We start from the raw sequence: 71,490 nt of genomic DNA, 5'->3' as shown, positions 1-71,490 counted from the left end.
CTTTCAATTGACACAGTAACAGAAAAACACTCAACCCCCAACACCTATCCAGACCTGAGTCCCTTGATGGTCACACTGGGACGCTGATCTCATTTCACTGAACCCTGGGAGAACAGGGAACACAAGGAGCCTCCTCAGATTCTGTTCCTTGGGCCTGTTCCTGTTCCTGACTCTGGAGGAGAGCAAAGTTTTCCTGCCCTGCCCTCAGGAAATGCCTTTGCTGATGGAATTGCTGTGCTGGAGCCCAGCTGTGTCCAGCAGTGCCCATGGCCTGTCCCTGCCTGTGCTCACAGCAGGGACACGCAGCAGGACAGTGACCAAGCTGCCAGAGCACTGCAGCCTCACAGTCACAGAAGGGCTGGTGAGGAGAGGCTGGAGTTGGGAAGAGCAGATGTGGGGAAAGCCAGAGCCATTGTCCCTGGCTGTGCTGCTGTGCTGGGAGTCTCTTCCTACCACCTCTGCTCACAGGCACTGCCCCTGCAGAAATACAGAAGGGCAGAGGAAGGATCTTGGTCACACAGGGCAGAGCAGGACTTTATTTTACCTCAATGCACAGTGGTCATGGCTCCTTACTGTCTCTGCTGAACACAAGCACTGTAGATAGTGATGTAGCAATACTGTGGCTAATGGCATCTCTTAATGAAAATAGCAGTCTGAACAGTCTGTAATGAGCCCCATTCTGAATGCTTTGCAGGAGCAAACAGGCACTTTATTGCTTCTGGAAAGCACAGAGTGCTCATACTTCTCAGGGCATCCTCAGGCTCCTGGTCCATCAGGCTGTAGATGAGGGGGTGCAGTGTTGGAGGCAGCAGCGAGTACAGAAGTGACCGTGCCAGAGCCAGGGATGGGCACCAGGGTGGCACAGGTGACCTCTGGGCTTTGCAGGGCCCAGGCACAAGGGCTGTGCCAGAGCCAGGGCTGAGCTCCCTCTGTGGGCTGGGGCAGAGCCCAGCCAGAAATCCCCCCTGAGGCAGCAGCTCTGCACTAGTGGCCACCAGGCCGGCTTGCCAGGGGAGGCTTCTGGCTATGCCCTGCAGGGAGCTGCTGCTGCCAAGGTGCCTTTGGTGCCTCAGGCTCTCCCTGGCACAGCTCCCACCATGGCACTCTGCTCTTGTGCCCAAGCCCTTCCCTGTGCTGGGGCTGCCTGGGGTTTTTCCTACAGCGGGACCTGGCCTGGCCATGGCACAGCAAAGGCAGCTCCTGCTGGAGCAGGAGGCTCTGCCTGCAATGGGCTCCAACAGCTCCAGCAAGGACCTGTTTGCAAAGGACCAGGGGGAAATGAAAGAGGGAGGGTCATGCTGCCTTTGGGGTGAATAATGCTGAAAGCAGCCTGACTCCTCTATCCCAAAGTTCAACATCCTGAGAGGGAGCTGAAGCTGTGGCAGAGCTGGTAAAATCCCCAGAGCAGGGAACAACCAAGTGGCACCACAGAGAACTTCTGCAGAGCTGCTGAGCTGGCACAGCCTGGGCACATCTGACTGACAGCACTTCAGACTAGAAAAGCCCTGTCCCAATTATTAGTGGCAGCATCTCCTGACATTTCCCTTCTTAGGGGTGTGTGGAGATTCTTCCCTGGAGTGGAGACACCGCTCAAGGTCACTGCTTGAGGCTGAACTAAGGAGATTTGCCCAGGGTTGTTGGTCTGGGGGAGTGACACCCATCTCTACTTAGTTCCGCTTTGATACACTTGCTTCAAAATTGCTTCCTAAGGCATGATATTAAAATAGATGTTACAGCTCCTAAACTGTGCAATAAGTAATTCTGATTAAGACCTTTTTGCCTAATCATGATAATAATCAACCATATCGCTATGCATATAAATACTTCTAGATTTCCATCCTTAATGTTGAGGGACAAAGTTATACAAAGATTCAATTCCAGCCTTTTACTCTTTATGAATAAATTCTTGACAAAGTCTGGCGCTGGGATTTGATCCAGGCATTCCCAGGCTCCTCTAAAAGAAGGAGTTTAGAAAGCCTGGGGTCCTGGTTTAGGGGAGCTTCTGGGTGTCATTGGGGTGTTGGGGGTCCTTTGTGCCCCTCGTGACCCAACAAGAGATTCTCTAATAAACTTGGCCTGAAGCTCCCACGGGGCGCATGACAGGAACCCCAGTGAGTGTCTGTGACATCCCAGCCCTTTGGCAGCCTGGGCACCCCCTGCGAGTGTCTGTGACATTCCAGCCCTTTGGCAGCCTGGGCACTCCTGGGGACTCCCTGTGAGTGTCTGTTACATCCCAGCCCTTTGTCAGCCTGGGCATTCCTGGGATGCCACCCTGGAGCCCCTGTGAGTGTCTGTGACCTCACAGTTCTTTAGGAGCACACAGATGTCTCCACTGCACTCCTGCCACTGCCTGTGACTAATTGGCTCCTTGGAACCTCTGTTGTCACTATGGAGCTCTGTGACTGTCACCTCATGACCCTTAGGAAGATTAAGGACCCCTGGGATGTCACCATGGAGCCCCTGTGACTGAGTGTGACCAAACAGATCTTTAGGAAGCCAGACAACCCTCAGATGTGCCCGTGGAGCCCCTGTGCCTGCAAGTGAGCTCAGTGCTCTTGGGCAGCCTGGAAACTTCTGGGATCTTGTAATTCCTGCTCTGCTGAGGATGGATCCTCAGCAGCTTGGAGGTTCCCTGATGGATTTGAGTTCTCCAGAGACTTGTTGAGTCTTCAGCTCTTCAGTTCAGCAATTCAGTGACAAATGGTTATCAATATTTAAAATCACTCCAATAAGACAAGGCCCTGGGTATAACGTAATTTAAAGTCTTCAACTCGTTTCTGGTTAATTAGACCGATTTCTTGAAGTGTACTCCAAGTGAATATACCATATCTTTAAAAAATCCAGGGAGATTATTTTTGATCTGTTTAGTTTTCCTGTTTATGGATTGGGATCAGCAATCTCCAGTTGATATTGATCACCAGCCCCTCCTAATGCAGTCTGAAAAAATATGAAGAGACCCTTTAAGGCTGACAATCAATCACATTTTGTCCCTATCTCCAAGCCAGAATTTCCCTCATCCAACCTCTGGCACTCAGAGCAGCCTTGTGCAAATCTGAGCTCCCTCCAGCCCAGGCTGTGCCTGCAGATTTCAGCTCCTTGGCATCAACTCCCATCTGCTTTCCCTGGAGAAGGAGCTGCCCGAGACACAGAAGGGCTATGTGCTCTCCATCAGCTCCTGGCTGGCACTGCCAGGCTGGCATGAGGAGCCCCTCAGCCTTCCCTGCTCGGGGCTGGACAAGCCCAGCTCCCTCAGCCTCTGCTCACAGCCAAAGGGCTCCAGCCCCACCTTGGAGGCCCTTCCCTCAGCCTGCTCCAGCTGCCAGACATCTTTCCTGCCCTGGGGAACCCAAACCAGGCCCCAGTGACCTGGATAATCCACGTCCTTGATGTCCGGGTCACACAGCCCTGGTCCCTTGTCCCTGTGTCAGGCTCTGGGGTTGATTTGTGCAACATCCTTGGGGGAGGCTGTGGTTCCAGGTGGAGCAGGGGGATACAGAGGGACAGGGGACCCTGCTGGGCATGAACAGCATTGGACTTGTCTGGGGAAAAGGTGAGGGGGGCTGGGGCAGAGTGACCAACCCAGTGACCTCACACAGCCATGCTGGGATGTCAGATCTCTGCCCTGTGATGGCACAGTCAGCTCTGTGATGTCACAGGGACAGCATGTAATGCTCAGTGACCTCACATATCCCACTGTCACCTCATGTTAACAGATGATAAATTGCCCATCCCAGGTGAGTTGACACAATGCTTGTTCTCCAAAGTCACTGGCCTCTGCAAACCACACAATGCCCCTTGTGTAAGAAGGGGAACTGGAATTCACCAGCCTCAGTGTCCTGCCAGCTTAGCCCAGCCCACTGGAGCACTGGGGTCCACGAACACCAAGGAGATCCCCTGGAGAGAAACATACATCTGTGTCCTGGTTTGGAGAACAGCTGCCTGCCAATAAAGGCAGGAGCTTCTCTTTGAAACAGAGAATGCAAACCCTCTCCATCCAAATTATTATCATTTTGAAATTAATGGCTCTCAGGCAAAGGTATGGAAATCTTGCATAACAGTTCTTTACTGATATATATAACGAGGGAAACAAAACCACCAACAGCTAGGAAATTAACAATTAAACGGAACAGGAACCCGGCACCAGTTCTTTCCCCTGGGGTGCAGTCACCGTCCCAGCTGGCAGGTAGGGCTGGACAACCCCCAGTACCAGGGCGAGGTGCAGTGATCCCACACGACTGCAGGGACGCTGGGGGTGATGGTGGCCGTGTCCCAGACGGGAAGCATGGAGGAGAGACGCTGCTCACGGATCTCGGGGCAGTGTCGGTCCTGGTGCTCCAACAGGATGCGTGGAGGTGGGAGGTCGTCTCGGGCAGGGGGTTGCAGGGTGCCCCAGGTGAGGAAAAAAATCTCCCGGCCTTAATGCGGCAGAGCAAGGTTTTTCCAGCCACCCTTCTCCTCCAAGCCAAGAGAGTAAATGTGCACAAAAGGGAGTCCCCCCTTGCTTTACCTGCTCGCCCCCCATCCGTGCTAGGATGTAGGCAACAGACCCTTACCATTACAACAGGGAAAATTCCATAGAGGAGAAAGGGAAAAAAAAAGGAAGCAACACCCCCTATCTAAATGGAATAATCGCTGGAAGGGAAGGTAATTACGTTTCTTAATTCTCTGTCCTTCATCCACTTTTGAAAAGGTCTCATTGGTTGCTCTTCCTGTGTCCCCTTTTTGCTCTTATCTTGGATTGCTGTTCTTATCTGGCTTATCGGTTCCAGGCAACTGAAGCAGTCCTGTACTGGTTGGTTGATCGTTGATCGCATTTCCTGGCCATCCATTACCCGCTTGAATGCCCGGGGGAAGGTGTAAATTGCCCCAGCTGATAGCTGTTCCCCGAGTGTCTTTTGCCAACGGGCCTGCAGTGGCCCCGCCATCTGCTGCTTGATGCTTATCTTTTTGTTCTCCCTGGGGCAGCCCGTCTCCCTGGCAGGTGGCTCCTCCCAGCTCCACTGTCCACGGCTGCTGCCTGGGACTGATGGCTCATCCCAGCTTCTGTCCTCAGGCTAGCAGCTGCTCTCCTGGTGCGATATCTCATGGTTATCAGCATCCTCTGATGGTTTCCAGGGCAGCAATCTCCTTTTGTCGCTGATTTCTTTAGCTGTTTTGCTTGTGATTTGCTCTGCAATGAGCTTATTGATGTTTTTGTTGCCCTTGAACTGAGCCTCCAGTCTCACCAGCAGTTCTTCCTCCTCCTTTTTCCAGCATCTTTTGTGAGCTCCTCGCTTCGATGTTTCTTTCGGCTGGGAAGCAGCCATCCTTTCCTGGATCCTTATCAATGGGTGTGCCAATCTTTTGTGCTGTCCCAGGCCGATTTTAGTTTTGAAGTCCCTGCCGCATACCTCACAGATCCACTCCCCAGCTGGAGCCATTTCAGTCTCTGGAGCCCTGCATTTGGGTGTGGGCTTCATTGAAGCCACAGGCTGAAAATTGCAAGGGCCTGAGGCCTTTTTCTCCTTTCTCATGCTAAGGAAAATTTCTCTCGGGTCTGCTGCAGTTTGCCTGTTCCTCCCTGGATCTTCCCAAGGTGATAAACCTCGGGAAAAACAGGAAGGAATTCACAATAAGATTAAGCACCTGCTGTTTTTCAGAAAGTAAGGAAAAACAGTTCTCACGATCCGTGAGAACGTTCTGTTTTCTTCTACTATCCAATGGACGGCCGTTCCTCTCTTCTTCAGCGATCCACACTATAAAAGTGGTTCGCCTTCACAATAAAGTTGCTTCTCTTTGCTGCTAGCTGGAGGAGTCATTGTCGTTATTCTCCGCGGCCGTATCGCGAATAACGACATTTGGGAAAGTCACAAACAATACTATGATGGTTATTATGTTCCTTTCCACATTTAACACACTCAAAATAAATGCTCCTTTTCCCGTGCGACTCCTTCAGGTGTTCAACCAGGCCCAGCACCGAGTTTACCCGGATACCACAGTAAGGACACAGAGGATTATCATAATTTTCAAATTAAGGGGACTCTCAGGAAAATATATGGAAATTACGAGTAACAGTTATTACCAGGAAAATGACAATAGAAATAGAGTATTAAAAAGAACAAACCCAAAAGGCTGATGGAGTCAGAATACAACCTGACAGCCCGTCAATCAGAGTGTTGGTAGCAGTCCGATTCAATGGTGGCTGCAGTCCTCCTGGAGTGACAGATGTGGTTCAGTTGAAGCAGTGGTCCTGTAGAAAGGGTGCAGTTTTCCTCCAAAGGTCCAGTGATGATGTGGAAAGTCCGTTTGTGCTCTGGAATCCCGTGAAAAAAGGCTGCCCTGATGTTCAAATTTCAGTTTTTATCTAGGTAGGAAAGACTTGGCTCCTCCCCCTGGCTGGAGCATCTCTCAATGGGATAATGTAATTTTATCAATCATACAGTGGGACTTAATTGCCCATTAGCAGATTATATCTTCCTGAAGGAAGGATGGATTGTGGAAAAGATAAAGATGACTGCCCCACCTGTTTTCAACAGATGGTCATACAATACATACTTTCCTTCACATCCTGTATTGCAACATTATCCACCCCTTATTCTGTTACCATCTACATAATGAAGACTTACACGTACTTTTCACTTAAGATTCCCTGCAGTACACAATGGGTTTCCTCATCTTTTCCATTACCCACCAAGTGCAACCAGGTCCTTGGGCAAAGACAATCCCAGGGATGGGTTTCACTTTTCCAGGTGGGACTAATCCAAACAGTCTTTCCTAAAATTCCTTTCATATGTACCACAGGGACTTAATCTCCATCCACTGCATGCAAGAGTTCAGACTGTGCAGGACCAGTTCGATTGATGGACCCTTGGGTGTTCACCATCCACGTGCCCTTTGCTAAATTCACATACAAGCGTCAGATAAAGTTATAGAAACCTGCCCAGAGCTGCCAGGAGGAGTTGATTAAAAAAAGAAAACCAAAATCAAGCAACGAAATTCCCGCAAGCCAATCCAAACAAACAAACCAATCCAACAACAACAGAAAAAATACAAACAAACAAAAAAAAAAAACGACTAGAGAAGGAGAAATCCCCACAAACAGATCTGTTACATCCTTCTGTTAGTTCACCAGGATGCACACAGGCCCTGAGATTGCAAACAGAAGGATTCCTTGAATACATTTGCAGAAAAAGCACGTTTAAGACATTGCCACATTTAGGAATGTTCTCACCTGAGCAAAGACAACCCCTTTGGGCACAGCAGGGCGCGTGGAAATAGTAATTGCCACATCCTTAGCCCATGGGGGAGAAAAGGGCTATGAATTGGTGCCCCTGGCATGGAAACCCTGTTCCCAGGGTGCTTCATACACAGGATTCTTACAGAGGACTCCAGAGAGCTGCAGAGAGTCAGCTCTGCATTCTCCATCTTCTGTGTCCTAAAGCTGCCTGAGAGAAGAAATTTGGGCTCTGCTCCACGGGCACAATCCCTGCTGGCCCAGGGCACAGTGCCAGCAAGGTCTCTGCATGCCGAGGCTTTGCTCCAGGCAAAAAAAGCTGCGGCACAGGGTCACCTTTCCTGCTCAGCCAGACCCCCTGAGTGCCCCAGCAGCAGGGAATGGACGGATCCGGGCGGCACCAATGCTGGCAAACGCCAGACTGGGGCAATCTGTTGGATCTGGAGTCCTGGCACCCACAAATTACCAGGTCTGGGCACTGCTGGTGCTGGAAGATGGGGCATTGTGATCACCTGAAGGTGAGGCTGAGGCTTGGGGAATTACTCAGGTGTGGCACTTCCCACATCCACGTTACCCCATTTATCAACCCTGCAGGCACCAAACTGCTCCGGACTCCAGCCAAGAGCAGATTCTAGAGGGGAATATCTCCTGCCCTGCCCCTCATCCTGTCACAGTTGTGGTCACTAAACCCTTTCACAGCATCTGGGTCGTGCTCTGCACAGCTGCCACAAAGGGCAGGATGTGGGGCACTGTGGCAGCAGGGCCTGTGCCAGGGGCACTGCAGGATGGAGAAGAGCAGAGCCACGCTGAGCACAGCCACCTTCATCATCCTCTGACACTGGACAGAGCTCCCTGAGGCTGCAGCAGGGCAGGAGCACCTTTAGCCCTGCCAGGACTCCTCCCTGTCCCCTCCCCAACAGCTCCTAGGCCAAATCCCAGCCCTGGCCACAAGTCCAGCCCTGCACAGAGTCCATCCCACCTGTAAAAGGCATCCAGCCCCCTTGCCCATCATCCCTGCAGCTTCCTGTATGGGGCAGCTGCCCCTGCAAGGGCCCAGACACCTCTGGGCTCCAGGAGGGCTGGGCAGGGAGCTGTAGGCAGCTGGATCACCTGGGGAGAACACCCCCACTCCAACACCATGCATCCTCCAACAGCCTCCAGAACCACATCCCCCTCGTGGTTTCCCTTCTCTCCAAGGGATTTTCCCTCAAGCCACCCCAGACCTGACCCCAGCCCTCACACTGCCTGTCTGAGCAGAATCATCACTGTTCCCCCTCCTGTCTCATGGGGAAACAGGAGATGGACTGGCCTCTCTTCTAGGGACAGCAAGATGCCAGAATCTCAGAAAACTGGGACATGATAGCACAATGGTGTCATGAACCCAGGAAATAGCCAGGTGATTTGGATCTGCAGGCACTGGAGACACTGGGCAGCACTGAGAAATGATGATCAGCTGAAGGCAAGGCTGAAGCTTGGGGAATTGCTCAGGTGTGGCATTTCCCACATCCACAGCACCCCATTGTTTCCCTTTCAGGCCCAGGGTGGAGTCCAGGTGGGAATATTCCCTGCCCTGGACAGACCCTCATCCTGTCACACCTGCAGCCACTGAGCCATCCCAGAGCCCCTGGGTCTTGCTCTGCACAGCTGCCACACATGGGTATGCCAGGAACCCCATCTCCAACAAGGCTCTGATTCCAGCATTGTCCCTCTCTGGGACTTGCCCACAGCTCCCCAGGGCCCTTGTCCCCACTCAGTGTCTCTGCAATGCCCTGGCCCTGGGCCCAGGCCAGCAATGGCCCAGAGCAGGATGTGCCCATGCCCAGGGCTGTGGGGGAGCTGGTGTTTGTCCCCAGGCAGCCACTGCAATCAAATTGGGCAAATAGCGTTGGAACCCCAGCGTTCTCTCTGTGGCACCCCAGTGGTGGCAGCAGGGGATACACAGCCCTGAGCAGGTCAGTGCATGACCCCAGCATCTTTTGGCAGAAGCAGTTTGCTGGAGCCCTTTGCTGCCAGCAGTGTTCTGTGCAGTAAGTAGACAACTGAGGAGGCCAAAGGGATGGGATGGGAGGCTACAGGGCCAGATCACGATATCAGGCCTCACCTTGGCTTGGACTGGAGGCACAGCAGGATGGAGAAGAGCAGGGTCACACTGAGCACAGCCACCTTCATCATCCTCTCACACTGGGCAGAGCTCCTTGAGGCTGCAGCAGGGCAGGAGTACCTTTAGCCCTGCCAGGACTCCTCCCTGCCCCCTCCCCAAAAGCCCCCAGGCCAAAGCCCAGCCTGGCACATCCCCCAGCCCTGGCTACAAGCCCAGCCCTGGATAGAGTCCATCCCAGCTGCTGCACAGATCCAGCCCGTTCCCTGGCCTCTCTCCAGCCTCTTGCATGGGGCAGCTGCCCCTGCAAGGGCCTGAGGACCTCTGGGGGCCAAGGGCTTGGCCAAGGAGCCAAAGGCAATTGTAGCCCTGCTCCAACACCATCCATCCTGCAGCAGTGCCCCAGAGCCAGATCCCTGCATCTCCCAGGGCTCCTCCTGTCCCGGAGCTTTCCCTGCAGGACACTCTAGAGCTGATCCAGCCCCAGATATGGCACGGGGAGAGCAGTGGGGTCATGGGCAATAGGATCAGCCACACAGCTGGGATCTCCAGGCCATGGGGATAGTGATCTCCTGTAGACAAGGCTGAGGCTTTGGGAATTGCTCAGGTGCAGCACTTCCCACATCCACAGCACCCCATTTCCCAACCCTGCAGGCATCAAACTGGTCCTGTCTGCAGCCCCAGAGCAGATTCCAGAGGGGAATACACCCTGCCCTGCCTCTCACCCTGTCACAGCTGCAGCCACTCTGCCCTCTCAGAGCTCCTGGTCCCTCTCTGCACAGCTGCAGCACACAAAGAGTCCCAGGGACCCCATCCCCAACAAGGCTCCAATGTCACCCTGCCCCAGGCTGGGACCTGCCGCAGCTCTCCAAGGGCTCTTGTCCCCACAAAGGGTCTCTGCAATGCCCTGGCCAGCAGAATGCCATGGCTGTAGAAATCCAGACACATGGACACACACACAGAGCTATAGGTTTGCTGAAGGGGTTTATTGATCATTCAAGAGAAATTTCTCAGGGCATAAGGAAACACAGGGCAGTCATTCAGGGATGATCATCCCCTGATGCCTCTGCAGTAGGCTGCACATGGATGTCACCAACTCTTTCAATCCTAAAACACAGAGCCCAGAACGTGACCCACCAGGACAGGAGAAGAGCCTTGTCCCAACCCTCTCTATGCAGGCACTGCTGACCTACCCATGCAGAGCAAAAGCCAGGCACTTCTGCCACAACGGACCCACCAGCTTTGCAGCCACAGGGGGCTGGGGACAAAAATTATGTACTAGAGACACACTGGGTCTCTAGGCTGGACTGGGAAGAAAGGGGAAAGCAGGGGGGTCCTTGGAGAGGGGGCCTGTGGAAGCAATGGGGTGCAGGAGCTGCTGTGCTCCTGCCCAGAAGCTCTGGGGTCCTGGCCCAGAGGCACAGCTGGGGAATGGGCTGCACCCTGGGTCATCCAGCGGGTCCTGGGGTGACAGGACCTGCAATTGTTGCCCGATGCCCCAAACAGAACACAAACTAACAGAGTCAGTTTATGCGGTGCTTTATTCAGGGCCCGGGGAACCTGCGGACTAGCGTCCAAAGTCAGGATCCCACAGCTCCCTTTTTCCATCAGGTTTTTATACCTTTTTACAAAGTGGTCTACGTGCAGAAATACACATTCTTCAAAACAATACAGATACATAAATCTTGCAGGTATCATTCCTAAAAGTTATAAATTCTGCATGCTTGTCTACTTAGAACTATAGGCTACCCCCCCTTAATCCCCCTTGTATGTTTGCCCATCACCAGAACCCTTTATTTATTATTATTATACTTTAGCCTTATCTTGAAAGTTTCTAGATGTCCTATATGCTCTACTAAATCCTTTGATTATTGTTTTCACAGTTCTAAATGTTCTATATGCTCTACTAATTCTTTTCACTATTGTTTCATAAGGTAGGTTCTCAGGGCCTGTCCGAAAACTGCAGTTTTCTAAGCCTTAGCATGACTACTACTATATCTACATTAGTCCTTTTTTTCATTATTTCGGTATCAACTCCCCCCTTTTGAGCATTCTTCAGATTTTCTGCAAGGATGCTCAATTCTTTAAGTTGTGGTTTCTATGTAGAACGGTGAGTTTTCTTTTCGAGTTGGCAGGATTACTTTTTTCCGGGTCAGTGCTCTCATGACACGTCGAGTATTAGTTCTTTTTCTGGCAATCATTCCTAAAAGACATTTATACATAATCATGCATACTACAATAATTAATACAATCATTATTACATATTGTACAATTGATGACATCCAACTAGAGACTTGGATTCTTAGGGAGCTAAACAGTGCTCCTACCCAGTTATGTTCAGCTTCTTCCTGGACTTCATGCACTTTTGTTTTAATTTGTTCCAATTGACTTATGTCCTTTTCTACTTCTTCTGTGACATTTGGGATATGTATGCAGCAATGATCAACCTTTCCTTGGAGGTATCCACAGACTCCATGTTTTTTTAATAAAAGAAAATCTAATGCCATTCTATTTTGGATTGTCATTCTTGTTGTTGCCTGCAATTGTAAATTTAGATCTTTAAATTCTTTCTTTGTAACTGTAGCTAGCCTTTCAGTTTGTCCTAGTAATTTGTACAGCATCTCCCGGTTTCTATATGTAGAAATTGGTGCAAACAAGGATTTCAATACCCACCCAAATTTAACTCCTGATGAGGGTTCATGCCATTCATCTTCATTTCCCTGTCCTAGTTCTTCTGCTACTTTATTTGTTTCTCTCTTTGCTCGTGACTGCATCTCTTTCTTTGTTAATTTAGACTGTTTCCAAAAAGGACATAATGTGGGAACCCCTAAGGTAATTTGTGTTACAGGCCCGTCTAATGGCAAATGTGTTGTCCATTGTCCATGTCCCATAATCCATACTAAATTTCCTGGACTCCTGATAGTTGTATCCTTACAGCTCAAAGTTTTACCCTTCTGGTCCTGCGGGAAAGCACTTCCTGGAATTGTATGGTTAAGTTTTCTACACTCACAACCCCATTTTATAAGCATTCTGACCGGTGCCAAACTAATTTGATTTTCTGGAGTGTCACAGGTGAGAATTTGGGTGCAGTTCCAATTTTCTTTTGTGGCGCTCAAAGTTTTTGTAGAAGTGCTGGTTTGAGATACTTCTGTGTGAGTGGCATTTCTGCTTCCCGTCCATTGGACACACCAATTAACTTGTCCAATGTAACTATAATGTTCTAATATGCTGGGGCCCCATACCGTTTTCCAACTGTCCCATGAGGATTCCTGCCGGGATGAGTTCTGGCATATCATTTCATAATAGCTTTCATTTTTAGGTATTCTTTTCTTTTGCCAATGTGGTATAAAACATTCCCACTTAGCATCTTCAGGTTTTACTTTTTCCCCTGTCGCTAATTGAATTCCCCAGTCTCTAATTTGTCCTAACCTTCCATGGCTAATTAGACAATCCTTATAGGTTATTATTCTTAATGTTTCTCCAACCTTTTCCCATTTTACTTCAATTTCGATTTTATTTCGTAATTTTAATTCACAACTTCCATTTTTACCTCTTTTTATTAGGGGTAAATTTCCTACTGGAATCACTCCCCAAGGGATTGGTTCCCCTGCAGCTTGTGGCAGAGGTAAACATGCCGTTATTTTTGATACGTTTTGTATTTGTCCAAAATCTCGAATTAACCCTACTACTAAATTTTGTTGTTCCTGGTTTCTCTGTAGTGCCAGGCTTGTATCTTTCAATCCATTCTACATATTTACTCGTGCACTGACTGGTATTACCTGCACCGAGTACCCCCTTCGGGTTTTATTTTCCTTTAAAATACCTACATTTATGTCCCCATAATCAAAGTTTTCTCTAATCCACACAATGCATGAGAATTGTCCTACCTGATCAGCTTGCATATGAGATATTGTCAATGTGGTGTTACCTCTTTGCTGTTTTATATCCCAAAATGTCACGATTCCTTCTGTAAATACTTCGTCTGTGGTGATTTGTTTCCAGGCTACCTTTACTTCTTTTAATCCAGCTCTCTGGTTGTCAGAAAACAAACAGGTTAAATTTATTCCCGCACCTTCTGGCACCATTACATCTGGCTCCGGAACTGTAATTTTAACAAATGCTTCTCCCACCTGCATTATACAGACTAATGTTAAAAGAACTAAGTCCTTGCCCTGAACACCAGCTTTGTTGCAGACAGAGGCTGTACTTCCCATCTTGACGGGACCTTCTTGATTCGAGTGTAGTGAATCCAGTTGTCGATCCCTTGGACTTTCACTGCCGTGTAGGTAGTCATGATCACTTGGTGAGGACCGCCCCATACTTCTTTCAAGGGTTCTGTATTCTAGTTCTTTACATATACTTGATCTCCTGGCTGGATGTCATGGACAGGATTTTCCAAGGGCAGAGGCCGGTTCCACTGCAATGCTCCCCGCAGCGCTGTAAGGACTTTATTTAAAGACAAAATGTAACTCAACAATACTTGATTTCCTACTAAGTGAGGGTCCCCTTTGTAAGTTGCAGCATGATATGGCTTGCCATACAAAATTTCGTATGGACTTACTCCTATCTTTTCTCTGGGTTTAATCCTGATTTTTAGCAAGGCTAGAGGTAGTGCCTGGGGCCACTGTATCTTTGCTTCCTGACAAATTTTCTTAATCTGCCCTTTTAATGTCTGATTCATCCGTTCTACCTGGCCACTAGATTGTGGTCTCCAGGGCGTATGGAGATCCCAGGCTATCCCTAATACTCTGGCTACCTCTTGGACTACTCCAGCTACAAAGTGAGGTCCCCTATCTGAGGACATTCCTAATGGGATCCCAAATCTAGGAATGATTTCTCATAGTAAGGTTTTAATTACTTCCTTTGCCTGGTTAGTCCTGCACGGGAAAGCTTCCGGCCACCCTGAAAAAGTACACACATACACCAGTAAATAACGGTACCCTTGTGCTTTTGGTAGCTCTGAGAAATCTATTTGCCAATAGTCTCCTGGTTGCGGCCCTACTTGTAACTTTCCTAGTTGTATTTGCCTTCGTGTCACTGGGTTATTTTTAATACAGACAGGACACGTGGCGTTAATCCGTTTTGCCATTGTTAACATCTGGTTGGAAATCACCTCATGTTTTAAAAATTGTACCAATGCGTCTGCTCCCTAATGGCACTTGTTATGTTCGATTTCTAAAATTGTTTTCATTACTTTTGTTGGCAGTACAACCTGACCTACAGCTGTGACATACCATCCTTTTTCATTCTTCTGGGCCTGGAGAAATTGAGCAAGCTTCTCATCTTCATGTGTATACCATGGTTTCTGCTCAAGAAAAGAAGTTGCAGGGTTAATTCGCACTGGCAATAAAGCTAATTGTGTCCATACCTCTCGGGCAACCTGTTTGGCAACTCTGTCAGCCAACTGGTTTCCTTGGAACGCTTTTCCCTCTTCTTTTTGATGTCCTTTTACATGCATCACTGCCACTGCCTGAGGTTTATGCACTGCTTCCAATAGTGCTAATATTTGTTCTTTGTGCTTAATTTCTGATCCTTGAGAATTCAACAGTCCTCTTTCTTTCCATAGTGCTCCATGTACATGTATTACTCCAAAGGCGTATTTTGAATCAGTCCAAATGTTTACTCTTTTCCCTTGACTCAATTCTAAGGCTCTCACCAGAGCATGTATCTCGGCTTTCTGGGCTGAAGTTCCCGGGGTTAAAGCTTGAGCTTCTATTATTTGTGTCAAATTCACTACTGCATATCCCGCATACCTGGTTCCGTTTTCCACAAAGCTGGATCCATCTGTAAACAGTTCCCATTCCGGATTCTCCAAAGGCTCGTCTTTCAGGTCCTTCCGGCTGGCATACACCTGTTCAATGATTTCTACGCAGTCATGTGTCAATTCGCCTCCTTCTTCCTGGCTGCTGCTCCTAAGAAATTCTGCTGGATTAAGATGATTGGTTATTTTTAATTCAATGTCTTGTTCTCGGAGAAGTGCCTGGTATTGTAACATGCGGCTTGATGAGAGCCAATGCCCCCCCTTTTGTTCCAAAACCGCAATGACCATGTGGGGAACAAATACTTCCATCCTTTTCCCCAGAGTCAATTTTCTGGCTTCCCGAATTAGAAGCACTGTTGCTGCCACAGCTCTAAGACAACCTGGCCATCCGGCACTTACAGTGTCTAGCTGCTTTGAGAAGTACCCCACCGGGCGCTTCCATGAGCCCAGTTTTTGGGTGAGCACTCCTATTGCCAGTCTCTGTCTCTCATTTACGTATAGTTGAAAAGGTTTTGTAAGATCTGGCAATCCTAGTGCTGGGGCTTCCTTTAAGGCTTGTTTCAGACTCTGGAATGCTTTTTCTTGAGTTTGTCCCCACTGAAACACAGGGCTTTTGGCTGCCTCATACAGGGGTTTTGCTTTTAGTCCAAATTCTGGGATCCACAAGCGGCACCACCCTACCATGCCCAAAAAGGATCTTAACTCTTGTGGATTTCGTGGTGTGGGTATGGTGCAAATTGCTTGTATTCGATTAACTCCCAACTTTCGCACCCCTTGTGAAATTTCGCAGCCTAGGTAAATTACTTGGGTTCTTACCAGCTGAGCTTTTTCTTTCGATACTCGGTATCCAGCTTGTCCCAGCATATTAAGTAATCCAATAGTGAGTCTGAGACAAACATCCTTTTCTGTGGAGGCTATAAAGATGTCATCAATATATTGTAGGAGAACATATAAGAAAGGTGATTCTTTTACCTGAGTCGTCTTCCATTCTTCTAACTCTCGAGCCAATTGATTTCCAAAAATAGTTGGTGAGTTTTTGAATCCTTGTGGTAGACGCGTCCAGGTGAGCTGCTTCTTGCGTCCCGTGTCTGGGTTCTCCCACTCAAAGGCAAAGTATTTCCTACTTTCAAGTGCCAAGGGGATACAGAAAAATGCATCTTTCAAATTAATCACTGTGAACCACTTAAACCTTTCCGACACAGCTGTCAACAATGTATACGGATTAGCTACTACTGGGTGTATATCTTTAGTGATGTTATTAATTGCTCTTAAATCTTGAACTAATCTATACTTACCATTTGGCTTTCTGACTGGGAATATCAGAGTATTGAATTCTGACTCACATTCCTGTAAAATTCCCAAGCTAAGAAATTGTTCAATCATGGGTGCTATTCCTATTCGTGCTTCCAATTTCAAAGGATATTGTCTTACCCTTACTGGGGAGGCTCCTTCCTTTAGTTCTATTACAACCGGTTGTGCTGCTTTTGATTTTCCAGGTACTCCTGTTTCCCATACCTATGGTACTACAGCTTGTTCTATTTCTTGTGGTATTTCTGCTGCTTCAACTTCTTTCACTACAAACAACTTAGCAATATTCTCCTCAGGAAATTCCAATCTTACTCTACCTTTTTCAAATATTATCTTTGCCTCTAACATTGACAATAGATCCCTCCCAAATAGCGATTCTGGGCTATTTGGCATATATAAAAATTGATGATCAAATTCTTTCCCCCCAAATTTTATATCTAATGGCCGCAAAAATGTTCGTTCCTCAACTTGTCCCGTAACCCCCACTACTTGGATAGTAGAATCACTCAAAGGTCCTAGCTTAGTGTTAACAGCTGAATATGATGCCCCCGTATCTACTCTAAATTCTAATGGTTCCCCATCTACTTCCATTATTACCTTTAAATCCTGGTCTAGTCAGCTCTGATTTTGGTAATTCCCCATCATGAGGGCTTGGGCAACACCTTGGGGATTTCCCGGGAAAGCACCTGTATTATTCATCAATCCCTGATTTCTATTCCCGCTGGCTATAATTCCTCCCTCAAAACCCATTCCTTGGTTGAGAGGACACTCATTTTTCCAATGTCCTCTATTTTTACATAGAGCACATTGATCTATCCCTAGCTGTATTCTTCCTCTTCCCATATTAAATTGACCCATAAGTCCTCCCGCACCCATTGGCATTCCCCCCTTTGCTATTCCCCTTCCCCCTCCTCGTCCACGTCCACGACTCCCCCCTCTCATATTATTTCCAGCCGCTTGCTGTAACACCGCCAACATAGTAGCCTGCTGTTTCCTGGCCGTTTCTTTTTCCCTATTATTATATACCTTCCACGCAACTTCCAACAGTTTATCTAAATTCCGAGTATCCTCTCCCTCCAATTTTTGTAATTTCTTTCTAATATCTTCCTGAGACTGCCCCATAAAAATTAATGCTAGCTGTAATTTTCCCGATTCCCCTTCAACTTCTAAATTAGTGTATCTACGAGCTGTCTCCTTAAGCCGCTCTAAAAAGGTTGACGGAGACTCATTCTTTTCCTGCCTGACCGAATACAACTTAGACCAATTCAAAGTTTTTGGTATTCCATTCCGTATTCCTTCTGTTAACAAATCCTGATAAGCTTTAAGTCTCCGAGAACCACCCGTCGAGTTGGGATCCCACTCCGGATCTTCCCTAGGTACCAAATCATTTACTGTACCATCCACAAGCCGCAACCTAATCATTTCTCGTGCTTTCTCTGTCATAGCTTTAAACACCATTTCCTTTTCAGTAGAATCCATTATTGTGTCTAACAAAACTTGTAAATCATTTCAATCTGGGTTCTGAGTCTTAATTACCATTTTTACCACCTGCGCAGTTCGTTCAGGATCCTCCCGATACGCCCCCGCTGATTGTTTCCAAATTAGTAAATCATTCGGAGAGAAGGGAACTTTCACTATGACCCATTTCCCCTGCGGCCCGACAGCTTCACGGAGCGGAACCATTAAATGAGCACCTTCTTCCTTTTTCTTTCTTTCCACCTCCCACCGCCCTCTCCGAGTTCTTTCACATAAGGGGGTCCGTGGTATATCAGTGGTTTCTATTTTGCTTCCCGATCCTCCCTTTCTACCTCTGGCATACTTCCTCCACGTTCCTCCACCGGAGGGGCACTAGGGGCTATCAGCAAAGAAACATCCTCCTCAGGTTCCGAAAACCTAACCGAGCATTCCTTCTCTTTCTGCCAACCCTTACATCCATCACAATTCTGCTTTAATGTTTTCAAAACCATGATCCCACACTCCTTTTGCCACTCCAGTTTATCTTTCAAATAATAAAAGAGGTCTAGATACGGTATTTCATCCCATTTTTCATTACTTTGCAGAAAATGCATCAAAGGTGCAATAATGTCAGGATTCAGTGTACCGTTCCTAGGCCATTGCATACCATCGGGTTCATATAAAGGCCATACATGATTACAGAAATCAATCAATTTCCTTTTACTTAGTTCTTGACCAAAATTCCCCACATTCCAATGTTGTAATAAACAGCCCAAAGGCGAATTGTCCGGGATTTCTATTCCAGAACTTGCCATAGTTCTAAACGTTTTTAAAGACATCATTTCACCTCTTTTTTTTTTTTTTTTTTTTTTTTTTTTTTTTTTTTTTTTTTACAATATACACCACAAAACACTCACACCCTTTCCACAAACCTTGCCACACTGCACACCACACACAACACTCACACCCTTTCCACCAATCCACCAATCTTGCCTTTCTCGTCGCCGCGAGTGGCAAGTGCTGAACCTGCGCAGTCACTGCCGCGTCTGACGGTCAGCGCCTAGGCTTTTCCACAACCTTAAAGACGTCTGTGACCCCCGTGCGGAATCGCCGTTCCGACTTAATCGGCAGGCCCCCCTTCCCCTCAATAAAAGAATAAAGCACCTTCGGGCTTACCTCCAGGTCGTCCGTCAGGCGCGGGGTCGGGCACGGGTTGATGTTCTCCCCAGAAATCACCTGGTGCCAGCGTGGAGTGGATCAGCCCACGAACCGCCCCAGCCACCTCCAGAGTCCCATCTGGGTCGCCAGGAAAACTGTTGCCAGATGCCCCAAACAGAACACAAACTAACAGAGTCAGTTTATGCGGTGCTTTATTCAGGGCCCGGGGAACCTGCGGACTAGCGTCCAAAGTCAGGATCCCACAGCTCCCTTTTTCCATCAGGTTTTTATACCTTTTTACAAAGTGGTCTACGTGCAGAAATACACATTCTTCAAAACAATACAGATACATAAATCTTGCAGGTATCATTCCTAAAAGTTATAAATTCTGCATGCTTGTCTACTTAGAACTATAGACTACCCCCCCTTAATCCCCCTTGTATGTTTGCCCATCACCAGAACCCTTTATTTATTATTATTATACTTTAGCCTTATCTTGAAAGTTTCTAGATGTCCTATATGCTCTACTAAATCCTTTGATTATTGTTTTCACAGTTCTAAATGTTCTATATGCTCTACTAATTCTTTTCACTATTGTTTCATAAGGTAGGTTCTCAGGGCCTGTCCGAAAACTGCAGTTTTCTAAGCCTTAGCATGACTACTACTTTATCTACATTAGTCCTTTTTTTCATTATTTCGGTATCACAATGGCCCAGGAACCTGCAGGGGCCAAGGGCTTGGCAGGGAGCTGGTGACAGGTGAATCCCTGCTCCAACACAATCCATCTTCCAGCAGCCCCCAGACTGCTGGGGGATTGTGATCACCTGAAGGTGAGGGTGGGGCTTGGAGAATTACTCAGGTGTGGCACTTCCCACATCCACAGCACCCCATTTCCCAACCCTGCAGGCATCAAACTAGTCCAGTCTTCATCCCCAGAGCAGATTCCAGAGGGGAATATCTCCTGCCTTGCCCCTCACCCTGTCATAGTTGTGGCCACTGAGCCATCCCAGAGCCCCTGGGTCCTGCTCTGCACAGCTGCCATACATGGGTATGCCAGGGACCCCATCTCCAACAAGGCTCCCATTCCAGCCTTGTCCCTCTCAGGGACTTGCCCACAGCTCCCCAGGGCCCTTGTCCCTACTCTGCGTCTCTGCAATGCCGTGGCCCTGGGCCCAGGCCAGCAATGACCCAGAGCAGGATGTGCCCATGCTCAGGGCTGTGGGGGAGCTGGTGTTGTCCCCAGGCAGCCACTGGGATAAAACTGGGAAAACATTGGTGATCATTCACGGGGAGGGATGTTGGTGGCATGCTTGCACCTCCTGATGAGCCCTGTTTACCCTGGTGCCTGGGGCATCAAGAGGACATTTAGCATTTGGGGTGTCCAGGAATTGAAAATCCCCTGAGAAGTGGTTCCTCTGAGCTGTCCATGGCTTCAATTTATTTTTAACATTCCACAACATTAATGAAGGCTTTTGCTTCTCTCTGTTCACAGGGACACTGCAGATCTAGCAAAGATGTGTTGTGGGCAGTTGGGCAAACATTTCAGGTGACTGCATTCCTGGAATTTGTCCAAGGAGCTGCAGGGCCCAGGAAGATTTTTCTGTGTAGTGCCCCAGGGATGAGAGAGCAGAGTGTCCCCATGGAGGATTCTTGACCAGATGGACAAGTGCTCTGATGTCATTGGTGTGCTGGTCTGCTCTTGGAATGGAACTGAGGAAATGTCCACAGGGTCCTGATGCCAGAACTTTGGCTGAGGACAGGTCCAGGTTTCCCTAGAGATCAGTGCCACTCAGGGGGATGGCACTGGACAGCCACTGGCCATGTGCCAACAGCTCAGGGAGAACAAGCTGGACAGGCACAGAGGCTCCTAGTGTGGCCAGATTGGCCTTGCAGCTTCAGGGACAGCACGGGAATGTCCCTGCCTCCCTGGGGCTGTGTCTGAGCTGTGCAGATCTGTCCCTGCAGCTGCTACCAGCATTTCAGCAGCGAGGGATTTCCCTTCCTGATTGACTGGCACTTCTGTGTGAAAAATGTACAACACAGTCCTCAGCTGTGGAAAGATGGAGACTTCATGGAGCAGCTCCAAAGGAGGCTGAGATGCTCCAAGTGTTGGAGCACCTTTGGGACAGAGACAGGCTGGGAGAGTTGGGGCTGTTCAGCCTGGAGCAGAAAAGGCCATGGGGACACCCCAGTGTGGCCTTGCAGGACTTCAAGGCACCTCACAGGAACTGTGAGCAGAAGTGTTTTAGTAGGGCCTGTTGGAACTGGAGAAGGGGAAATGATTTTCAATTAGAACAGGATTAGTTCAGACTGGACAAAAGAAAGACATTTTTCCTGCTGAGGGTGGTGAAACACTGGCACAGGTTTCCCAGAGAGCTGGTTGATGCCCCATTACTGGAAACATTCCAGGCCTGCTTGGAGCAACATGATGGAGCAAAAGATGTCTCTGCTGCCACCCCACAGGAGGCACTGGGGTGTCAGCTACCAGAGGGGTCGGTGTCTCTGTAGGATGCAATTCGCCCAGGGAGCAGAGAGAACACACAGCACCACAGGTGGCAGGAATGTCTTCCCATGGAGACGGGAATACTCTGCATCAACAGGCTCAGGCTGCCCAGTTTTGCCTCTTTGTAGATAGGCACAAGGCTCAGAAGAGACTGAGAACCAGGAGCTGGCACAGTGTTTTTGACACCACTTGGTTTCCTGAGGGCCTAGAGTATCCCAGGTTCCCTTTGGTTCCCTGAGGCCCCACAATGTCCCAAGGATCCCTGGAGAGCCCAAGGCCCTGAGGTGTCCCAATGGATCCTTGGTTCCAAGTGGCCTTGCTGTGTCCCAGGGGCCTCTGGATTCCATGAGACCCCACAGGGTCACTGTGTCCCCCTGTTTCCACAGGGCACAGTGTCACAATGGCCTCTGAGCATCTTTAGGCACCAGAGTCTCACAGCATCCCTTCAGTTCTATGAAGTGCACAGTGTCACAATGTCCCCTTGGTTGCTGCAGTGTCACAATGATTGCTGGCAGCCAGGAGACCCTGAGGTATCCCAGTGGGTGGTTCCATGTGTTACATATGTGATATATGCTAATTAAATTTTAACAATATTGGCAAAATTGTTCCATTATAATTAATCAAAAATTGTATTTAATTGCTATAAAGCAAGAAATATATAAAGGAAATGGTTAAACAAAGCAGAAAAAATCATCCTCCAGATGTTTGGTGGGAGGCAGGATAGGAAGGGTACAGGTCTAAGAACAAGTGTCTAGAAATAGGTTTTTGACCTTGAATGGAGCCAAATTGCCATGATTCCAAAACACTGGACACTGGACTGAGGCCTGTTTTGGGAACATGTGTTTATTATATAACTCTAAGCTCAGTGCTCCTGCGCCACCTGAGAGGTCACACAGCAAACACTGAGGAAGACCCAGAGCCTTCATCGGAAACAAGACCCCAAAAGGAGGAGAGACCCCGACCACTGGTGACACATGTACAACACAACAGAGTGATGTAGATTTTAGGAATGTAAATGAGGAGAAGCTTTCTAGAAAATTCTGTATTAATATGCATTAGTAACCAGTATATAAGTGAGATTTTAGCTTGGCTGATTTGGTTCAGTGTGAGGAATGGCGCTGCCCGTATTCCCGGTCAAGGATCCCCCGGTCAGTTTTGCTTATGCTTTATTCAACCAAACCATTGGACGTCTATTATACTTAAATTGCTGCTAGATTTTGTATTTACTTCAATTTGTATAACTCATATATTTTGATTGTATTCATATATATACAATTGCTATTAATATATTACTGCTAAATTTAATTTGTGGTTTGATTAACTGGACAAAATCGAACACATCAAATATCCATTTCTAACACATGAAGCCCCAGAGTTTCACAGTCTCCTTTTGGTTCCAGGAAGGCCCCTGGCCCCAAAGGGGCCTCTGGATTCTCCAAAAGCCCACAAAGTCCCAGGGCCCCTGTGATCCCCTGGGTCCCTGCAGCGTCACAATGTCCCCAGGAGGCCCCGCAGTGCCACAGCTGAGCAGCACAGGAGTGGGCACAGCAGCAGGGCAGGTTTGGCAGCAGCAGAAGAGCAAGAGCAGCAGCTGTGGAACAAGAGGGGAGCAGGGCAGGAGTGGTTAAGGAGCAGAGGAGCAGCGAGAGATGAGCAGCGCTGGAGCAGGAGTGCAGCAGGGGTGGCACAGTGGTGAGGAGCAGAGGAACTGTGATGGAACAGCAGCAGAGCAGCCCTGGAGCAGCTCCTGAGTAGCAGGGCAGTGAGCATGGCAAGGTGAGGCAGTGGGGCACAGCAGGCACAGCCATGGAGCAGTGGGGCACAGGCCTGGCAGCCGTGCAGGGCCGGCGCAGATGCCGAAGCTGCGGGACACAGAGCGGCTGTGAGCGCTGTGTCCTGCAGGAGCCGCCCTGCACAGCAGAGCCGTGCCCCTCAGGCTGCCCCAGAGCGGGGAAACAGCAACTGCTGCTGGGCTGGGGCAGCTGTGCATGGCCTGCATCTCATGGGCACTGGGGGCTCTGATCCTGCTCACTGTGGCCGCTTCTGTGCTGCGGGACCCTTCCCGTTCATCTGGAGTCATGAACTCAGGAGAAACTGGGCACAAAAGGAATCAAACTGCCTTCTCTGCTGCAGGGAGACACAACTCAGGAGAAGTTTAATGAATTCTGATTATGGAACCAAACTGGGTCAATTATTGGCCTGTGATTTTGTTCTACACCAGGGACAGATTCCAAATTACTGTAATTATTTAGTAAGAACAACAAGGAAGGTGCCTCACCATCGGGATGTTGCAAAGTGAGTGAAGAATGTTTTTGGTCATAATGATCCAGTAAACAGTTTGAATTCTTTTCTCTCCTTCCTTATTTCTTGCTTACTTGGGGATTAAGCCTCCAACTCTTCCTGCAGTTCTGCTTTCCATAATCTTCTCCATAGTTAGAATGTGCCAAATGAACAGTGGCAAGACAGAAGAATGGACCATAAAAACTTCCAGCTTTCTTGTTGTGGCCTCTGAAATTCAAGGATTTTGAGACTTCTGGTTTTTAAAGTATTCACCACATCTCACTCTTCTAAATTTTGCCCCAGCATAAAACCCTCCTGTTGCCCTCTTTGGGAACTGCCCCTCAAAACTGAGAGAACCACAGTGGAATCAAAGGTTTGAGCTCATTGCTGTGCTGACATCACCTTGGAGAGGAATTGAGGAAGTGTCTCAGGGTTCTAATTGCAGAACAATGGCCAAGGAGAGGTCCAAGCTTCCTTGGAGATCAGTGCCAGTCAGGGGATGGAATTGCTCAGCAACTGACCACGTGCCAACAGCCCAGGGAGAATGAGCTGGACACACACGGAGGCTCCCAGTGCAGCTGGATTGGCCCCCAGCTTTGGGGACCCCAGGAGAATGTCCCTGCTTCCCTTGGGGCTGTGCCTGAACAGCGCAGAAACTGTCCCTACACGTGCTCCAGCATGTAGGGATGAGTAAGTGGGATGAGTTTCCTCTCCTCTCAACCACTGTCTCAGCATGAAAGAGCTGGGCTTTGCCTGCTCCAGGGAAAGGCACCAGTGGCACAGCCCATGTGTCATCCCCTTTTTTTTCTGCAGCACTGCCAGCTTGGGCACAAGGAGTTTGGATTTGGAACCTCCCTGGAATAGGGAAGCTTTGCTACAGAAGCTGGAAGATAACCCAAAAGCCCCAAAAGCATTTCAGCAGGAGAACTCCTGCTCCAGGGTGTGTGGGGCAGAGCAGGAGGGCTGCTCTGACTCGCCACCCTGCTCTAGGCACTTGTACTTAGCAGGAACAAACCCCACAAATGCCTTCTCTGAGCAGCAGTGGAGAGGCCCTGTGTCCATCCTGGCACCCAAAAGGGACACTCAGGGCTCCTGGCACGGGTGGGATCAGTGGCCTGGCACAGCAGCCCCAAAGCAGCAGCAAGGATGTGTCTCTGGTGGACATGGTGCAGAGTGTGCTCAGAAACCCCCATTGCAAAGGGACAGAACCCATCCTTATTTCTGGAAGGACAGCAGGATGCCACAGACTGTCTGTGCTGCAGGCTCAGGAAGGTCTCACTGGGAAGGAGTGGCCAGAGCCCCTCTTGGGACTGGCCCAGATGCTCCGTTCATCACTGGCAGGGACAAGCTCCAGACTGGGGCTGTCAGCAACCCATCCAGGAGCCCGTGGGCTTTTGTGATGCCTTGAGCATGGACAAGGGTTAAGAGCTGTTTGGCTTGGCCAGGACCTCAGAGGATCCTTCTCTCTCAGGGCTGTTGTTGGGTCCAAGAACAGCAGGTGCCCACTGGGGCCTTGATAGGGCAGCAATGGCACCATCACACATAAATTTCCCACAACTTTCTCTCTTTTTTTTTTTATTTTCAATGCAGGTGGACAGGGAGGGATATCCAGGGTTTGTTTAGCTCTCTGCTGCCTGGAGTTGTGGCTACTGGGAGCTGTTTCTCTCTATCCAAGCCTTTTCTCTGCCAGTGATGCCACAGCCCAGCCCAGCCCTGGGGGCTCAGCTCTGCCCTGCACTCCCCTCCCAGCACAGGGCACTGCCCAGGGGCATCTCCCTGCCAGCAGGGCCTTAAGGGCAGCTCAAACAAACTGAGATGCTGCAAGCCAAGGTGGTGCTGCTGCTGTCTGTAACCAGAGGAGGGTGAGGAGACACTTTGTGAGGGAGATGTGAGGCAGATCTGCTGATGCCCAACAGGACAGTGGAGGAGTCTCAGTAACACAGACACACCTGACAGCCCCTTTCCCTTCCCTTGAGGAGTGAGCTGAGAGCAGCCCTGACCATGCAGCACCATCTCCACAGCAGAAGGTATTTGCCCTGATGGGGTGGCTCCTTCCACCTCCAACTTCTCCCCACAGTCCCTGGGGAGCTGCCAGGCAGGCTGAGAGCTGTCCCTGGCAGGTGGCACATCTCCTGGCTGGCCAAGAGCCCTGAGGGCTGCAGGAGCTGCTCTGCAGGACAGCCCTGGCTGCAGCCCCAGCTTCAGCTCCTGCAGCCATCCCTGGCAGCTTTGAAACTGCCCTTCAATCCTTCCCAGGGCTCTGCTCTGCTGTTCTCAGTGTCCACTCCATGGAGCACAGAGCTCCTTTGTCCCTATACAATGGTCATGCTCTTGCAGCCTCCAAACCCCACTGTGGGAGATTTCTGGGCCTTCTCCAAAGTGTTGGCAAATTAAATCTTTGTTCTCATAATCTAAGGAAATCACCAGAGGATAAGGCAGGCAGATCTGTCTGTCCTGGTTGCTTTTGTCAGAGCTCAGCCCTTGAATATTTGCAATTTTAGATGTAGAATCCCAATTTTGGCCATTGACACTTAGGTGAGAAGGGCAGTTCTTTTCCACTAGAAGGAAAGCACTGAGCCCAGTGTTTGGTGGTAGATGAGGGTCAGCCCACAGGAGGCCAAGGCCAGTCAGAGTTGCCTCTTCTGGCAGATTTTGGCTGGGAGTTAGCCTTGCATTCAGGGAAATTTTTAGGGAGAGTACACATTTAAGCCATGGGCACCTGAATAAAAGGGTTCTTTTCTGTTGGAAGGAAAGCATGGAGCCCCAGTGCTGTAGGGGCTGATGAGAGGCAGCCCTGGAAATGCCAGGATCAGCCAGACCTGCTAGGTGGCCCCAGGAGGCCAAAGCATCCAGACTCATTCCATGTGCTGTGGCACAGAACCAGCCCTCTTGCCCACCATCCCCGTGAGGAGGAGCGATGTTGGTCCCTGCCAGCATCTCTGATAAGCCCTGTTTACCCAGGGCCTGCAGCACCAAGGAGAAATTCACCATCTTGGACTTCCAGGAAGGAAAATCCACAGTGAAGTGGTTCCTGAGAGCTGTCTGTGGCTGTGATTGCTGTTTGCCATTCCAGGGCATTAGTGAAGGGTTGTGCTTCTCTCTTTCCACAGTGACACTCTGGAACCATCAGAGATGTGCTGTGGGCCAGCTGGGAAAATGTGGCTGCTGGGCCTGGGGTCAAAGCCCCTGGCTGTCACAGACATGCCCAGACAGGGAGCCCCGCAAGGAGCAGCCTCTCCTGGAGTCTCAGGCAGGCTCAGCCCAAGGTACCTGCATGCAGGCAATGCCTGATATTCAGGCAAGCAGCTCAGTGCCTTGCCAGGTGCCTCGGCTGGCACAGAGATGAGAGACCAGGACGTGCTGTACAGAGGTTCTGCAGAGTTCTTTATTGTCTTCTCTTACCAAGGGAAGGCCAGGGACAGCAGCACTCCACTGAACTGGGTAAAAGTGGGGCTTTTATAGGATTAGTGTGGCTGGAGAGAGTGACAAATAGCTTAGGGTTTTGGAAATATGACCAATGGGTTTACAAGCAGGAAAAGTGCAGGGCTTGAAGCAGCGAAAAGGGTTTCCTGGTGTATTTGCCATGACTAAACAATTCTTATCTAGGGGATAGCTCTCCAGGAAGGCCTTGCAGGGCTCTCTGTTCCCTCCACAGGAAAACATTTCAGGCCACTGCCTTGACTGCTGGCTCTGGAACTTGCCCAAGGAGCCACAGTGCCCACGAGGGAAGATTTTCCTCTGGAATGTTGTTGCTTTGTGCCCATGGAGGAGAGAGCAGAGTGTCCCTGTGGGGAAATCTTCACCAGAAGGACAAGTGCTCTGATGTCATTGTTGTTCTGACATCACCTTGGAGGGGAATTCAGGAAGTGTCTGCAGGGTCCTCGCTGGGAAACTTTGGCTTGGGAGAGGTCCAGGCTTCCCTGGAGATCAGTGCCAGTCAGGGGGATGGCATTGGACAGTCACTGACCATGTGCCAACAGCCTGGAGACAATGAGCTGGACACACACTGAGTCTCCCAGTGCGAGTGGAGTGACCTCCCATATCCTGGGAACCCTGTGGGAATGTCACTTTCTCTCTGGGGGCTGTCTCAGACCTCTAGAAACTGTCCCTACAGTTGTATGACCCTACACTTGTGGCACCCTTTGAGTACAAAGGAGTTTCCCCTTTCCTATCAACAGTGTCTTCTGCATAAACAACTTGCAAGAGGCTTCTCAGCACAGGAAAGACTCAGAACTCATGGAGCTGTTCCAGAGGAGGACACTAAGACACTCTGAGAGCTGCAGCACCTCTGTGACAGAGACAGGCAGGGAGAGCTGGGGCTGTTCAGCCTGGAAAAGAAAAGGCTGTGGGGAGAACCCATTGTGACCTTTCAGGACATCAAGGCACCTCCACCTTTCACTTTCAAGGCACTGAGAAAACAACAAACCTTCACTAATGCTCTGGAATGTCAAACGAGAATCCCAGGCATGGACAGCTCTCAGGAACCACTTCTCAGGGAATTTTCACTTCTTGGATACTTCAAATGATGAATGTCTTCCTGGTGCCCCAGGCCCTAGGTAAACAGGGCTCATCAGAGATGCAGGCAGGTCACCAACATCCCTCCCCCTGACTGGCACCTCTGCCCAGCTTGATCCCAGTGGCTGCCTGGGGACAAACACCAGCTCCCCCACAGCCCTGGGCATGGGCACATCCTGCTCTGGGCCATTGCTGGCCTGGGCCCAGGGCCAGGGCATGGCAGAGACACTGAGTGGGGACAAGGGCCCTGGGGAGCTGTGGGCAAGTCCCAGAGAGGGACAGTGCTGGAATGGGAGCCTTGTTGGAGATGGGGTCCCTGGCACCCCCATGTGTGGCAGCTGTGCAGAGCAGGACCCAGGGGCTCTGAGATGGCTCAGTGGTCACAACTGTGACAGGGTGAGGGGCAGGGCAGGAGATATTCCCCTCTGCTATGGGGCTTGAAACTGAACTCGTTTGGTGCCTGCAGGGTTGATAAATGGGGTACTGTGGATGTGGGAAGTGCCACACTTGAGTAATTCCCCAAGCCCCAGCCTCACCTTCAGGTGATCACAATCCCCCAGCACTCTGGGGGCTGGTGGAAGATGGATTGTGTTGGAGCAGGGATTCACCTGTCTCCAGTTCCCTTCCCTTAGGTGCCTGGGCCCTTGCAGGGGCAGCTGCCCCATGCAGGAAGCTGCAGGGATGATGGGTGAGGGGGCTGGATCCGTGCCACATGTGGGATGGACTCTGTGCCAGAGTTGGGCTTGTGACAGGGGCTGGGGGCTGTGCAAAGCCAGGCTTTGGCCTAGGAGTTGTCATGGACAGGGAAGGAAGGAGTCCTGGAAGGGATAAATGTGCTCCTCACCTGGCATAGCCTCAACCAGCACTGCCACTGCTAGATGATGTGAGACCCTGTCACGATCCGCCCAACCCCAGCGGGAGTCGTGACTGGTTCTTTTATGGATCTCAGAGTCCAAAAGACACAGCAGGGGACATAACCAGTTTACTTTTACAGAAATGCACTTTATTTAGTGCCAACCAAAATGTGATAGTGGGACAGAGAGAGAGAGAGAGAGAGAGAGAGAGAGAGAGAGAGAAAGGGGGGTCGGGATTATAGCTACCAAGACAGGCAGATGAATCCTCGTGGAGCCAGCCAATAGATGTCTGTTGCTGTCTGGGGAGATCTCGGGGGTCTCCTCTGAGAAAGTCACTTTTATAGTCCTTTCCCAAAGCAAGTGGCTTCTGGCCAAAAGGTGGGAAGATTTATGGACTATTGTATGTGGAGATCGTTACCCTGAGGAACAGGTGGAAACAGGACATTTCAAGGCACACCAAACCATCTTTGTTGTTATGGACACACGCAGGGCAGCACATACCGGACCAGTCCATTGTTCTTCCATCTGTGGGAGCTTTGTTGAGTCAGCGCCCCGTGACTAGTTGTCATGAGAAACCAGTCCTGGTAGACATCACCTGCGGAACAGTCACTTGGCATTCCTCCCATCCCTGGCCAGCGCAGGCCTCAGGCGAGGGTCATTGGGCAGAAACAGACAAGAGGCTCAGATGGACTCTCACACCCTGTAATTTCAAACTTATAATAATTTGGAGGAAAGGGGGGGGGGTCGTATTTTCCATTCAACGAAGGTTCCTGGGCACACACCTGTCTTTAAATCAACACAGACCCTGAGTAAGTCCAAAGAGTATCTACAAAGATCTATGTAACCCAGGAAGCTTTATATATGAGATGCACCTGCAATATTTAGTCAACGGGATATTTTTTAGCTAAGAAATTAAAATCAATAGAATATTGTTAATGTAGGGAAGCTCAAAGTTACCCTCCAACTAGAAATGGATGAGGTGTCAATAAAATAATTCAAGGTATGAAATAAAAAAAACGTGATTCAGGAGAATTGGACCATGCATGCGCCACGAGCTGTTGGAGTAACAAATGTTGCCTTGAGACATGTTATCAGGAAAGAGTTAAACAAAGACCAGTGCCAGCAGCAACAGCAGCATCGCTCTGGACAGCACGTACCTGAGAAAGAACTGGATTAACAAGTTACTTCTTCTACTACAACATACGAAGAGGATACTTTTCATGCTCTACTGACCCTGGATTTTGAGAGAAAAACAGCTGTCAAGAGCACTAATTTATTGTAGAATTGTGATGAGGTCTGCGAGCAGTAGCTACAGATAACTTTTAGGTTTAGAGAGGTAATACTGAACCCTTCCTAATACAATTTTAATTCAACAACATTTTTATTGTTGGTATCTCCCATCTCTTCATGCATACCAACAAGCAGCCAGTCTGAACAAACCAGCTGGAGGACAGAATGACAAAGATGATGATGAAGAGACCCCTTCCCAAAATTACCTGCAAAGGATGCTGTGCTGCAGCACTGCTCCATGAAAGAGTAGCACTATGGAGCAAGGTATCTACTTCACTGTTCCATGAAGGACAGGCTGTTGGGGGGGTGGCTATGATAATGCTCTGGATGTTGAAGCATATATAAACCCTTTCTTGTCTTTTTTTTCACTGGACATATCTTGGTGAATAAATACCTGGACATCCATAACTTCTGGCCAGAGTTGATATCAAGAAAGTTCATCCAACAGACCATGGATATAAGATTTTAAACACTTTGTTTCAGCCATTTCTTTCAATTTAGCAACCCCTTAAATAGCCAGGGTCATCCTGAAACCAGATAAATGATCTGATGGTAGCAGAGAGGAGTAAGGAGCACTGGGCCCCTCTCAGGTGCTGGCTCTGGCCCACAGCAGCTTCCACTGAGCAAGAGGCAAATGCATATTGCCAAGAGTTGAAACACAGCAGGCCAGCAAGATGTGAAAAGTGTGTGCATAAAGGCCTTTGAATTCACAGCTCTCAAAGAGAGCTCTGGGACTCGCAGCTGGACAGAGATGCTCCTGCTCACATCTCTGTCCAAAGCAGGGTAGCACACCCTGCTGCAGGTGCTTGGCTTGGTCTCTGCAGGTGCAGGCAGATGCCAAACATGCTCTTCAAACCTTCTCCCTTCCCCTGCCCGTCTCCCAAGGGCAGTGGGCCTCAAGGATTGAAAGGACCACAGAGAGACAAAGGGGGACACTTGCACCTACCTCAGATCTTTGGCAAGCACTTACTTTCCTTAAGAAGCAAGGCCCTTTTCTGCAAAGGCGTTTCCCCAAATGGGTAGCTTTCTCTGGGAACAACAACACACTCTTCAGAAGCCCTGAGAAGGCTGAATTACTTCTGAACATTTCAGAACAGGCACTCCAGCTCAAGTTCGTGTTCCCCCAAGTGTGTTTCCAGGTGGAGGTTCAGACGTGCAGCCCCAGGCCCCCTACAAACACAAGCTGCCTGCTGCCTCTGCACCTGCCCCAACTCCTGCCAGGGGTAATGGCAACAAAACCAGGCTGTTCCTGGCCAGAGCCCAGAGCCCTGCTCCTGCGGGATGCTCTTGCCAGCACCTTCCAGGACTCTCTGCTGTGCACGCAGCACTTTTCATGCCTGCTCTCAACAAGCTTTGGCACACAGAGGACAACCTGGCTGGCTCTGCCATCAGCACACCCCACACTCAGGCAAAGGAAGAAGCAGCAGGGGCCGTTTTGCAGCCATGCCTGAGAGAGACTGGAAGGGTGCCCTCGCTCTGGTCTTGCTTGGCTTTCTGACTGGGTCTGAGACAGGGGCTGCAGTTCCTCACTTGCGGGGACCAGATCCGCACCCAGGATCCCAGCAGTGCCTGACAGTGGTCTGGACACTGGCACGGTCATGCCTCGAGTCTCGGGCACTGTGCTGCTGCTTCATTTGCTCTTTGGCACACCCAAAGCTCCCTGTTAAGTCCTGATGGTTTATGGTTCTGCTCTCTTGCTGACCCTGTGCAGGGATGAAGCATTGCTGTGCTTTCAGGAAGCCATTCTTGAAACCTTCCAGCATTCCAAGCTCCTTTGCCCTCTGTGGACGCTTGCCACGCTATGTCTCTCATCTGGGTTCAGAGCATACTCAGGTTTGCTCTTCTAAATCCCAGGGGCTTCAGGGTTCTCAGCAAGATCTTGAACTCCACAGTGTTGTGAAACTGGACCTTCAGCACAGAGACCTTTCCAGCCTGATCTGCCCTTCGTCCTCTGAGTCTGTGCACAAAACACGGCACAGAACAGAATGGCAGGAGAGGCCTGTGTGTCCCAGGACTCCAGATTTGCGCTGCTTCAGCTGCACAGAGATGCAGTCAAAGTGAGGAAGCCAAACTTTATTAATGGAAGGTGAAGCAAAGGGGAGGAAAAAAAGTGGAACAAAAGGGATGGGCACAGTCTGAGGACTGGAGGGAGGGAGTAGTCCAAAGGGAGAAATAGTGGAGGGAAGAAGAGAGGATGGATAGTGTCTGAAGGCTGGAGGGAGAGAGCTATCTATAGGCAGGGAGAGGGCTGAAGCCACGCAACTTTCCCACAGGCCCAGCTGTTCCAATCATCAGCTGTGCCTGAAGCTCCAGCTGCTCTCTTCTGGTCTCAAGGCAGCCTCATCATCCATAGGATCTAGAGGTTTTAAAGGAATGCTGGTTCTTCTGAGGCAGCAGATGAGCATGGTTCTGCAGCTCTTCCGTTGAATATCTCTTGAACTTGTCCTTTTGTCTGGGAAGGGCTGTCGCCTCGTCTCAGGGCTTGAAGGGCTGGAAGAGAGGAACAGAGCCACGGTCACAGCCCAGATCTGTGGGAATCCAAGGAAACCTTCCTGCTAGGGCCATCCCAGTCAGCTCTTGCCATGGCCACAAGACAGGAAGGGCCAAGAGGATCAACTGCAAGGTGCTGGCCACGAAACCCCTGCCGCATCCCTGAAATCTTTCTGTGCTCTGTGTGCGCCACCCCACGAATGCACACGGTGTGAAGCCCTCCCCAGCCGGGGCAGGGATTGCAGCTCCTCCTGACAGCCCCTGCTGACAGCCCGCTGCCCTCACTCACCTCTGCAGATCAGTGGCAGCTCCTGCTGCTCCCGCAAGATGCGCCCAGCGAGCCCTGGGAACACAGAGCCCGTCATGGCTCTGCCCGGCGGCACAGCTCCCTGCCCGTGGTGCTGCCAGCCCTGCGGCCACTCGCCCCGTGGCCCAGCAGGGCTCAGCCCGGGCCCTTGCCCAAGGGCATGGCTGCGGGAGGGTGGCAGCAGCCTAGAGGGCAGCCGGGGCTCCACGGCGCCAGGCCCGGATGTCAGAAGCTGCCGGGGCAGCAGCCGGGGCTGGGGCTGAGCTGCGCCAGGGCGAGGAGGGGAGGGAGCCCGGGCTCACCAATGAACCTGATGGCCGCCTCTCGCAGGGGCTCCTGAGGGCTCTGCAGATACGGCAGCGCCTGGCGCAGGTGCTCGAACGCTCGGCTCCTGTCCTCTGCCAGCTGCGGAGAGTGGCGGGAGGGAAGGCTCGGGGCGGGCTCTGCCCCTTTGCCCGGCGCTGCCCGCGCCCGGCCCCAGCCTCCGCTGCCCACAGAGCCCTGAGGTGCAGCCAGCAGCCGCTGGGCCGGGCTCTGCAGGGGCACAGGGCTGGCTGCTGCCCGGGGAGCCGCGGTGCCGGCCCGCCCCGCAGCCCCGCTGGGCCGGGGCTCCCAGGGCAGCCGGCTCGGGGCCGCAGGAGCGGGAGCACAGCCCATGCGGCCCCTGCGGGCAGCGCTGGGCAGGGCCACAGCTGCCAGCCGCACACAGTGAGCGCCGCGCTCAGGGGGCTCTCCCGGCTGAGGCTGGGCCTTCCAGGCTGTCCTTACCTGGCACTTGGCGAATATCCAGAGCTTCTCTGTCTTCACCAGTTGCATGAGATTCTTCTTGTTCAGGAATTTGGCTGCACAATGCAGCGTTTCCTGAGAGGCCTGGAGAGCAGCAGAGATGCAGAGATGGCACTGCAGTTCAGGGCACAGGACCCGCATCCCTGTGCCAAGGCCTGGGAGAGGCTGCAGCTCGCCAGGCACCAGAGCAGGAGGGAGCCGAGCCCCCTGCCAGGGAACCACCAGCAGGCCACGAGTCCTCACCTCTGCCACAGTCTGATTTTCGTCATGGCAGTGGAATAAAAGTGGGAGTAGGCTCTGATACACAGTTGACTTAAGGGGCTTTTTTCCCTCGTCTACTACCAATTCCATCACCTTGCAGAAGAGCTCAAGGGAGAGCAGCTGCACATGGCTGTTGTCCTGGAGGAAAGGAAAATCCGTCAGCACCAACTGCTCCAATCTCCCTGAACAATGGCCCAAATAATCCGCACAGGACAGAGTTTCTGGGCAGCATCCAGTGCCCATGGCTGGGGACACCGAGTCTTACATTGTCAAATAGCACCAGGAGTGCCTCGGCCAGCTTTGGTGCGGTGGTGCTGGATATCAGGATGTCATGGTTCTGGAGCATATTTGTGAACACACGGAGGGTCATACCAACCACCTCTCCATCTCCATCATGCAGCAGATCCAAAAGGTTTTGAGACAGGCTACACATTTTTCTGGCCTGTTGGGAACACAAGGCAGTGTTGTCAAGCCATGAACGGCTGCACCACCAGTACTGCCCTGGCACTGCAACCCCACCCTGCTGCCACAGATCCCAGAGGCCAAAGGCCTGTCCCAAAGAACTCAGGAAGGTGAGGCAAGAGAGCTGGGAGTGTCTGCCCCAGCTCCTGAAGCCCAGCCAGCCCAAGGGGCTGCTTTCCCCAGTGCAGTTTCAGCCGTTGCCCCCTTCTCACCATCAAGGGATCCTTGCTGAGCACCACAAGGCCTCTGAGTGCCAGATGACGCCTCTCCCTGCAATTGCTCTGCACGTATCTTGACATGATTTCAAGGATGCTGTCAGCACATTTAGTCAAACCCAAGCACTCCAGCACCTGGAAGGCACAGGGCAGTTACAGGGGACCTGGCAAGCAGGAGCCCGGAACTGCACAGGGCTGGGCCCAGACAGCAGCACAGGGCAAGGGCACTGTCCCAGGCAGCTGTGGCTGCAAGAGGACAGAGAGCTGGGAGGCAGCTCAGCAAGGCAGGCTCAGGCCATCAGGCTCACTTCCACAAGGAATGCCAGGAAAGGCAGATCCCAGCGTGGCTCCTCCCTGCTGAGCTGCACAAGCAGGCGGCGTGCAATCCCAAAACACAAGGAGAGGGAAACACGGCGCATCTCCCTGGCAGGGTGAAAAGGCACCAAGACATTAAGGTGGGCAGGCAAACCTCTCTCAGGACTGACTCACAGAGATCCAGTCTTTGCCCAGCATCCCTGGAGGTGATGTGGTCACTATGGGAGGCTGCCCCTTTAGGGCACCTCCTCTCCCAGCCTTTTCCAGTCTGCTTGACTGTCCCTTGGTGACAAGGACCCCTGGCCCATGACCACAGGGACTGTGTGGGGCACCCCAGGAACAGAGCACAAATGTTGGGGGCAGAGGGGAAATGGGGGGTCTCACCTGGCCAGCAGACCTGCTGCATAGTGCTGGGTGTCAGCACAGAGCAGAGTGTCCCAGCCACGCTTGCGCTCGATTGCCATCACCTCAGGCTCATACTGCAGACAGAAGAGCAGAGCCTTCATGGCCTGCACTGCAAACCTGTGTGCAGAGCAAAGTCCAGGTCACACTGGGAGCACTGGTGCTGGCCAGAAGGCCATGGGAAGGACAGGAGGACTGGAACCTGTTGGGCTTGCTGGGAAGGCAGTGCTGCTCCTGGCACGCTCTCCAGAAGTTCTCGACTTCCTCTGGCATCTGCTGCTGTGTGCTCATGACAACGTGGAAGAGCAGAGCCACAAAGAGGCGGGAGGAATAAAGGATCATTGCCTTGTGGCACTGAGGCACAATCAGCCAGACGACCAGAGTTGCCTGCAAAAGAAGCAGCCCAAGACAGCGCTCAGTGCTGAGGTGTCTGTGGGGCAGGGCCCATGGGGAGAGGCAGGAGGAGCAGCGGGCCTGGTGCCCTCTGAGCCTGTCCCTAGCCCACATTTCAGCTCAGTGCCTGAGGCACGGAGAGGATGGAGAAGTGCTGGAGAGGTGATGGGGCAGCAAGCAGAGGCCAGTTCCAGAAACTCACAGCCAGGGCAAAAACGTCTTTGTTGTCCCCATCAGAGGTGCATGTGCTGTGCACAGGCCAATCCTCCATCACACAGAGCAGAGTTGGCAGCACCTTCTCCACTGTTGGTCCTGACGAGCCTATGGCTCTCCACATGCTTGCAGCAGCTCTGTGGGATCAGAGCTCTGTGTCAGGGGGGGTCTCAGTCCGTGGGGCCCAGGTGACAGAGCCCTGGTGCCCTGAGGATCAGGGAGGGAAACAGAGCTCAGGAAACAGAGGGGACCTGAGGGCCCCGAACCTCTCTGCTTGTCTGGCAGAGCCCATTGGACAGGCTGTACAGGGTGGTGGCCCTAAAGGCTGGTGAGCCCTGAGCTCTCTCAAGGCACATGGGTCCCGTACCTGTCACATGTTGGGGCACAGCGCAGGAGGGTCAGCACCACGTCAGCAGGGTGTTCTCCAGCCAGCCTCCGAATGTCAGTGCGCAGTCTGGCATCCACAGTGACGTGGGACTCGAGACTTTGGTGAATGCTTTTCACCATGGCTGGCACCTGGAGGGAGTGGGGAAGACTTGGAGCGCTGTCCATGGGAGCAACTCCCCAGCTTCCTCCAAGAAGTGCTTCTGTTCCTGTCACACTGTGCTGGCCTCAAAGATTGTGGGGTCTCAGAGACCATGCCATGTGTCGGGACCCAATCCTGTGAGCCCTCCAGTTCTGCCACAGGCTGCTTACATGCTGCTGAGTAGAAACACAAGGGTTCTTGAAATAGTTCAGGATGAGTTCCTGGCTCAGACTGGGAGTGGGAGTGGTGTCAGTATTTGCAATGCCCAGAGGCTCTCTGGTGTCTGCGTTTGTAATGGCCACGTCCTCAGTCACTGCTATGTCAGCCATTGCCCTGTCATCATCATCATTTCTTTCTGTGTCAGAGTCATCTGAGTGCTCAGGAAAATCCAGGCTGACATCAGGCTCTTCCTGGAGCTCAGTCAGCCTGGAGTCAGGCTTGGCTGTGCTGCGTGTGGCTGGGGTGCTGGTCTTTCTGCGCCGAATGCGTAGGAGCCTTTGGAACATCTGCAGGAGAACAAAGGACCGGAAAGAGAGGCAAGTTCCATGCAATGCTCCAAGGGCTGTGCTGGGCTGAGCAGTGACAGCAGGGCCAGCCCAGGTGGGGATGGCTGCAGGTACCTTCACTGTTCTGCAGAATTGTCCACAGGCAGGGTCTGGCTCTTGTGACCGGTCCACAGCTGCACCTGGCAAAGAGCAAGCACAGCCAGAGCTGAGGGGCTGCGGGAGAGGCCGGAGAACAGAGCCCAGCCCTGCGCTCCCCAGAATGGGACAGCCTGGGGACGCCCCAGGGGATGGAGCACGGCCGCTGCGGGGTGTCTGCCCGGCCCCTCTTCTGTCCTGTGCCTGGGCATGTCCACAGGGGATGGGATGGGATGGGATGGGATGGGATGGGATGGGATGGGATGGGATGGGATGGGATGGGATGGGATGGGATGGGATGGGATGGGATGGGGACAAGCTGCCAGCAGCCATCAGTCCTGTGGCCCAGCTATGCCACTCACCATCTTGTATTGGCTGAAGCAGGTCCAGATTTCCAGGCTGTTGTGCTGGGGAAACTTCAGGGTTTTTCTTTTTTTTCCCTTTGAAAACATTGAACAGACTGAGAACTCTGCCTGCCATGGCAGAATCTGGCCTTGAGGGCACCTAGTAGAGAGGTGCCTCAGGAAAGCTGAGAGGCAACAAGTCGTGCAGTTGTGCCTTGAAGACACCCACGACAGAGAAGCCTCAGAAAGGCTGCAGGATGGCAAGTCCTGCACTCTGGTCCTGAGGGCTCCTGCCACAAGGACAGGAGACTCCTCGTAAACGATTCAGGTCACCAAATCCACGACTACACCTGCCGCGAGTGCACCTGCAAAAGAAAATCCTCGGGAAGGCCACAGGACACGAAGTCCCACAGTCTTGCCACGAGGTCACCTGCAGGAATAAGGCCTTGGAAGTGCTCCGGGTCAGACAGAGTGAGTGTGCTGTGCGGGGGCTCCTCACGGCACTGCTCCGGTGCGTCCTGTCCCGGCGCGGGCTCCAGAGCACTGTGGCAGTCGACCAGTCACCGCCGGCTCCTGAGTCACCACACATCACAAAGGGTCCTTGGACAACATTCCGTGACACGGTGACCATGCTGCACCGTGTCACAAAGGGCCCTTGCACACACTGCCACTTGCCCTGGGGCCACCCTCAGCCCACCCAAAGTGTCCCAGGTTGGAAGGAATTCCTTGGCCCAAGTGTCTAAGACAGCGTGACAGGAATGTTAGGAATTGCTCAAACAATCAGTGAACACTGTCCTGCTCTGTGGGCTCAAGGCATTTAAGAATCCTCAATCCAGGAAACCTTTCCTTCCCAATTGCTCAACTCAAGTATTTTCAAAAAGTTGCTAACTTCCCAAATTAATTGTCATAGTCTGAGAATGTGATAGATTTAGAAGTTTGCATCCCATCTTAAAGCAGCAGTGTTTGCCTTAACGTCATCCATTGAGAGTCATTTTACAAAATAGCACTACACAGAGGCAAAAAAAAAAGACCATTCTTTGGTTTGCAAATGGTTTTCAATGAAGAGATGATGATATCCTAATTTTATGAAGGAATAAAAGCTCGCAAGAAATGCAAGTCCACTCAGTGTTACACAAATAGCCCAAACAAATGAGTCGGTAACAAAATGGCTAATCCTCCTCTTGCTACAGATATCTAAATGGCTTATAAATTACAGCTCTCCCCTCTTCTTCCCTGGGGAAGAATCAGGACCACGAACAGAAAAAATCACAGCTATTCCTTCTGCCCTCCATAACCAAAGCTATGCCAAACCACAGATGCTGCCTTTAAATTGACTCAAATTCCAGCCTAGGCCTCTCACCTTCCACACAACTCCTCCCCCACGATGCCCACCAACCCCAACCCCCCCAGATAGTAACACAGAAGCCTCAGCAGCCCGCCAGGACCCCCAGCTGTCCCCATCCCTCCGCAGAGCTTTCCCAGCCTCCAGCACAGCCCCTGGTTCCCTGCAGGAGCCGTGAGATGGCAATCAGGAGGATCTGCTCCAAGGCCAGCCCCGGTAGCAAGCTCAGGCTGCCAGGACTATGGTTCCTGGATCATCCTTCCCACCAACCCTTCCTGTGCTCAGCTCTCACATTCGCACATTGGATTGGGGTTGGCCTGGCAAGCTCTTTCTCCAGCTCCCTCTTTACTCTTGGGAGAGGTAGGACATTCCACAGGAGAGCAACTGGTGCCACAAGGAGTGGGTGGCATCAGGCAGCTCTGGAGGGAACCCTCAGGATTGCTGTATCCTGAGGGAACACTGTTTGCCTTGACCTGCAAGCAGCTGGAAATGCTTAAAATCAACTGCCTCAGCTTCCAGGACCTCTCTTGGCCAGCATCCTGATGTGCATGCAGGACTGCTGCGAGGGACTGCTGGGACCCAGTGGGACAGGGGCAGCTGTCTCGTGTCCATATAGCACCTCCTGACAGAGCTGGGCTCATCCTCAAACCAGACAAACGATCTGGTGACAGCAGAGAGGAGCAAGGAGCACTGGGCTGGCTCCTCGCAGGGTGTCTCAGCTGGGCTTGCTCCACAACACGCCCCCGTTTGAAGGGCTGCTAATGCCCAGCTGCCAGAAATGCCTTGTTCTCTTCAAGGCCCACAGGAAGAGCCAGTGAGCAGGATACCTTGGGGTATATGTGGGCATGTGAATCCAGAGCAATCTTGGAGTTTGCTAATTGTACACTGCTCATACTGTATTAAAAAGAAGAGATTTTAGTATTGTTCTGTAATGTGCATTATGACTTTGGCATTCCTCAAGTGTTCATTTTGGCAGTAGTACTAGTTTCTAATCTTTTTTTGGTATTTGAATTGCCACATAGAACTGAGAGGAGTAAACAACCCCAACTATTTTAAACTACAGTTATGATTTGTTTTTTAAATTTGGATGAAAATCAGCTTAAACCTTCTTTGTGCCAGCACTGGAATAGTAAGTAAGAAAAGAATTACCATTTAAAAAACAGTGACTGTGAAGAATCTGCAAGTGAATTGTTTTGATTAATTGGTACAACCTTGGGCTGATGGGGCTTCGTATTAAAATTTATTCCTTACTTTGGGAAGATATTTTTCCTTGATAGGTGTTTTTGTGACTGTAATAGTGCTTTTGCTTTAGAAAATCATCAGTTTTGTTGTCTTTTATGCTCTCTCTAAAATGCCTGCATAATTTGGCATTAATCCACCTGGATTTTTTCTTATTTTCTTGCTCTGTAAGGAAAGATGGAGCAACTGGAATGGTGATAAACATAGGAGAGACTATGTGAGCTGGGAGCTGGAGCAAGGCAGGCAGAGCCTGTGAGATTGATGAATTCTCAGGGACTTTGCTGGTGATAAAAGGTTTGGAGGAGTGGCTGATTCCCTGAGGGCTGTGCAGACCTTCAGAGGGTCCTGGACTGGTGGGAGAGAGATGGGCAGAGAGGAACCTTTGGAAATCCCACAAAGGCAAATGCAGATCCTGCACCTGAGGAGGAGCAACCCCAGCACCAGCAGAGGCTGGGGCAACCTTTGGGAATCAGCTCTGAGTAGAAGGGTTGGGGAGCTGAGACAGGAGTGTATATAAGTACATGGGGTGGAATTTCAGAAATCAAGTGTCCTGTCTGAGACTGAAGGCTTTGGAGAGCTGCAAAAACACCAGAACAGTTGCAGCTATAAAAGCCAACAGAGAACAGGTTTTTGGTATAGAGAATGAGTGTTGCAATCAAAGGCAGGATAGGAAATAATGTGAATTGGGGAACAGAGATGACCCTGATGCTTTGTAGCTATAAACCTACTCAGAGTTCAGTTGTTTTCTTGAATTTTTCACCCACACCTTCCTCTGTGTCAAAATGCCATTTATAGATGTTCTGGCTAGAAGCCAGGTGGACACTTCTGAGAGAAACTGGTGCCAGGACAGGAATATCCCACTGAAGGTTGCTATTTCCAGTTAAGAGGTTAGTTAGACTCAAACATTGAGGAGGCTTTACACCATCTGTGGGGAGGGAAATGCATGATTCAACAGTGTTTCTAGTTAACAAAGTTATAAATGCATGATTCAACAGTGTTTCTAGTTAAGAAGTTAAATGCATGATTCAACAGTGTTTCTAGTTAAGAAAGTTATTAACTATTCCTAGACTTGTCCCTTCATCTTCAGGGATCAGCTGTTCAAATCCAACCAGGCAAAACTTGAGCAGCTTATCTAAACCAGGTGGCATGAAAGGAAATTTGGTGTGCAGAAGAAAATAAGTTTTGTCTCTGGGCAAACAGATTGTGCAGGGTTTATCTGTGGCTCTGCACTCCTGTGGACCCCAAGAGCAGCCAGGTGCTGATAACTATCAAAGAGAGCTGGGGCTGGCTCAGGCAGCCTGTTCCTAAACCAAAATACAGCCTTTAGCCCAGATGGGAACCTGAGATGGGACTCTGGAATCACAGAGCTTGATCATTCGGTCTTGTACAGCAATCCTGAGATATTCAGGATTCATGCTTTTACTGCTGAGCCTGATTCCTGGCAGCTGGGCCGGGTGGAACAGGGGATGCTGAGGGGACCATGACTCCAATTCTGTTTGGGAATTCCTGTTCAATCCTGCCAGCCTGGCCTGGAGCTGCACATCCCAGTCCTCACATGCTGAAATTAATCCAAGTTGTTTAGTCTGCTTTCCTGAATAAAAATTCTCTGTGAAGCAGATGGAGCAGTTCAGCCCTAACTGCCCAGCTTGCTTCAAGTTTCTACAGCACACTTTTTTGTGCAACACCAGCTTTTGCAAATTCAAAAAGAGAAAACAAATTAATAGATAATAACTAGATTAATAAAAAATCAAGACACTGAAATAACAAAGTTTTATTCCTGATACCCAAAAGGCAAATATTTATTAAGGATCTGCGGGAACTTCAGCTGTTTTCCTGCTTTGTCCTGCAGAGGATTTGTCTAAACCCTAAATATGTTAATCTCCTGAAATGTGACACAGGGGTTTTTTCCTGTTAAGACCTGAAAGACTTTGAGGTTTATAAATATAAGGGAGAGTAACTGCAAGGTGCTGTACTGTATTTATATTGGTCTTTTAATAAGTAATAAAATTACAGACGGACCACGCTGCAAGAAAAATTCCTCAGGATACCTGGTTATTCCCAATATTACTGCTGTAATTTAGTAGGGAGAGACAGTCAACAAGTCATGTCTGAATAACACCATGCTAATGTTGTTCTCTCTTCCTTGAGCCTGCTCTCAAAATATCTGATTGACAAAGATAAAGGAATTTTAAGAGCTATTTTGGTTCTTTCAGAGAAAGTTCAACATTGAGAAGGGATTGGGGTGATTAGGAGGCTGTAGTTACCTATCATTTTCAGTGCTGTCTATTGTAATAAAAATGATAAATGTGCCCTGTTGGTGTTCTGCTGGTATTTAGAGTTTCTAAGTCCCTCAGCTGTGAGCTGGGTTCCCATGATGGTGGAAGTATCCTGCCTCTTGCTTGCTGGATGTACTGGAACAAAGAGCTCAGCAGATTATGAGAATTATCACAAATGAATTACTTGGATTTCACTGGGCTCAGACTGAAAGAGTAAATCAGGTTTGATATAGAAAATACTTCTTCCCTGTGAGGGTGGTGAGGTCCTGGAACAGGTTGGCCAGAGAAGCATAGTAAATAAATTTTCAGAAATCTTAGTATCTGTCCCATTCATTTTCCATAGGTCCTGCTTTGGTTTTAGTATGTCACCTTCTCAGCTGGTTGCCATTTGTGTCCTGCTTTTGCTCCTGCCTTTCTTTGTCTGCTCTTTCTCCTTCCCAGTGTCTCTCTTAACTCAGGGCAGCTCCCAGCCAAAGACCCTACTCTGAATATTTTTCCCAATCCAGGAGCTAAAACACAGCCCTGGATGAAGTGATGGAGGATGGCAGTGAAATGTCACAATCTGACCTTTCGCCACCTGGGTCTTGGCCCCTTCAGAGCTTTGCTGTGAAGGGCAGGAACACCTTTTCCTTGCTGGAAGCTGGAATTCCAGTCCATTGGACTATGTGCCATGGGTCTCAGAGGACAATTACCAAGGCTGCCAGGGTGCTGCTCCTCTCAAGGGAGCTGTGCAGGGTCAGGGTCAAGGTCCAGCAGCTGGGTGGGCTCCTAGAGCACACAGCAAAGGTTTGCTGCACATCCTCCAGCTGGAAGCAGAGGGAAGTAGAGAAGGGAGTCCCTGACAATGCTGGAATGCTTGTGGCTGGAAGCCTGCCCATGGGTTAGGATGCCATAAGGGAGAGGCGCTTCTGCCCCACTGAAGGTGCAAATGAGACCATAGGAGGACAACAAACAGATTTTACTGGACATGGATTTTAATGAATGAAAAATGGGAGCTAGGGACATAGAAATATTTACTATTTCTTCATTATCATCTAAGTCTTCTTCTTTCCCTTCTTCTTTTTCTTCTTCTTTTCCTCCTTCTTAATTGCTACTACTACTCTTTCTTCTTCATCTTCTTCTTATTCCTATTTTATTTTTTATTCTTATTTATTGCTCCTATTTCTTCTTCATTATCATATGTGGGAATAGAACTAGAGAGCAGAACTGCAAGCACTGCTCAGCTTGTCACAACCAACAGGGATGTGTTAGCCATAGCAGGCTGCAAGCCTTGGCAAGAGTATACGGGATTTTAAAGGAGGAATGTAAAAGATAAGAAAGTGCTTGGTATGGGGTGCTTACCATGCAGTTTCATGGGGATTTATGTGAAATACTACATGTACCTGGTTAGCTTAAATGAGGCATTGATTGAGCAATGTTATTTAGTTACAAGTAAGCAATATAGCTTAGTAACATGAATATTATTGGTGCGTTATTTTTAGCAATAGCTGAAAAAGCATATAAATTTTGCTTTGTGTATCAATAAACTGCTTCATGGATGCATGGCTTAATGCAAGCATATAAAGAAAACCTTGTCTCTTCATTACCACCACCATCAATCATATTCTTCTTATACTTCTAATTCTTCTATTCTTCTGATTAATCTTATTCACTTGTTATGCTTGCTGTCATTCTTATCCCTTTTTGTATTCTTATATTAATAACTATTTTCTCATTTACCACTACTACTATTTCTTCTTCACCATCTTCTTCTTATTCTTTTTCTTATTCCTATTATCTTTTTCTCTTTTTTTTTTTTTTTTTTTTTTTTTTTTACACTCAACTTCCATTTGTTTTTTGAAAGAATGATACGAGTCAAAGTCCTGCGGTCACATCCATGGAGTAACACCTCCCATCTGACACTTCCTGAACGGAAGTGCCCATTCCAATTCAATATCAGAAGCAAGTTTTCCCTGACAGAGGCATGAGGCATTGGTAGAAGTTCCCCAGGGAAGTGGTGGAGTGACTGTCTCTCAAGTGTTGAAGAGTTCTACAGATGTGGCCCTTGGGGATGTGGCTTTGTGGTGATGGTGGTGCTGCCAGGGTGCCAGTGGCACTGGGTGACCATCAGGGTGTCTTCCCACCCTGATGACTCCACGGGATTCACTTCTGAGCCCCCTGGCACCCAGTGTGCCCCATGGATGCTGTTTGAGGCCGGGCACAGTGGTGACTTTGAGTGATGGGGAGATGCCCCTCGGCAGCTGAGGCTGCGGGGCCATGTCCAGGCCAAGGCCGCCTGTGTGTCCCCCTGGGGCACCGTGCAGTCCCCGAGCCAGCCACCATCTGTCTGCAGCCAGCTTGGTGCTGGCACAGACACTGCTCCTGCAGCTGTGGCCTCAGGCAGGGCCAGCAGCAGAGTGACCGCAGTGACCACAGTGCCCACAGTGACCGCAATGACCACAGTGACTGCAGTGACCACAGTGACCGCAGTGACCACAGTGCCCGCAGTGCCCGCAGTGACCACAGTGACCACAGTGACCGCAGAGAACGCAGTGACCGCAGTGACCGCAGTGACCACAGTGCCCGCAGTGACCGCAGAGAACGCAGTGACCGCAGTGACCGCAGTGACCACAGTGACCGCAGGGACCGCAGTGCCTGCAGTGATTGCAGTGACCACAGTGCCCACAGTGCCCACAGTGACCGCAGTGATTGCAGTGATCACAGTGCCCGCAGTGCCCGCAGTGACCGCAGTACCTGCAGTGCCTGTCTGAGGTGGTCGGGCCGTGCCCTGGGGGCAGCTGGCTGCTGCCAGGGGCCCTGCCCAGCCGAGGGACCAGGGGGGCTCCACGGCCCTGCTCTGGGCCCCAGCTGGGCCACAGAGCCCTGGGCGTGCAGGGAGGGAAGCGAGGCATGGAGTGTCTCTGGTGCCTGGCCCTCAACCCCAGGCCTCCCGAGGGACAGGCATGGTCAGCCTGCCAGGGCTGCTCTTTGGGCCCTGCTGCCTTCTTCATACAGCTCAAGGATGCTGAGTTTGTCCCAGTCATCCTCCTCCTGTGACAAGGCAGTAGTCCTGAAGCTGAAGAGGCTTAGCTGTGAGTCAGAGGTGACATGTGAAAGGTGTTTGCTGCTGTTGTCTTGCTCCATGGGAACTTGGCTGATGGAGTCCCTGTTCACAGCTACTTCATGGCACAGCTCTGGATTGAAGCAGTCTTCCCAGTCAGAGAGGTCTTGGCAGCTGCTGGCCTCTCCTTGGGATAGCTCTGGTTCTGCCTCACCTTGGCACTCTGGGGAAAGCTCTGTCTGGGTGTGCTATTCCCAGTCTTGATCATCCCCAGCTGGGTTCCCCTCCTCACTCCCTTTCTCTGCCAGGAGTGATTCCCCATCTGCCTCCTCCTGCTGCTCACTGGGGATCTGGTTTCCCAGTGGGCTGGCTAGGGGGCTGGGGGGGCTGCTGGAGCTGTGTAGGGCAGGGACCAGGCTCTATGCCCCTGCTGATGGCACCTCCTCACTCGGGGCAGGAGGATGCGCCTGGTTCTCCTGGCTGTTCAAACTCGCTTCCCCTTGCTGGGGCAGCTTTGGGCCATTCACATCCTTTTCCCTTCGAGGCAGCTCCTGGACTGTTACCCTTTGTTGCTACTGGAAGAGTTGTTGCTGTACTACATCTCCCCCCCGCACCCTCACAGCCACCATCCACTGGTACAGACCCCCCACTCCACATGGGGACTCTTCCTTCACTGGTGTTACTTGTCCCAACTGGTAGAATTCACAGACAGCCTTGTTGCCTCTTCCCACAGGTGAAGCTCTTGGGCCTGAATTTCTCCCTACTGGGAAGGCTAGACATCTGTGTCAGGTTTCTTCTCTTCTCCTATGATGACAAAGGGCCCCTCCTTCTCCTCAGTGTCTGACTGTGGCCACACTGAGGCACTCACTACCCCCACCAAGGGCCCACTGAGGGCCTGATCTTGCCCCTAGCCGTGCAGGGGGCTGGGTGGTTGGGGAGATTTGGGGTTTGCCTTGTTATCCTCCATCTCTGAGGTCCTGTAGCACAGACAGATCCCGGGAGCTGCTTCCTTCTGCAAGAATGGCTCTCACAAGACTGGGCACCCCAGGGCTCTGCACCCCTTATATATCCCTCAGCCAGGGTGGGGCTCTGTGTGGGGTTAGGGTTTGTTCCCTTACTTTTCCTCCTTTTTGGAGAATTTTTCCCATTATTATGCTAAGAAACCCTGCCGGGCTACACCCAAGCTCTTCATGGCTCAAGACAAAGGGATGGGCGGGGCTGTCTCCCTGCTTTTCACTCACCGGCGGGGTCTGAGGGGAGTCCGGGGACTGCACCCTTCCAGCCCTCACCATCCGAACATCAGGAGCCAGGTTCTCTGCTGCCGGACCCTGCACTGCCATCTCTCCGCTCCAGCCTCCTGTCTCTGAGCACACAGCTGAGCACCAGGACCCGCATGGTGAGAAGGGAGGGGACCTTCCTCCACTCTTCTCCCACCTGGGACACGGAGCTGCAGCTTTGCCCCCCCCGTCCCACCTGCAACCTCCGCAGCTCCGTGTGTGCCATGCCCCACTTTCCACCACCGGGATCAAACGCAGGCAGAGTGTGTCTGCGGCTGAAAAGGGACTGGAACTGAGTTATTTGTTCTGTTTTGTTGTTAATTTTCATACTGCTGTTGTTTCTGTTTGTCTGGCTAGATATATTAATAAAGAGCTCTTATTCCTACTCCCATATCTCTGCCTGAGTGTCCCTGATTCAAAAATTATAATAACCGGGAGGAGTTCCTGTAAGTTTGTAAGGAAAATTAATCCACAAACACCAGAGGTTTATGTCCAAAAAGGAGACAGAGGAGTCCTTTTTGCTTTATTCGAATAAAGGGAGAGGCCATGGGGCATTCCCCTGGGATCTGTCCAATTTTTGGAGGACGCAGCCTCCTTTTATCCCAATTTCCCGGCCGCTTTTCCCTCTCTCTTTCCCCATTGGCTGAGGTACTTGAGAGGAACAGACTTCCCAGAATGCCTGACACCTGACATTCCCCTCTAATGTATAACCCTTCCTTTTAATTTTTAATTCTTATACAATTGATAGTTTTTCCCCATTGCTTCTTTCATCTTCCGATATCCAATTTCATTTACCAGCAAACCTCCAGTTTGTTTGTAAAGGCAAATCTCTTTTCCCATTCATCAATCAATATAATCCCTCCCATTGTTTCTTTTATCTATAGGTGCTAACTTTATCTACCATCAAATCTACAGCTTGTCTGCCCAAGATGTACCTGAAGGCCCTTCAATAAATAACAACCGCTTTTTGTTTCCTTAATTTTGTCTGGCCTCTGTATTTAGGTAGTGTCCGAAAAGGCATTAGGTTAATACAATGCTTATTTTTATAAACTCACTGGCCTATGGAACCGCATTATGCCTTTTCCATAGGAAGAACTGGAAAGCAACCAGCCCAGTTGTGCCAACTTTTACCAGCTCAGGTGTGACTTTGGGGTTGCCAACGACCAGGGACCACCAGAGACCCCCAGGACAGAAGAACGCATGCAGAAAGGGAAGACAAAGTATATTAATGATTTTGGGAGAAATAATTATCATATGTATGCTTATTCCAGGAAAATCAGTGAATATGTATATAAAATGGAGTATAGAAACAGATGCATTTTCTATTATCAGTGAGTGAGCTTGGTGGTGTTATGCCCCACACATCCAGCCAAGTAAAGAACTACTGCTTTCTACAGGAAATCACAGGAGACGGTTCCTCAAACATAGAGCTGAAATGCACAAGGAAGAAAATGCTCACAAAATGTCACCAAACTGTTTCCAAGCCACCAAAAATCCCTGAAATGTAACCAGACAATTTAACTTAAACAGCAGAATGTGACAGACTCCTTATCTTTGCTTTGCAAAGAGCAACAAGTACAGTGTGTCCACTTAATACAATTCTTTCTAGAATAACACATTCCTCAACTTTCTCTGAAGCTGGTATTTTGTACTAAATGCAGACATGATTAAGACTTTTTTTCCCAACCTGACTTTTATGGCAGTTCACTTGTGCCCTGTGAATCCCACCTTAAAGAGCTTTTGAAGAGATTTCTTTAACTGCAATGACTTTGTGACTGTAATCAGGAAGTATTTTTAATTATTCTTTTAACTATTGCTGCCCTCAGAATGGGTTTGCCTTAGGAGAATAGAAGCTCAGACATGCGAGTGTGAGCAGTCTGCTTTCCCTGGAGAAATCAGAGCAAACACAGAGCTCACATATGGGATTTGAGGGGTCCCAGTTGGTTGAAAGCTGGCAAATGCTGTCCTGATTGTCAAGGAGGACAAGAAGGTCACCAGATACTCCAGGCCAGTCAGTCTCACTTCGATACCTGATAAAATCATGGAAAAGTTTATTCTGGGTGGTATTGAAAAACACTTGGAGGACAATACAGGTATCAGTCAGAGTCAGCATGGCTTCATGAGGGGAAGGTTCTGCTTCTGAAGTCTGATTTCTTTCTACGACAGGGTAAAACCCACTCGGTTGATTCAGGAAAACCAGCAGATGGAATCTTTCTGGATTTCAGCAGAGGTTTTGTTCCTGTGTCTCCCAGAATGCTTCTGGACAAAGTGTCCAGCACACAGCAGGATAAACACTGTGTTTATGGCGTGAGCAACTGGCTCAGGGGTCAGGCACTGAGGGTGGCACCACACTAGCAGTGGTCACCAGTGGGTTCTGCAGGACTCCACTGTCAGCCCCAGCTCTTCAACATCTTCATTAAGGACCTGAACATGGGACTTGAAGGGATAGTCAGTAAATTAACTGATGGCACTAAATTGGGAGGAGCTGTCACCTGCCTGGAGGGCAGAGAAGCTGTGCAGAGAGACCTCACAACTAGAGATGGGCAATCACCAACTGTGTGGAGTTCAACAAGGGCAGTGTCAGATTCTGCCCCTGGGATGGGGCACCCCTGCCTTGGTGTATGGACTGGGAAGGAGAGGCTGGGGAGCAGCTGCAGGGAGGCATCTGGGGGTCCTGGCCAAAGGCAAGTTGAACATGAGTCAGCAGTGCTCTGGCAGTCCAAAGTGCCACCGTGTCCTGGGGCAGCAGACCCAGCACCAGCAGCTGGGCCAGGGAGGGGATTGTCACACTGTGCTCTGCACTGGGGTGGCCTCACCTTGAGTGACAACACAACATAGAAAAGACATAAAGCCATTGCACAGTGTCCAGAGGAGGTCACAAGGATGGGGAAGGGTCTGCAGGGGCTCTGCGAGGAACAGCTGAGGACATTTGGTTTGTTCAGCTGGAGAGGAGGAGACTCAGGTCAGACCTCACTGAGCTCTTCAACATCTTCCCAAGGGACAGTTCAGGGACCAGCACCAATCTCTTCACTCTCATGAGCAGGGACAGGACTCAAGGAAATGGCTGGAGCTGAGTCAGGGAGGCTTAGATTGGATATCAGGGTAAAGTTTTTCACCTAGAGGGAGCTTGAGCAATTGAACAGGGTCCCCAGGGAAGCGGTCAGTCCCAGTCCCAAGTCTGTCTTGGGACAAGAAGCATTTGGACAGTGCTCTCAGGCTCACCATGGAATTGTGGTGTTCTGTGCAGGGACAGGAGTTGGACTCAATGATCCTGATGGAGTCCTTCCAACTCAGCAGATTCTGAGCTTCTCTGAAATTACTTCAACATCCAGCGCTCAGCTTTCACTCAAGAATAAAGCTGTTCCAGCCTGGTGAACTCAGTCATTCCACTCCTCCTAAGTACAGCACCTACAATATCCCTCAACTTCTTTGGATGAACAAAAGAAATAAACTGCATTTAAATGTCACGGTAACAATTCCCTGCCCTTCCTTGATACCGAAATAACGAGAAAAAGAACTCATGTAGATATAGCAATAGCAGTAGTTATGCTAAGGCTTAGAAAGCAGCAGTTCAAAAGCAGGCCCTGGGAAACAGGCCTGGGAATGTGCTAAGAACTACAAACTAATAATTAAAGGATCTAGTAAAGCATGCAAAACACGATGAAATAATAAACTAAAAAGGTTAATGTATAATCAATGATAAAGGGTTCTGGTGGTGGGAAGACAAGCAAGGGAGATTAAAGGGGGGTAGCCTACAGTTTTGAGTAGACAAGCATGTAGAATTTATGACTTTTAGGAATAATATCTACAAGATTTATGTAGCTGTATTGTCTTGAAGAATGTGTACTTCTGTACGTAGACCACTTTGTAAAAGGATATAAAAACCTGACGAAAAAGGGGAACTGTGGGCTCTGACTTTGGACGCTAGTCCTTAGACCCCAGGGCCCTCAATAAAGCACCGCACTAAACAACTCTGTTGTTTCATGTCTCTTCTTCACTGTCGGGCAACAGTTTTCTGGCGACCGCGGCAGGACTCCAAAGGTAGCTGGGGCGGTTCGCGTCCTGATCCACTCCACGCCGGCACCGAGTGATTCTCGGGGAGTCATCGGTTCGTGCCCGACCCCGCACCTGTCGGACAACTGCAGGAGGTAAGCCCGAAGGTGCTTTATTCTCTGGTATTGGGTGCCTGCCCGTAAGACGAAGCATCGGCTCCGCTGGGTTGGGCTAAAGACGTCTTGGGTAAAGCCTAGGCGCCGGCTGTAAGACACGGTGAAAGCTTCGCTGGTCTGGCACTTGTTCCCCCGCGGCGTCGGAGGGTGACAAGTTGGTTGGTTGGCTGGTCTATCTTTCTATTTGCATAGATTTTCTTCCTTTTCCTATCTATTCTGTTTGGGAATGATGCCGCTGAAAACTTTCAAGGCGTTGGTACAATCTAATGGGAAGGTTCCGAAGAATACTCCCTTGGGGTGTCTATTAAAGAAATGGAAGAAAGGGGGGTTCTCTGAAGAAGGTTTAATCAAAGGGAAGTTGATTGACTATTGTAATCATTGGTGGCCACTTTATGGTTCCGAAGGGGGGCCTAAGTGGCCATTAAATGGGACAATTGACAAAGGAAAAATAACTCCTCTAATGCAATATTTGAAAGATAATGAAAAATGGGATGAAATGCCATACTTGGATTTGTTTTATTACTTGGGGAGGCAACCGGAATGGTTGAAAGAGTGTGAGATATTGATGATTGGGCTTCAAGATAAGAAGGAAGAATGTCTGGGGTGTAAGAAAAAGGGATCGTGTGTGGATTGTGCGGTAAAGTTGGATAAAAAGGAGGAGGATATGTCCCTATATGTTGCTGGTCCGTCCCGTGCGGGTCCCTCTGCTCCATCATCAAGCGAGGAGGAGTTGGGGGGGGAGTAATGAAGATGAAGAAGATGAAGCTACGGAGTCTCCACGGACTCCGGGGGTTTCTCGGCTTTCAGTAGCCCTTCGTCCTCAAACCCCCTCCCCAGGTGCCTCCCGTGAAATTCAGAGCACTCCGCTGGCTTCCCGTACCCGACAGGGTGGGAAGAACCAAATGGAGCCACAATTGATTGCGCCTCTTAGGGAAGTGGTTGGACCCCAAGGGGAACGTGTCATAGTTAAGGTACCGTTTTCACCTAGTGATTTAGTTATATGGAAACAGTCGGCTGGAAGTTATAGGGAAGATCCAGAAAGAACTGCGCGGGTGGTAAAGATGGTTGTTAAAACTCAGAATCCGGATTGGAACGATTTGCAGGTCCTGCTAGATACACTGATGGATTCCACTGAAAAGGAAATGGTGTTGAGAGCTGCTAAGGAAAAAGCTAGGGAAGATATCTTGACCCAGAGAATAATGGAGTTGTCAGTAAATGAAGTAGTTCCCCGGATGATCCGGGATGGAATCCAAATACTGGAGAAGGGTACCGCAGATTAAAACAGTTCCAAGAATTAGTAATAGAAGGGGTCAGAAGCGGAATGCCTAAGATGTTGAACTGGTCTAAATTATATACGGTCAAGCAGGAGAAAAATGAGTCCCCCTCAGCTTTTCTAGAAAGGCTGAAAGAGGCAGCTAGATGGTTTACTAGTCTGGATGTGGAGTCGGAGGCTGGGCAATTACAAATAGCTTTGTTGTTTACTGGGCAATCTCAGGATGATATCAGAAAAAAATTGCAGAAGTTAGAAGGAGAGGATACCCGGAGGTTAGAAAAGTTATTGGAAACTGCATGGAAAGTGTACAATAATAGGGAAAAGGAAACAGCCAAGCGTCAGCAGGCTAGTATTCTGGCATTAATACAGCAAACAGGAGGACAACGTGGTAGAGGTAAAGGAAATAGGGGCAGAGGTCGTGGAGGATTTTGGCGGCAGAGGTAAAGGCTTTTACCAGGGAAATAATGGAAATTTTGGACAAGGAAGTTTGGATCCAAATTAGTGTGCTTTTTGTAGACAACTGGGACATTGGAAAAATGAGTGCCCCGCAAGAATAGGGCTTGGGAGAGGAGGGGGCGGAAACAATGGTAACTTTCCTAGTTACCCTCTTTCACCAGTAGATGCCGCTCAAGCCCAAATAATGATGATGGGGAGCTATCAGAATCAGAATCAGAGCTGACTAGATCAGGATTTGAAGGTCAGGATCGAGGTGGAGGGAGAAGAACAGGTATTTAGGGTAGACACTGGTGCAGTACATTCGGTTTTAAATAAGCGATTGGGACCTTTAAGCAACACAACAGTCCAAGTGGTAGGGGCTATGGGACAGGTAGAAGAGAGACCCTTTTTGCAACCTATGAGTTTGAGATTCAGAAAGAAAGAATTAGACCATAGATTTTTGTACATGCCTAATTGCCCTGAACCTTTATTTGGAAGAGACTTGTTATCTATTCTAAATGCTAAGATTATATTTGAAAATGGACGGGTGAAATTAGAAATTCCAGATGAAGAGATTGGGAAAATATTTGTGATGAGCGAAGTGGATCCACAGCCTGTCCCACCTGAGATAGAACAAGCAGTTGTGCGATGGGTATGGGAATCAGGGATACCTGGAAAATCGAAAGCAGCTCCCCCAGCAGTAGTAGAATTAAAAGAAGGGGCAAAGCCAGTAAGGGTACGGCAGTGTCCTGGTTTGAAAGGACAGGTGTCTGCCAGTAAGGGCAGAAGTTTCCCTTTGGAATAGAGACTTTGGTTCCACTCCCCTCCCCCAAGTATTATGATTGTTTGAATCAAAGACTCTGAGGCAGAGATAAGGGGGGTGGGAATAACAGCTCTTTTACTAATATATCTAACTATACAAACAGTAAACAATAACAGTTAAAATTGCTAACAGAACGAAATAGGTAACTCAGTGTCAGTACCTTTAGATGCAAGCACGCTGTTTCTGTGTTTAGTCCACAGCCCGGATTTGCCAAAGGGCAGGCGGGAAACGGAGGCAGGAAGGAGGGGGGAGGGGCAGCAGCGGCCACGCCGGTCCCAGGCAGGAACGGGCTGGAGCGGCGGCTCCTCGCTCACTGTGTGTGTCCGGGTGATCAGCTGTGTTCACAGAGGCAGGAGGCTGGAACGGGGCAGATGCAGGGCAGGTGGTCGCAGAGGGTCTGGCTCTCCTGTGCTCGGCCACGCGGCTGAAGATCCCAGGCGTCCTCCTCCCAGCTCGCCGGAAACGCGAGTGCCCTCCCGGAAGCCTCAGAGGCCCCTCCGGGGGCTGTCCCCACCCACCCCTTTTGTCTGGACTCATCAGGGACCCTGGGTGTAACCCGGCCAGCTCCATTGGCATGATAATGGGAAAAATTCTTACAATTGACGCAGTAACAGAAAAACACTCAACCCCCAACAGGCAGTACCCCATTAAATTAGAAGCTAAACAGGGAATAGCCCCGATGATTTTTCAGTTCACAGTGTTAGAATTGTTAAAAGAATGTGAATCGGAATATAATACCCCAATTTTTCCGGTTCGGAAACCAAATGGTAAGTACAGGTTAGTGCAGGATTTGAGAGCCATTAATGAAATAGTTAAAGACATTCACCCGGTGGTTGCCAATCCTTATACTCTGTTAACATCCGTATCAGAGAAATTTAAATGGTTTACTGTGATTGACTTGAAAGATGCCTTCTTCTGCATTCCATTGGCTGAAGAGAGTATGAAGTATTTTGCTTTTGAATGGGATGATCCAGCTACAGGACGCAAGAAACAGCTCACCTGGACTCGACTCCCACAAGGTTTCAAGAATAGTCCAACCATCTTCGGTAACCAGCTCGCAAAGGAATTAGAGGAATGGAAAATGACACAGGTAAAGGAGTCTCCTTTCTCTTATGCAGTCCTGCAGTATGTAGATGACATATTAATTGCTACGGAAGAGAAAGAGAAGTGTACTCTTTTGACAATTGCTTTGTTAAACATGCTGGGACAGGCAGGGTACCGAGTCTCAAAGGGAAAAGCCCAATTGGTTCGTGAAAGTGTGCTATACTTGGGATGTGAACTCACCCAAGGACAGCGCCGTTTGGGTGTGAACCGAGTAGAGGCAATCTGTTCAATTCCACTCCCCAGGAGTCATCAAGAGTTAAGATCATTTCTTGGAATGGTGGGCTGGTGTAAATTATGGATATTGAATTTTGGACTTATGGCAAAACCTCTATATGAGGCCTTAAAAGAACAGAGATTGGAGTAGACCCCTGCCCGGGAGAAAGCATTCCAAGACTTAAAACAGGCCCTAAATGAAGGACCTGCTTTAGGGCTCCCAGACCTAAATAAACCTTTCCAGCTCTATGTGAATGAGAGACAGCAATTGGCAATTGGTGTGTTGACTCAGAAAATAGGATCCTGGAAATGGCCGGTGGGGTACTTCTCAAAGCAATTAGACCCAGTAAGTGCTGGGTGGCCATCTTGCTTGAAGGCTGTGGCAGCTACTGTATTGCTAATACAGGAAGCTCGGAAGTTGACATTAAGGGGAAAAATGACTGTATATGTTCCCCATATGGTTTTGACAGTCTTAAAACAAAAGGGCCATATTGGTTGTCATCTAGTAGAATGTTACAGTACCAGGCCATCCTGAGGGAACAAGATGATGTGGAATTAGAGACAACTAACCATGTCAATCCAGCAGAGTTTCTCCGCAGTGAAGCAAAGGGAGAGGAGCTCGCACATGACTGTGTGGAAGTAATAGAACAAGTGTATTCCAGCCGCCCAGATCTGAAGGACACACCGTTGGAAGTGGTGGACTGGGAACTGTTCACAGATGGATCCAGCTTTATGGAAAACGGTACCAGGTACGCAGGGTACACGGTAGTGACTGTTACACAAGTAGTAGAGGCAAAGGCTCTACCCCCTGGAACTTCAGCACAGAAAGCTGAAATCATTGGACTAACTAGAGCCTTAACTCTGAGCACAGGGGAAAAGGTGAACATTTGGACTGACTCAAAATATGCCTTTGGAGTAATTCACATTCATGGTGCATTGTGGAAAGAAAGAGGGTTGCTTAATTCACAGGGAACTCTAATTAAACATCGTAAAGAAGTCTTGGCTCTGCTCGAAGCAGTTCACAGGCCAGAAGGAGTAGCAGTGATGCATGTACGAGGACATTGAAAGGAAGAAGGGAAAATATTCGATGGAAATCGTCTAGCCGACTTCACTGCCCGGGAAGCCGCTCGGCAGGTTTGGACTCAGATGGCCCTGATACCAGCCAAGGTAAACCCTGTGACACCCTATTTGACTCAACAGCCACAATATGCACCTGACGACGAAAAACTGGCAATGTTGCTAAAAGCACAAAAGAATTCTACTGGATGGTATGTAACAGGCACGGGACAAGTGGTGGTACCAGAAAACATAATGAAAACCATTTTAGTCACGGAGCACAACAAGTGTCATTGGGGTGCAGATGTATTAGTGAAATTTTTGAGAAACAAAATAGTCTCTAATCGGATGTTGACATTGGCAAAACGAGTGAATGCAATGTGCCCATTGTGTTTAAAGAACAATCCTGTAGTTAGGAAGCAAGTTCAGTTAGGGAAATTACAGGTGGGGCCAGAACCAGGAGATTATTGGCAAATAGATTTCTCAGAGCTACCAAGAGCACAAGGGTACCGTTATTTACTGGTGTATGTTTGTACTTTTTCAGGGTTGCCGGAAGCTTTCCCATGCAGGACTAACCAAGCAAAGGAAGTAATTAAAACCTTACTACGAGAAATTATTCCTAGATTTGGGATCCCATTAGGAATGTCCTCAGATAGGGGACCTCACTTTGTAGCTGGAGTAGTCCAAAAGGTAGCCAGAGTATTAGGGATAGCTTGGGATCTCCATACGCCCTGGAGACCACAATCTAGCGGCCAAGTAGAACGGATGAATCAGACATTAAAAGGGCAGATTAAGAAAATTTGTCAGAAAGCGAAAATACAGTAGCCTCAGGCACTACCTCTAGCCTTGCTAAGAATCAGGATTAAACCCAGAGAAAAGATAGGAGTAAGTCCATACGAAATTTTGTATGGCAAGCCATATCATGCTGCAACCTACAAAGGGGACCCTCACTTAGTAGGAGATCAAGTATTGCTGAGTGACATTTTGTCTCTAAATAAAGTCCTTACAGCTCTGCGAGGAGCATTGCAGTGGAACCGGCCTCTGCCCTTGGAAAATCCTGTCCATGACATCCAGCCAGGAGATCAAGTATATGTGAAGAACTGGAATACGGAACCCTTGAAAGAAGTATGGGGCGGTCCTCACCAGGTGATCATGACTACCTACACGGCAGTGAAAGTTCAAGGGATCGAAAATTGGATTCACTACACTCGAATCAAGAAGGTCCTGTCAAGATGGGAAGTACAGCCTCTGTCAGCAACAAAAATGGTGTTCAGGGCAAGGCCTTAGTTCTTTTAACATTAGTCTGCATAATGCAGGTGGAAGAAGCGTTTGTTAAAATCATAGTTCCGGAGCCAGATGTAATAGTGCCCGAAGGTGCAGGAGTAAATTTAACCTGTCTGTTTTCTAACAACCAGAGAGCTGGATTAAAAGAAGTAAATGCAGCCTGGAAACAAATCACCACAGACGAAGTATTTACAGAAGGGATCGTGACACTTTGGGATATGGAACAGCAAAGAGGTAGCACCACATTGATGATATTTCATATGCAAGCTGATCAGGTAGGACAATTCTCATGTATTGTGTGGATTAAAGAAAGCTTTGACTATGGAAGAATAAATGTAGATATTCTAAAAGAGAATGAAACCCGAAGTGGGTACTCGGTGCAGGTAACACCAGTCAGTGCACGGGTAGATATGTGGGATGGACCTCCACTTAGGATCAATTGTACTTTTAGGCTCAAACATCACTGTGACAAAACAATACAAGCTAAATGGTGGAAAAGGAAAAACAAAGAGCAGAGATGGGAACCAGTACTAAATGGAACTAGCTGGTGGGTGAACGGATTGGTAGGAAGAGCATGGTTAAATATAACAAACCCTAGAATTGGAAAAACAGAAGAACAATACTTATGTATAGTCGAGTGTGGGCTGGCAGGAAATTACGGGCGTAGGCAAGCAATGTCTGCTACTCATTCAAACCAAGGAATAAAGCCACAAAATGGAGTGCATTTGGCTGTGAAAGGGAAAGAAGTAATTCTTAGTTGCCAAATTGAAAGGGAACAAATTGATAGTTACGGGTGGTGGTATAAGAAGAATCTGGAATCTGGAGAAAAGTATCAAATTGAACGAAGGGCAAAAACATTAGTTTTAATTATAAAATATGTAATAAAATGATACGGAATCATACTAAGATGATAGAGGAAACCTATACAGTTCGAGGGCAATGGTCATCGCCAGGACGAAGGAGTAAATGCCTAAAATTACCAAATGCAGTTTATTCAAAAATTGGGCGATTCAAGGATGTAGGATGGTGTTCTTATGACATAAGGAAAAAAAGACAAAAACCAGTCACTGAATATTCTTATGAGATAGTATGTCAAGAAGGGAGGGAAGAATGGGAACAGTGGAAAACGATTTGGGGTCCCAGCTTGTTAGAATCTTACAGCTACATAGGACCAGTACATTGGTGTGTCAAATGGTCAGGCCAAAGGGAACAAGAACATTTAGGAATGTTAGGGACTGAAGTAGTAAGACTGGATCGAATGACCCCCACACCTAGCTGGAATTGTAGCAAAATCATCACATGTGATACCCCTGAATCCCAAATTGGTTTAGTGCCAGTCCGGATACTACTAAAATGGGGCTGTGAATGTCAAAGATATAATCATACAATAACAGGTGAAATAAAGGGGGCTTGGAAAGATTGTCAGGCGACTACAGTCAGGAGTCCAGGGCATTCGGTGTGGGTAATGGGGCACGGACAATGGACTGCCCATATGCCCATTAACGGCCCAGTCACGCAGATTACGTTAGGAGTCCCTACCCTCTGCCCTTTCTGGAAACAGTCTAAATTAACACAAAAAGAGATACAGTCACAAACAAAGAGACAAACAAATGAGGTGGCAGAAGAACTAGGACTGGGAGATGAAGATGAATTGCATGAACCCTCATCAGGAGTTAAATTTGGATGGGTACTGGAATACCTATTTGCACCAATTTCTACATATAGAAACCGGGAGATGCTGTACAAATTATTGGGACAAACTGAGAGGTTAGCCGCAGTTACAAAGAAAGGATTTAGGGATCTAAACTTACAGTTGCAGGCAACAACAAGAATGACAGTCCAAAATAGAATGGCATTAGATTTGCTCTTATTAAAAGAACACGGAGTCTGTGGATACCTCCAAGGAAAGGTTGATCATTGCTGTGTACATATCCCAAATGTCACAGAAGAAGTAGAAAAGGACATAAGTCAATTGGAACAAATTGAAACAAAAGTGCATGAAGTCCAGGAAGAAGCTGAACATAATTGGGTAGGAGCACTATTTAGCTTCCTAGGAATCCAGGTCTCTGGTTGGATATCATCAATTGTACAATATGTAATAATGATTGTGTTGATTATTGTAGTCTGCATGTGTCGCTATTCGCGATACGGCCGCGGAGAATAACGACAATGACTCCTCCAGCTAGCAGCAAAGAGAAGCCACTTTATTGTGAAGGCGAACCACTTTTATATTGTGGATCGCTGAAGAAGAGAGGAACGGCCGTCCATTGGATAGTAGAAGAAAACAGAACGTTCTCACGGATCGTGAGAACTGTTTTTCCTTACTTTCTGAAAAACAGCAGGTGCTTAATCTTGTTGTGAATTCCTTCCTGTTTTTCCCGAGGTTTATCACCTTGGGAAGATCCAGGGAGGAACAGGCAAACTGCAGCAGACCCGAGAGAAATTTTCCTTAGCATGAGAAAGGAGAAAAAGGCCTCAGGCCCTTGCAATTTTCAGCCTGTGGCTTCAATGAAGCCCACATGCATGATTATGTATAGATGTCTTTTAGGAATGATTGCCAGAGAAGGAACTCATACTCGACGTGTCATGAGAGCACTAACCCGGAAAGAAGTAATCCTGCCAATTCAAAGAGAAGACCCACCATCCTACTTAGAAACCATTACTTGAAGAATTGAGTATCCTTGCAGAAAATCTGAAGAATGCTCAAAAGGGGGAGTTGATACCGAAATAACGAGAAAAAGAACTCATGTAGATATAGCAATAGCAGTAGTTATGCTAAGGCTTAGAAAGCAGCAGTTCATAAGCAGGCCCTGGGATACAGGCCTGGGAATGTACTAAGAACTACAAAGTAATAATTAAAGGATCTATTAGAGCATGCAGAACACGATGAAATAATAAACTAAAAAGGTTAATGTATAATCAATGATAAAGGGTTCTGGTGGTGGGAAGACAAGCAAGGGAGATTAAAGGGGGGTAGCCTACAGTTTTGAGTAGACAAGCATGTAGAATTTATGACTTTTAGGAATAATATCTACAAGATTTATGTAGCTGTATTGTCTTGAAGGATGTGTACTTCTGTACGTAGACCACTTTGTAAAAGGATATAAAAACCTGACAAAAAAGGGGAACTGTGGACTCTGACTTTGGACGCTAGTCCTTAGACCCCAGGGCCCTCAATAAAGCACCGCACTAAACAACTCTGTTGTTTCGTGTCTCTTCTTCACTGTTGGGCAACATCCTTACTGGCTGCTTGTAACAGAGGCCATTTACAGGGCAGCTCGGCAGGGGCCATGGTGTGCCCTGGCCATGGGAGGGGGCAGAACAGGACATGGGTGCCTCCTGTGTGCCTGCCACCCACAAGGGGTGTGGCAGTGACAGAAGACATGTGGCCTGGCCGTGCCACCAGGGGTGCTAGGATGAGGGACAGGTGACCATGGAGGTGCCACAAAGGATGTGGTGACACCAGGGGACAGGTGTCCATGGAGGTCCAACCACGAGGGGACACATGGCCAAAGAGGTGCTACCATGACTGTGGTGACACAAGGGCACATGTGGCTATGGAGCAGCCACCATGGGTATGATGACACCAAGGTGGCCATGGAGGTGGCACCACAGGTGTCGTGATGCTCATGGAGGTGCCACCACGAGCATGGCAGGGCCAGGGGACACGTGTCCATGGGTTGCAAATGCTGGCAGGTGTGACAGTGACAGGCCAGGTGTGGGGCTAGGCTAGGGTGGCTCCATGCCCACCCCATGGGTGGCCCCACAAGTGCCAAGTCAGTTGGGCCAGGTCCTGGTGCTGGAGCTGCAGGACCTGGCCCGGTGCCACTGTCCCCTGGGGACATGTGGGGACATGGGAGTGACAAGGGGGGGACAAGGCACTCCAGGTGACTGTGCCAGGCCAGCACCTCCCACCCCATGCCCCAAAATTCATCACCTCCCAACCATCATCATCATCACCCTAAAAGTCATCACTTCCCCAAACTATGACCCCAAACCATCCCCATCACCCCCCAGCTATCCTTGTCACCCCGAAATTCATCACCCCCCACCCACCATCATCATCACCACCCACCCATCATCACTCCAAAATTCATCAACCCCACCTATCATCATCACCCCATCACCCATCACCCCCAAAATCATCCTCATCATCCCCCACCCATTGTATTCACCCCAAAAATCATCACCCCCCACCCATCACCCCAAAATTTCCCCCACTCTCCCACCCTTGTACCCTCTCACCTGCCCCAGCGACAGCATGTCTACTCCTCCTGCCCACGGAGTGCAGGTACTGCTTAAATTCATGTGGCCTCATTCCCTCACATCCCCGTGGCTTCTTGGGTGCCTTGGAGGGGTGGAAAATGCCCTCTGGAACAGTGACCAGCACATGCTGGCCTTGGGGACACCCCTGTCACCAGCCCTGTTGCCGTCAGTGTCAGAGTGGCTGTAGGAGCGTTTCCAGCCCTGCAGCTGCACCCAGCCCGGCTCCCCGGGGATCCCCCATCCCTTTCAGAGTCCTTCTGGGTGTGGCAGTGGTCACAGTGTGCCATTTTCAGGTCTTCGGTAGGGCAGGGGGCTCGGGAGTGTCCGGCAGGATTTTCACCTCCATGTGTGGTGGGGGGGGTCCATTTTAGGAGGTCCAGGGGCTGCATTACATGGTGGTGGGATGGAGGGAGTCATTTTGGAAGGTCCAGGGGTTGGATTTGGGGATGGTGGGATGGGGAGAAGAATTTTGGGCTTGGATTTGGGGTCAGTGGAACAGGAGAGGCATTTTGGGGGGCTGAATTTGGAATGATGAGATAGAGAAAATAATTTGGAGAGGTCCATGGTGTGGATTCGGGGGTGGTGGGGGTGCACTCCCAGCCTGGCATCCCCACCTTGAAGGGTCCCAATTTGGAGTCCCAAATTCTCGAGATATCCCTGCCGACCCAGGGAAGAGGTCCCCACCCAGTGAGTGCCCACACCAGCCCCCCTCAGGCCCCACCCCTTCTGGTGACAGAGGAACAGAGTGACAGGGGGACAGGGTGATGGGTGCCCCCCCAACCCATGCCGCAGGCACAGGGGGACTCCCCTCGGGAGCGCCACTGATCTCCCTTTGTCAACCTCAGGGGCGGGGGCTTGGTGCACAGGACCCCCTCTCTGTGCCATCTCTGAGGTGGCACCTGAGCTTTTTGTCACCGCCACCCACCAGTTTGTCACCAGTGCCCCAAAGCAGGGCGTGGCCCACATCCTACAGGACGGCGATTGACAGCATTTTGGGGTCAGCCCTGGCCACTTCCACTCCCCCTCATCCCCCTGAGGATTCTGCGCAACCCCGCACCCACCACGTTGCAGATTCATGGCTCTGGCGTCCATCTGGATCAGTGTCCATCCAGAATGGGATCCATGGCTCTGGTGTCCATCCCAGGCTCCCTGGCCCTGGGTGCTCTTCACTGCAGAGTGGACAAGACCCACATTCAGTCCGAAGATGACACCAAACCCCCTCCCAACCAACATCACCAGGCCACCCAACTGGAGTGCCAGTGTCCCCTGGCAGCCGGGCCAGCTCTGAATCTCTTGGAAGTGGAGATCCACAGGCCCGGGGCAGGGACATGAGGGCATCCAGGATGGCGAGCACCAAGTCCATGTAGTATGGGGGGACAGTTGGGGACACACTGCTGCGGGGATTTGTCCTCCCTAGTCTCCATTCTCTGCTCCTTGTCTGGGCGAGGAAAGACAAGGAGAGGATGGGATTTGCCTTCGTACCAGAGGGAAGGAGATTCCCCCATTGCGTCCCCGTCAGGACAGTGCATACAGCGGGGCTGTCCTGCAGCCGGGGGCCGTGCTGGGCGATGAAGCAGGACAGAGGGGGAAAGAGGCAGTGACTTTCTGCTCACCTGCCTCGGGTTCCCGGACCATCTTCCTCACGGCTTCGTCTTCCTCCTTCGGCCAAGGTTTGGGAATGGGAAATCCTGGTTTAGGGGGGAAAACAAGGGCTGAGCGTGTTGGGTTCTATGGTCCCGCTGACCAAGTGCTCCTGAGTGCTTTCAGCCTTAGGGACCCGGAGCCCACTCATCACCAACCTCCCGCACCCCTCCAGACTGCCAGGGGTCCCTCGGCTCCGGGATCGCCCCTCTGCGCTCTCCCCGCTCTGGGGCTCCCGCTTTCCCCTCCAGCTCTCCCGGGGACCACCACAGCCGATATCGCCCCCTCCCCGCCGGTAAAAAGCGACCCGGCACGATCCATTCAGGGGCATTTCCAGCTCAGCTTTTGGCTCCTGCAAGATCCAAACATCTCCTGCCCTGGAAAAAGCCGTCCCCTAGAGTCCCGCGATGAATTTGTGGCCAGCGCCCCCTCTCCGCTAACCTCCTCTTCCAGGGGAGGGCCGATGCTGCCGTACCCGGCTGAGCTGCCACCTGAGGGGGCGGCCAGGCTACGTGTGAGGTTCTGCGGCTCCTCCTTTTCCTCCCACTCCCCCTCTTTCTGTTCCTGCTCCTCCTCTTGCTTCTCCTGGGTCCCTGCTTTTCCTCCCTCTCCTCCTCTTCCTCCCGCTCCCCCTCTGTTCCCCGCTCGGCCCGGGCAGGTGTCGACACCCAAAAGCATCCGCGCTCTGTTCTGGGAGGTTCCAAAGTGGCCTCACCCCGCACGGTGATCGGAATGATAGTGGGAGCGGTTCTGGGAGCACCGCACGCGATCCTGAGAGCCCTGGGAAGGAATTGAGAGCGCTTTCCCCCCCCAGTACCACTCTTACTGGGAGCATTGAGAGCAAGGAGCGCCGGGACGCGGCTACAGGCGGTGGTGGGCGGGGCCAAGCACAAGGGCATGGTTATGCAAATAAAGGAGCGATCGCGCGCTGTGATTGGTGGGCTCGAGCAGCGCGCGGTTTTCCCGGTCATGTGAGAGCCGAGGAGAGCCAGAGCGATGGCGGCGGCGTCTGGTAGGAGGGAACAGGGACCGGGAGTAGGGACAGGGCCGAGAATACGGCAGAGGTACCGGGAACGGGGCCTGGAATGGGGATAGAGACCGGGAATGGGATCTGGGATGGGAATATGGGAACAGGACAGGGAGCGTGCAAGCAGCAAGCGGAGAGAGAATCTGGGATGGGGATTAGTGTTCAGAAGTTCTAGTGGAACCCATCGGGGCTGGGAGCTCTGCAGCTGGGCCTGCCCTGGGCTGCTGAGGCCCAGGGCACAAAGGCTGGAGCTGCAGCCTTGCTCCTGGGGCAGAACAGGAGCCTGGGGCAGGCCCGTGGCCCCTGCACAGCCCCAGCAGAGGGAGGGCTCTGAGCCCAGGGCTGCTGGCAGGATGGGCTGCTGTGGCCAGCTGGGGCCCTGAGCAATGCCCAAAGCCTTGTGCTCTTTGCAGCTGGCCAAGGGCAGCAGCAGGGCTGAAGGGTTTGTGTGGCACAGGCAGCCCGAGCTGTGGAGCCCTCAGGCCCCCGTGACAGAGGCGCCCTCAGGAACGGCACCGGGAATGGAGTCAGGAACCAGGAATGTGGACAGGGGCAGGGATAGGGAATAGAGTCAGGAACCGGGAATGTGGACAGGGGCAGGGATAGGGAATGGGGACAGGGATAGGGAATGAGGACAGGGACAGGGAATAGGGAACAGGGGCAGGGATAGGGAATGGGGACAGGGATTGGAACTGGGACCAGGAATGGGGATGGGGATTTGGAATGGGACAGGGACTGAAAATACTAGATAGGGACCAGGAATACAGTAATGGGACCAGGACTGGGGACAGGGACCAGCAATGAGGACAGGGATAGGGAATAGGGGACTGGGAATATGAGACGGAACTGGGAATGGCAACAGGAACTGGGAATAGGGGACAGGGGCAGGGAAAGAGGATGGGGACAGGGACCAGGAATGGGGACAGCGATTTGGAATGAGACTGGAAATATGGGACAGGGACTGGAAATACTGGTTAGGGACCAGGAATACAAGAGTGGGACTGGGGGACAGTGACTGGGAGTGGGACCCAGAATATAGGACAGTAACAGGGAATAGGACCGGGGATAGGAACATGGAATGGGACGGTGAATGTGAAAACAGCAACCAGAGAGAAAATATGGGATGAGGATTAGGAAGATGGGACCAGGATTGGAAATGGGAATATGGGAGTAGAACTGGGAGTGGGAACTATGAAACGGGACAGGGATTATAGAAATGGAAGTATGGGAATGAGAGCAGGAATATGAGAATAGGAACAGGACAAGGAATATGGACCTGGAAATATGGGAAAGGCAACCAAACAGAATATGGGACAGGGACAGGGAAAGAAAGCGGGAATGGGATCCAGACTGGAATGGGAGAAGGATGGGACTGGGAGTGAGGTGACAGGGGAATGGGCAGGGGGACATGGGGACAGTTCCAGGGCAGGGGGTCCTTGATCAACTGTCCCAGAACATCCACCAGGATCTCCCAGTGCAGCTGGAGCTGCTGGGACTGGGGTGCCCAAAGCCCTGTGCAACCCCCCAGTCCCTCCCAGGAACCCTCAACTCCCTCGGACCCAGCATCTCTCTTATCCCTGGGAAGATCCCCCCATGTCCCCTTCCACATCTTAGTTCAACTTATTTATTTTTACCCTGGTTTTGGGTGTTTGGCAAGGACAAAGAAAAATGCAAAGAAAATCCAGGCCACGGGGAGCCAGGAGGATGGGGAGCCCCCAGCCAGGTGTCTTCCCAACGTAGATCACCTGGGACCACTGGGGCTCTGCCCACCGGGGGTCACTGGGGATCATCCTGCCGTGGGGGATGGAGATGGAGCAGTGCAGTGTCTTGGTTTGAAAGACAGGTGTCTGCTAAGGAGGGTAGGAACCTCTCTTGAAACAGAAAATGGAAACTCCCTCCCTCTAAATTAATGTAACTTTGAAATTAATGAGCTCTCAGGCAAAGATGGGAATTGGAATAAAAGTTCTTTATTGGGAAAATTAAAATAAAAATATAGTAATATAACAAGCAAAACATTGACAGAGTTGTAATACAACCTAACGCCCTGTTGGTCAGGGTGTTGCTAGCAGTGTGATTAAATGCTGACTACAGCTTTCTTGGAGTGACAGATGTGGTTTTGTTGAAACAATGATTTCGGAGAAGGGTGTAGTTTCTTTTTTAAGGTCTAGTGGTGATGAAGATGGGCCTGGTCTTCCACTGGGAATTTAGTGGGTAAAGGTTGCTCTGATGTTTCAAATTTTGGATTTTATTTAGGCAGGATATGCTTGATTCTTCCCCTTGGGAAGAATTACATCATCTCACAATGGGATGATGTAATTTGATCAGTCCTGCAGTGAGACTTAATGGCTTATTAACAGAAGATATCTTCCTGGACAAAGGGTGGGTCCTAGAAGAGATAAAGAAAACAGCTCCACCTGGCTTTAACAGCTGGCCTATTAACAGAGGATATTCCCCCCCCTCCCCCACATCCCATCCCCTCCGCAGTTATGAGGGATGAGTCATGGAAAAGATAAGGAACACTGCTCTGCCTGGTTTTAACAGATGGTGATAGAATATATACTTCTGGTTACATCTTGCATTGCAACCTAAGACATTATCTACTCCTTATTCTATTACCATCTGCATCATACCTAAATTAATACTTTCTTTAAATTGTACTCTATATATATATACACAATGAGACTTTATACACAGTTCTTGCTTAAGATTAGGTTTTTCTGTTGTACTCAACAGGTTTCTTTATCTTTCTGCATTACCTACTAAGTGTAACCAGGTTCTTGAGCAAAACCAATTTTACAGATGGGTTTGCCTTTGCTTGAGGTTAGACTAATCTAAACAGTCTTAAAATACCTTTTTTGTGTACTACAGGGACTTTATCCCTTTCACTGTGTGCAAGGGTTCAGACTGGGCAAGACTCGCTTGATTGATGGACTTGGGTGTTAATTATTGAGGTTGCTTTTGTTAAGTTCATTTCTCAATTTTTGAAGGCCTCCCCACCAAATGCCTTTAGGGTAATTTTATGTAGTCTGTTGTACTGTTCAACTTTCCTGGCAGCTGATTTATGATAAGGGATATTATATATTTACTCAATATCCTGGTTTTTTGGCTGAGGTGTTTCTAAGGCTGTTCTTGAAATGGGTCCTGTTGTCTGACGATTTCTCAGGGGTGCTGTGTCTTTATAGGACTTGCTTTTTTGGGCTTCAGACAGTGTTTTGAGTAGTAGTGTGAGGTACAGGGTGGGTTTCTAATGATCTAGTGGTGGCTTCTACAATTGTGAGCACATAGTGCTTGTCTTGGGGGGTTTGAGGCAGTGTGATGTAGTTCATTTGCTGGGCTTCTTTATACTTATATTTGGACTACTGCCCCCCATATTATAGAGGTTTTATCGGCTTGGCTTGCTTGATTTTAGCACATGTCTTACAATTACAGATAACTTGAGAAATTCTATTTATGGTTAAATCTACTTTTCAGTTTTGTGCCTACTTAGAGGTGGCATTTTTGCCTTGATGGCTTGAGGCATTATGGGTCTATTGAGTTAGGGACAACTCTCCCCTATGTTTGTAATTTAAATTTATTTGTGACATCTCTATTTTTGCAGCTTGATCTACTTGTTTGTTCTTTTGGTGTTTTTTATTACCTGACTTTTGGGGACATGCCTATCTACAAAATGGACTTTTACAGATAGTTCCTCTGAGTGGCAATGTTTTTCCACTCATCAGCAGCCTCAATTGGTTTACCTTTATGTTGCTAGCTGGCCGTGTTTTTACCTTTCTAGCTAACTCCAAGAGCATTGGTTACTATTTATGATTCAGTATAAAGGTAGAGCTTTGGCCAGTTCTCTCTTTCAGCAGTGTCCAGGGCCAGCTGAATGGCTTTGAGTTCAGCAAGTGCGTTTGATTCACCTTGTCCTTCAGTAGCTTGTGTGACTCGTCGTGTGGGGCTCCCTGCGGCCACTTTCCACTTCTGGTTCATCTCAACCATGAGACAGAAACTGTCAGTGACAAGAGCACAGCGTGTTTCTTGTTCTGGTAGTTGGTTGTATGGAGGAGCTTTTTAGCCTGGGTTGCTTGTTTCTGCTCCTTTTTGTTAGTGAGACTAAAGTTTTAATCTTGTGGCCAGTTTGTAATTATTTTTAAAATTTCAGGGCAATTCAGATTTCCAATACAGGCTCACTGTGTGATGAAAGCAATCCATTTATTCTATGTAGTGTTGGTGGTGTGGTGGGTAGAGGGATCCTTTTCTTCAAACATCCACTCCAGCACCGGGGTAGTTGGGGTGCCAAGAGGAGTTCTGCTTTTGTACTAATTACTTCTGAGGTGGGTTGAACTTTCTTATTTTTGCAGGAGTGTAGTTGGCTTCGGTCTTTCCGTAACTTTGACTCTAGAATTTTAGTGCTCGGCCTTGAGTCTCCCTAGGCACCTTCTGCTAAAGGCTCCAGGACAAGCCATTGTTCCTGGCTGCAGTGTAAAGCACATTCCTCACTTTTGGTCCAGTCCTGACTGGGCTAAAGGCTACTGTATGAGAGATTTTCTGCTTAATGTGGGCAAAGGCTTGTTACTGTTCAGGGCTGGAGTTGGAATTGTTCTTCTTGAAGGTAACCAGGTAGAGAGGGCTTACAGTCTGGCTGTACTCAGGAATGTGCATTCTCTAAAAACCTATGGCACCTAGGAAAGCTTGTGTTTCCTTCTTGCTGGTTGGTGGAGATATTGCAGTGATCTTTTTGATAACTTCAGAGGGAATCTGACGCCGTCAATCCTGCCACTTCACTCCCAGGAACTGGATCTCTCGGGCAGGTCCCTTGGCTTTGCCCTTCTTGATGGTGAACTTCCTGCAGAATCTGGATGATCTTCTCTCCTTTCTCAAACACTTTTATTGCTGTGTTTGTCCACACAGATGTTTTGGAGCTTTTCCCCTTTCTAGTGCAGTTTGGGTTAGTTTATGGCAGATGGTGGGGCTGTGTTTCCAGCCCTGGGGCAGTGGGTTCCAGGTGTGCTGGACACTCCTCCAGGTGAAAGCAAACTGAGGTCTGCACTCTGCTGCCAAAGGAATGGAGAAAAATGCATTGAAAAATTGCAATGTCAGTGGTGCCACTTTGCTGCCTTGGACTCCAGCTCGTACTGGAGTTCCAGCAAGTCTGGCACAGCAGCACTCAGCAACTATTGAGAGAGAGAGGAACTACTGACTGGTGATCAGAATCCAAATTTACTGTGAGCTACATATGCTTATATACTATTTTTAGGAAGGCTAGTATTTTTTTTTAGTGCATTGATTTGGTTAACCATCACACATATTGCAACTTTTCTACTTAATTCAATCTTCTTTCCTGTCACCAGTCTTGATCCAATCTTCATGCAATCTTCAAAGCTCTCTGTGTTCTTGCCAAGGCATCTTGGTTTTCCAGCTGCTTATGCTAATTAAATCCACAGTACTCTCTGTCTTAGCTCCCAAAGTGGAGTCACTCCATTCAAGGCACAATAGTCTACGGTCAATTTCTATTTTCTGTCAGACTTTCCCACAGGCTAATTGCAGCTGTTGAAGGATGAGTGGGTTTTACTGACCACCCTTTGGGTTTCTAGCCAAAATTTTATGGATGGGGATCATGGCATCTTGATTCATCCGATACTGCTGGCAGTGCACCATTGTGATGGCAATTGGCACTTGTTGCTCTCCTACCTTCAAGAGCCCTACTGCAGATGGGTTTTCTGATCGTCCAGGCAAGGTGTTCAATTGCTTAATGCCCTCTGCCTCTACAGCAGCTATTCCAAAAGCTCACCTGAGTCTTTTTGGATCTTTGTAATAGCTGTTCCTGAGAAAGTCTGTGCCTAGAATACACGGAGCCTCTGGGCTGTGGAGAACAAAGGCATTCCCAATTAGGGAAAGCAACCCCTGTTTTATTCCCTGGGTCAACCCTTTGCCCCTCTCCCTGTCTGTCAGCCTTTTGGTCACTTCCACTCTGTTCCCCTGTTGGCCTTTTTGCCCTAACCCCACCCTTGGACACCCCCTGTCCCCTGGTAATTGGCCCCTAAAGTTTTCCCCGCCTGCTGATCCCATGTACCAAACCTGAAGCCCCCACAAGCCCCATTGCCTTTGTTCCCTGAACTCTGGATGATGCAGATCTGTGGCTGAAATAAACATCTCTATAAAACCCTTGCAAAGGCCTTTCCTGCTCCTTTATTAGCTACCACCCTAATTAACAGCCAGATGCAACACTGGGCCAGTCACAATTGGATGTTTATGCCACTCCTTCCCAGTCAGGCTCACCTCAGCCTCCAGCAAAGTCATTTCCTGTGATCCTCTTGTCACCACAACAATGGCAACAGGTTCTTCCCCCACATGTCCTGATGCCATTAGGGTACACTGTGAACCAGTATCAACTAAAGCCTCATGTTTCTGTGGCTCTGATGTGCCAGGGCATTGGATCTACTCCATCCAAAAGACCTGGCTTTCCCATGCCTCTCCCTGGCTCGAGGCAGAGCCCCTCTAGCCCTGGTTATTATTTCTTTTTTGGGCATACATACTAGAGGTTCTTTTAAGGGGATCTCACAGGTTATCCTCCTTTCTGTAATACCTGGCAGCTTGGTCATGGGAGGCTACCTTCACTTTAGTGGAGCTCCCTCTGTTAACATTTCCCTCCCTGAGTTGACACACCCGTGCTGCCAGGACAGAAGTGGGTTTCTCATCTCACCTTTTCCTGTTTTCCCCATGGTTGTGCAAAAAGAACCACTGGTCAGCTTGTGGGGTGTACTCTCTCTCCCTAGCTGGGGGGTGTTGGGCTCTGACTTTGGGGCCTGTGACTCGCACTCATGCTGCATTGATCTTCCTCATCTCTTCCCTTGTCTCCCTCGCCTCTTAAACTCATCTTTGAGTTCCTTAACCACAGCAGAGACATGAGTCTGCATCGGGCTGTTGATCATACTCTTGTAATTTCTGAGCTTGTTGGTGACAGAACCCAGTCTCTTGGTTGTTACCAGCATTAATCATTGCAATGAAGGTGGTATATTGAGATGGTCCTAGATTAGTGAAATTCCACATCTGCCCTGTGCACCTGACTTTGTCATGGCCATTGTCATGCTGTCCACCCCTCCCAAAGAGTACCTCCAATACTGCCACTTCTCTCAGCTGCTGGATCCCTTCCTCAGGGGTCTTCCAGTGCATTCTATGGTGGTGCTCCTGCATTCTCTCTGTGGAAAAACCTCTCTCTTACACTCATTAAAAACTACTCCCAGAGGGAAAGG

General features: G+C 49.7%; 1 protein-coding gene across 1 annotated transcript; it reads right to left on the bottom strand.

Annotated features, from left to right (window-relative positions):
• Positions 1-32,535: 32,535 nt before the first annotated feature.
• Positions 32,536-38,421, bottom strand: LOC306815752 (uncharacterized protein; the record flags this gene model as incomplete). Its single annotated transcript, XM_079332299.1, has 13 exons — positions 32,536-32,925; positions 33,535-33,637; positions 34,001-34,102; positions 34,262-34,417; positions 34,545-34,721; positions 34,954-35,091; positions 35,265-35,379; positions 35,954-36,060; positions 36,269-36,416; positions 36,647-36,795; positions 36,976-37,311; positions 37,426-37,490; positions 38,373-38,421. The coding sequence occupies 13 exons, from the start codon at positions 38,419-38,421 to the stop codon at positions 32,801-32,803; spliced, it is 1,770 nt and encodes a 589-aa protein (XP_079188425.1). The 3' UTR covers positions 32,536-32,800.
• Between the last annotated feature and the right edge of the window lie 33,069 nt (positions 38,422-71,490).

Source organism: Erithacus rubecula, assembly GCF_903797595.1.
Source record: "Erithacus rubecula genome assembly, contig: scaffold_210_arrow_ctg1, whole genome shotgun sequence".
NCBI classification, from domain to species: Eukaryota; Metazoa; Chordata; class Aves; order Passeriformes; family Muscicapidae; genus Erithacus; species Erithacus rubecula.
This window is presented reverse-complemented; position numbering and strand designations above follow the sequence as displayed.